The following is a 62,236-nucleotide window of genomic DNA, read 5'->3' on the forward strand; positions in this document are numbered from 1 at the left end:
AACGAAGTGTTCAGTGTGCAGGTGATTTCTTCGTGGAATGGACAAGGTCAGGATTCTATTGGCACATTTCTTGGAGTCAACAGAGAGCAATGATAAAAAGAAAGGTAAGAATAGGAATGTCAATGAGTTGAGCAACTTGCCCGAGAGTCGAAACTTAAAGCTCGAGCTTAGTTTGAGTAAAAATCGTTTAGACCTTATTTGGCCCAAGTCGAGCTGAGGTTTTTGCTCGGCCAAAATCTAGGCTCAACACAAGTTTTCGGCTTGGACCTTATCGAGCCGAGTGAGGTCACTTTTTTCATTTATAAAACACAGGCAGCTAATTAGTTGCCTCTAAAAGGTAGCATGTTGCTACCTATTGTAATTGCAGCATGTAGCAACTAACTAGGCTTCTGTCTATTGAAGGCAGCTATATAGTTGCACGTAGCTTCATTTTTTCATATTTTTTAAGGGTCGGCTCGTCACGAACTGAAAATGGCTCTTAACCCCAGCCGACCTGAGCCAACACGGGTGGGCTCAGGCTCGAGTTGATGCCACAAAATAGGGCTCAACCCGAGCCTCGAGTCAGGCCAACTTGGGCTTTGTCAAGGCCGATCCATGGGCAGCCCAAGCCCACGGGTCAAATTGATACCTCTAGGTAAGGATGCAAAATCGAGCCAACTCAAACATCTCTGGGCTGAGCTACTGGCGGCCATAGCCAACGAACCAAATTGATAACCCCAGGTAAGAATGCAATATATCGAGATAGAGCAGAAAAAGATCATTATTTTTATATTTAATTATAGGGTTTACTTCATTTTTTATCACGAATTTTCACTAAAATTTGAATCGAATCATTAAACTTCAACTCACTATAGATGTTAGTCACTTTGCTAGCTTTCATTATTAAAGTTAATTTTACAATCCTATGTTTGCGTTAAAAATAGATGTATGTCATGGTTATAAAATTTAAAACTAAATTCTGTTTAAAAGTTGACTACAATTCATTCGATAGAACACACTTGGAGTTATATTCTCTTATTTTAAAATTTTACAATCACATGAACATATGGTATATTTACCTAAAGCATCATGGTGATGCTCTTTATTTTTAAATAAAATTTTGGGTATAAGTTAATAATAGAGATCATCTTTATATTTAAACACTATTATAAGTTAAAGAGAAAAATAAATAGAGAATATCAATATAGTCAAAACTCAAGTGTGTTTAATTTAGAACTAAAGTTTTAGAGACTCTCCAAGAGACTCGTTATTTTTAAAGCGCATATTCTACAATTCAGAGAACATCTATAAATTTAAAGAAAAAGTTTTTTAAGTACTTCAATGACTCATTACATTTAACATTTAATTTCAATACTCCCAAAAAATATTTATTATTTTTCCCTATCTTTAATTTTAACTAGATTTTTTTTTTCCAAATTATTATATCATTTTCCTCAAATTGAAATTAAAATATTTTGAATGCATTTAACTATAGAGATTGGGTAATTTGGAGAGGCAAACTAACTCTCTAATTTAAAATGTTAATTTAAAGAATCTCTTGTAGTATAACTTTAGTGGTTGACTATTTAAAATAAATAGGATCTAGTATTTAAAGATTCTTTTGGAGATGCTATTATACTTCAATGAAAAATTTAGGATTGTCGAGGAACAATTGTAAAAATAATTAGGATTGTATGAATACAATGGTGATTCACGAATTAGTATTTAATTTACAATATTTCCTTTTAAATAACTAATTAAACAATATCTACCTTGTTAAAAATCTTATTTGGTCAAACTTCAATGGGACAAAAATATCAGCCAAAGAAAAAATACAATTATTTTTGGAAATATAAAAAATAAGTTTGTCTCGTTAAAATCATATCAAAAAATTCAATGTAATATAACTTGAGAGAAAGAAAAATAGTACAACTACTGACGTTGAAAAAAATCACTTGTATTCTATAATGATTATATTTTCAAGGATTCTATAGTCCCAAACTTGTATATCTAAGAAATTCAACTTCTCCTGTATGATCTTTTTTTTTTTTTCTCATTTCTCATTTTGGGATATCGTTTTTATGTTGAAATCTTTGACAAACTACGATTCAAGATCTTAATTTCGCATGGTTTAGTTTCTAGTGCCATGCTAAAGGCAAAAATATTGTATATAACAATATTATTTCAATTCCACAATTTATGAGAAATAAAAATATTATTAAAATCTCATTATCTTTAAACATTTGTTGTTCTACATGAATCACATTATTAGTATTTGATTGATCAATCCTTTCTTTTATTATTTTTTCTAAAGTTTTTGGTTAGTTTTCCTCTTGTACTTTTATGTTTTGAGGTATAGAGTCTTTTGTACCAACTAATTGATCACACTTCAAACGTATTTGATATTCATTTGCTATAGTATATTGTCGAAATATTTTTTATTGATACATATAACTTTGTAACATTCCTTATGTCAATAAACATCGGGTAACTGATTTGCAATTGAATAATTTTTAAACGTCTCTCTCACATTGATTGCTGTGGAGATAAAAGCAAGATCGAGATATTTCATACAAAGAAATTTGACCTTGTTATTATGATATAGCACTACTATCCCAAAGTTGAAAAACAAATTTTGTCAAAATGGTATTCTACAAAATTTTCAATAAAGATATCACATATTAAACATTCATAATATCTAATAATGGGTGGTGAAGCAAAATTAATATAATTTTCAAGTCTATAATTGGGATTCATTTAGGTACGTTGTGCTGGTGAAAATTATGATTTCGACATCACAATCAAATTTCATAAGCGACAAATATTAAGTTTGTAACAAAATGCAAGGTCTAAAGATGAGAATTAACAACAAGCAGTTGGTTTTATACGAACTAATAATGCAACATGTAATATGGTACGATCCCAAATAAAAGTTAGAAGTTTTGTTTTCACAAGTAATGATTGATAAATGACTCAACTTAGTCATTTTGTGTATTGATGAGCAATTGAATATTCAAGGACAAATCCAATTGATATACATAATACACATCAAATCCTTGTGATCTAAATTATCCAGTATTATTGAAATGAATTGTCTTGACCGAGTGATCAAAGAATTGACCTTGTACTTTTATGATTTGAGTAAACAGAATAGCAAAATCTACAATCCTAGGAAAAAGTAAGAAGACATACGACCATCAAGTAGAAGAATCAATTAAAATTATAAAATAATGTAGTGGTTTACACGGTGGGTGTATTAGCCCAAATACATTAATTCTTCCTTTAAAAAAATGATAATTGAACATTCACCTCTATAGTGGAAGGTTTGATCCCTAATTCGCAATGCAAAGATATAGAACATGAATAATGATTAGGTAAATCATTTTTCTAGTTTTTTTTAGATGTCTATGTGAGTTATTAACTATTCATTGCATCATTATTGCTGAATGTCCACTGTTGATCACATCAAAGTATAAACTTTTTAAGTCAACAGACATTGAGCTATTTATAATATGTGATTCAACCATTTTCACAAATGTATAGTATTTGTCAGTGGTGGAGTGCCATGAATTTTTCTTTCATTTTCTTTAGCCAAATATAAAATAATTTATGCAAAGATAATAGAATTTTATTGTTACACGGTCTCAATGTGATCTGAATTTAATGAAATAAAGTACATCGTCAATATATTTTATATTATTTGATAAGATAATAATATCTCTTCCAAAGCATTCAACGATATTTGATGCACATGATATTGTATAAACACTATTTTTTGACCAAAAAAATAATTATTTAGTTTAAATTATAATAATATATTTAGTTGCACTATTAGCTAAACAAATATCTTAACAATTTATCTTTAATCTGTATACATTAATTTGAATAATTATATATCATAAATATTCTCAAATAATTATTATGTGCACATATTTATTTGATTCGTGTATATATGTGCAAATCAAATAAAAAGCTTAATATAATACATTACTACAACACATAAATAACATATATAGGCAAGTTTAAAATAACTGCATGACTTCAATGTTATACGAATCAAATATTAAATCATTAGATTTGGGCTTGGCTTGGAAAAAGACTCAATAGTTAACATCTACGAGTAGCCAACATCACAACTTATAATGAGTATTATAATACTTTAATTAATTTTCAAGATTTAATACATGTTTTTTAGATCTTATAATACACGTAAGGCATGACAAAATAAAAACATTGACGTGCACATTTAATTACATAGAATGAAATTACTAGCATGGATTTGGCTTGTTTCACGTTTAAGGACAAAACTAGATACCATCATTCAATGTTGAGCATACCATCTAGATACCATATTGAGGTACTGAATCTAATTATTAATTGGTTAAATGCTTTTTTATACTAAACGTTTTGAATATTTCTTTACGAGGTCTAACTAAAGAAAATTGATGGAATAAATTCTTTTTTACATTACACAAGCACTTTAAGAGTCGAGAGTTCATAACAAAAATTCTAGTATGATAAATTTAAAAATCTAGACAAAATAACAATAACAATAACTATAAAAGAAAATATAATCAATTTGTAAAAATTACTAAATATTGTATAATCATATTAGACCCAGATGTGGGAGTCAAATTAATTAATGTCAAAAGGATAAGAGTTGTATGCTTTCCTTCATGGATAAGCAGTAATCAATAAATTACGTATATGGACCATGAATCCTTTTTTCCCATTTAATTTGATGATATTCTTTGAGACTAAAGTACACCATAAAATATTATTATGTATTTTCAGATATTGATATATTTAGACTAGGTCCATATTATTCTGAAATATTGAAATTCTAATCTCGTGCACTTTAGAAACAAGACCCAGGCCCTTCTTGTTTGAAGAAACTCTTCACTTCAATTGGCATTTTTGAATGGAAGAATTATAAATCTCCAAAATAATAGATAAAAAATATCACAAATAGAGCCTTCATATATGTGTATATAAATTCCCTATATTGTACGAAATTGACATGGCACCCAATTCTATCTTGAAAGTTATGTGGCATTTTGATAAGATATCCATGATTTCTCTCGACACTAGTCTATTAAAATATTAAAATTTTTATTGTCATGTCCTTGTTGAACAAATAGGGTCCGCTTAGATGCTTTTCGCCGATTTTAACCATTTTTTGTTGGCATCATTTATAAGAGCTTGTGAAAAACAGTGCCGTTAGTTTTTTGGAGCACTCTAATCAATTTAGTATAATTTTTTCGTATTTTTCAGCATACAAAATCGATGAGTTTTAACCATTTCTCAAATTCTCTCCCAATCTACCTCCTATATAACAATTATTTTCAATCCACATATTTTGTTCAGAATTAATTGGCAAATGATAGTACAATAACTTAAAAAATTATTTATAAGAAAAATAATTACTTATAACTAAAATTCTACTTACGACAAAAAATTAATTATAAGTTAAAAATTTACTATGTGTAAAATTTAATTAACAATATTAAATTAACTTATAATTGTGGAATTTACTTAAATAAAATATTACTTATAGTTTAAAATTAATTATAAGTAAAAATTTTACTTTTTAAATTAAAAATAACTTATGAGTTAAGAAATTTCATGCAAGAAATTTTCCATTAAGGGCATATATTTAATTTGTTTTTAAGAATCGCTAGATAATAAACTTCAAGCATGAATTGATCTATTTTAAAAATCGTCAGTAAAAACAATCAAAAATCAAAACCTGCATAAATGCAGAAAATAGATATCTTGAAAATCCCGATAACCAGTGCCCAAAAACTCTCCAGCAGTACCATAATTATTACTGGAATATTAGCATATTGTAAAGTTTTTTTTTCTTTTTTTTTAATAAAAATAGATTTTGTTGAAGAATGAATTATTTGTTACTAAATATTAAAATAAAAACACATGTGCCCCGGTAAAATCTGAGCAACAAGCTTATCTCAAAAGCAACTGAAATATTAACAAACCTTTTAGATATTTCCAAACATTTCCAAATCACGAATTTAATAGCAATTTTTTCTTGATATGAATACTAAAGTCAGGCATTCTTTCGTAATTTGTTTCTTGAATTCTGTCAAGCGCCATTGCCTTTCGTCTGACTCCAAAAATGAACATTACGAGCAAATCAAGTAATTTGATTTGCTCTTGATATAGGAAAGAAAATTTGAACATCATGCTGATAACATATTATAAACTCAAGAGAAAATAGAGAGAGCATCAACAGAATCAAAACTCAAGTATATATTTTTTACTGAGAATCAACGTTGTATATTTATAGAAAATAATATGATTGCAAGGGTACAATAATCATTCATAAATTAATATTTAGTTTACGACAAAGAGTAATTTTTTTATACACTCAAACAAGCTCTAGCATTGAAATTTGTAGTTTTATTCAATATAAAATACAAGCATAGAATGAGTTTGACTCTCCAAATATGAATAGCCAAACTAACTTTATATTTTTAAGTTAAAATGAAAAGTGCATTAGAGAATAAATTTGAAATCAACTCTTTTAAATGAAGATAATATCATTTTCAAACTTTTTTTTTGATACTCTTAGAAATGAAGATATGGAGCGTAACATTGAATCAATAATGGTGACAACCAAGATAGACAAAAGAAAAAGGTTATTATATCAGTATTCGAATATAATAAATGCCCGTCCTTGTGAATTCAAATTTTAACTTGTCTTGCTCCCAATCGAGCCAAGTGCATAGGGACAACTTGTTCTTTATGCACAATGTTCAATTGATTGATCTTCTTACATTAAACTAACGTGAACTTCTACACTCTACAAATGGATCGCATTAAATTTTATTGCATTTCAAATGGATCGATAAACTTTGATATAGTTTCTATTGGGTGACAAAACTTCAATTTGATTACAAATTTTCATCACCCTATTTTCTTGAATCAATAAAAATGACACAGTTCAAAATCATATGACGACAGACAATCATTATAATTGTTGCGTGACATGTTAACTTACCACTACGTCATATTATAAAAATGTTCAAAAACATAGCATTTAACCATTTTGATTGAAAGACATTGTTTTAAGCCTCATTTTTATCATTTTCGTTTCAATTATGTAGAAGAACTCTTAAATTGGTGTCCTTGAGTTTGGGAAAAATAGACGGTGACACAGGGTGATGATTTTTGAGACGAAGTTGAATTAAGTTACTCAAATGAGATAAATTATAGTATAGTGACCTAGCTGAGATTTCACATAAAGTTTAGTGACAGCTTATGAACTTTACTCATATTACTTATTGGAACATTAAAATAAACGAAATAAATAACATATGTCCCAATTAGATTTTTCAGCCTTCGGGTCACCGTACTTTAAGTTTCACTGTACATTGATCCTCACTTCGTAGATACTGTCGAATATTCGTCAAATAGTTCAATACTTTGTACGTGATGATTTATTTAAGAGGCATTTTTCTTGTAGCCGGTCTATTTTCTTAAAAGACAACTAATAAAGTTAAAAGTTAACATTCCATTTCTCTTTCTAACTGTATTTGAAGAAAATCGAGAGAGTTGATTAGCCCCTGTTTGATTCCCATTTTTTTTTGGATAAAATGCATTATAGAATAGCAGTTTTTTGGAGAATGTATGGTTAAAAAGTAATGAAATTTTTTTGAAATACGTATATAATTATTTTAAAGAAGAATGTGTGGTTGAAAATGAATTTTAAAAACATGCATTCTTCAAAAAAATGGGGTTCAAACAAGAGGTAAATAATCCTCAAATAACAGTTTAACCTTTCATCAAGCGAGTACCAATGTACAAAGAAGATGAAATTTGGGTAGCAACTAGTGAAGGCTCGAAAAATTGATTTAGATCTACATGCTTTATTTGAGGAAGTTTGATATGTGTATCTCCGAATTTTCCTCCGCTATCCAATAACAAATTGACGAAATTTACATTATATTATTGGACAATCATTAAAAATTAAAGTCACCTATTATTATTAGATAATCATTTCCAATTAGGTGATAATGAATTACTTTATTTATGTTTAATAAAGTTGTAAAGAGCTTTAATATGTTGCATGATAAAGCATGTGACCATTACCAACTAACAGGAATAAAAGAATTCTCACACTAAATCACTTTAATGAATTGCACAATAATAGCTTTAAGAAAATAGATGGGGGACGTTTGACACAACTTTTGAAAAGTCAAAAAAAAAAATTTAATATTCAAAAGTTGCTTTTGAAGTATGAAACTGCTTTTTCTAATGAGAAGAATTTTTAGCCTAAATTAGTTCAATATGACTTTCTCTAAGGGCCTGTTTGATATAAGCTATTTCTATGGCCCCAAAAAGCTTGTTTGATAGGCAAAATTTTTCATTCAATTGGTTTTCCACCTTACCCCCTCCCCTCCCCTCCCCTCCCCTCCCCTATGACCCTTTTTCTTGGTTTTTAAAGAGTTTGTTTTCCTTTAGTTTTGGTGCAAAAAAGATTTTTAAATTTTTTTTCACCAATATAAACAAATTCTATCCACAATTGTTTCACTTTAATTGACAACTTTCATAAAAAACAAAGCTAAACGAACATTAAAAGATCCAAAATTTCAACATTTTCAGGTGAAAATTATATCAATCAAACACATTTAATTAATAATTCCCAATAAAACAAGTTTTAGGCAATACAATTCTCTGGAATTCGTTTTCTTTCCACCCAAATTCCATTCTTGCAATCAAACGGACACTAAAGGTATTTCCGAAAGAGAGAGTTCTTTCAAAAATTAGTTTCCAAAAAAAAAAAAATGGGAGCCGCTATTTACATCCACTATTATTATACTGAACCTTTACTCATTAGTTTGACACATTTATTTGGCAAAAAATCATGACATAAAATTTAAGTCAATCCAACGCTCAATATCTTATGAATTTCAAGTGGTTATAATCAACTCTCCCATGATCTTAGTGAAATACATATTGAGCATTGAATTGACTTAAATTAATGGTCACAATAATTTATCAAATAAGTGTGTCAAATTTATGAGTAGGAGAATCAGTCCCGATTATTATATATCCATCACACTTTATAACTCTCCTTATTAAAACCTTAAAATTTTAAAAAAAATTACTATTTTCATCCACATCACATTCCAATATTATCCCTATTTAGGGATGACAATCAGTCTCGCCATCTTGAGCAGCCCGTGGCTCGGGCCAAGCCCCATTTTATGCAGTCGGCTCGAGCCTTGGTTAGCCTTTTTTTTTTTTTTAAAAAAAAGGACAACCAAAAATTCAATCTGCTGCCAAACAAGCAACTATGATGCTACCGATTAAGGCAGCATTGTGTCACGGATCGCAAGGTCATGACTTGAAACTTGGCATGACACGTGAATGTCATGGCACAAGGTGGGAAAATGAGATAGACTTATGGGAAATAAGGTCTATGCTTCGGCGATATATGGCGATGAGGGTGTCGCCAAATTCAGTGGGGGAGTAACTTACGCTACGCGGTCGCGTTCGATCCGTCCCGGTAGCGATCGCAAGACAATGTGGGTAATGCGTTTTAGAAGGACGGAACAACTTGCGATAGGGGATGCAGGAAGATTCGACAAAGGTCGCAGGTAGACTCGGGCTGGGGATGCATAGATGATTTTGGGGCAGAATGCAGGCTGCCTAGATCGTGCAGTTTTCCAGGGCGTTAATGAGGTTTTTCTAAGTCCCGACCCAGCCATTTTGGGAGGAAAAATATTTGAACCTACAGCCGAATATTTTGAGGATGCAAGTAGGCAACTTGCACAACTTGTCCACTTGTGCCACTTGCAAGATATTTTCAAAGATACAAGCTAAGCGCTAGTTGGTGAAGATCTTATCAAAGGTGCAAGCTAAGCACGAGTTGGCAAGAATAATATCTTCTATGCAAGCTAAGATTGAGTTGGCGACAACTTGCAAGGAAAGTTGTAAACTTATCCACTTGACGACAACTAAGCATGAGTTGTAAACAACTAGCATGAGTTGTGAACAACTAAGCGTAGGTTGTAAAGTAAGGCCGCTTGATTTTAAGGAGGTTTAAGTTTTGCCTATAATAGAGATGGAAGTCTCATTTGTAAATCATGTAGAGTTGAGTGAATTTATTCCTTAGAGAGATTGTAAAGTTTTCCCTTTCATTTATACAAAAAAAGTTTCTCGACCTTACTTGTTTTTCATATATCCTTTACTTCTAAATTCTCCTCTCAACGTAGGTATAATTTAGCCTCCTTGGTTAAATTATTTGTGAGCGTGGAAAGGCTGACTTAACGTTTTCTCGTGAGGTGCGGGAATTGTCAAGCGTTAAGTCCGCACGGTTCTAGTTGTTCAGGTGTAACGAAACTAGGTCCGTGACAAGTGGTATCAGAGCCTCGTTTGTAGGCCGTTATAATGGAGGAATCTCAAGAAACTGTTGATATTGAGATTGAGGAGAGGGGTCGAGGTGCTGCCCAAACTGAAGTAAGGAAAACTCGAGGTAAAAGTAAGGTGAGGGAGGCCACCAACATGGAAGGAAAACTTGACCAAATCATCTCAAATATGGGTGATCGGGTCGAATCTCTTGAAAGCTCCTTCGAGGCGTTGGAGGGACACGCCATTGGACAGCTAGAAACTCTACAAATCAATGTCCAAGAGGTGATGGACACACAAGCATCATTGGAAAATGATGTCCAAACGATGAAAGATGATGTTCGAGCTATGGTAGCCGAACAAGCAGCGGTAATGGATGATTTTGGTCGTCTCCAAACCAAAGTCATGGATGCCGTTTCCGCCATGCAAGGCCAAGTTAACCAATTGGCCATGATGATGGAGAGAATGAACAAAGAGCTTGAACAATACAAGCACTCCACTGCCGGTACAAGCGGAGGTACCGCTTCAACTATTGTTGCCCCGAGGATTGAATACCCGAAGCCTAAACATTATGATGGGCGACGGGATGCCAAAGATGTGGAAAACTTCCTATGGCAAATGGAAGTTTATTTTGAAGGCGTAAATCTTGTTGATGAAACCATGAAAGTCCGGACTGCTTCTATGTATCTCTCGGATATTGCGGCGTTGTGGTGGCGTCGTAAGCATGGCGAAATTGCAAAGGGGGCTTGTAGGGTTGATACTTGGGATGAGTTCAAAAGGGAAATAAAGAGGCAATTCTACCCGGAGAATGTCGTCTATGAGGCGTGCAAGAAATTGAGGGAATTGAACAATTCTCCGGGTAGAATTGCCTATTTATTTCCCTTTTGAACTCATCCCAAGTATCAACCCTACAAGCCCCCTTTGCAATTTCGTCATGCTTACGACGCCACCACAACGCCGCAATATCCGAGAGATACATAGAAGCGGTCCGGACTTTCATGGTTTCATCAACAAGATTTACGCCTTCAAAATAAACTTCCATTTGCCATAGGAAGTTTTCCACATTTTTGGCATCCCGTTGTCCAAGTGGGCTGGACATCCCGGGATTGATCGGACAATTGCTTTGATTGAACGAGCATATTATTGGCCGCAAATGAGGGATCAAGTTGAGACATATGTTCGGACATGTCTTGTGTGCCAACAAGACAAAGTGGAGAATAAATTACCAGCGGGACTTCTTGATCCTCTTCCTGTTCCGGATCAACCATGGGACGTGGTCACCATGGATTTCATTAGTGCTTTGCCAAAGTCTGAAGGGTTCGGATGAATAATTGTTGTTGTTGATCGGTTTTCCAAGTATGCTACTTTCATTCCAGCCCCTAAGGATTGCACTGTGGAGGAGACGGTAAGGTTATTTTTCAAAAATGTTGTGAAGTATTGGGGGTTACCGAAGCATATTGTAAGTGATCGGGATCCTCGCTTCACGGGGAAATTGTGGACGGAGTTGTTTAAACTCCTTGGATCGGATTTGCACTTTTCAAGTAGTTTTCACCCGCAGACGGATGGACAGATGAAACGGGTGAATGCATTGTTGGAATGTTATCTTCGGCACTTTGTTAGTGCTAATCAACGGGATTGGGCGAAATTGATGGACATAGCCCAATTTTCCTACAACTTGCAGAAAAGTGAATCCACGGGACATAGTCCATTTGAGCTTGTAACAGGGCGACACCCTACAACGCCCCACACATTATCTATGGTTGGTGATTCTAACCGAAGTCCGGGAGCAATCAAAATGGCTAAGTCATGGGGAGATCATGTGGACTTAGCAAGATCTTGCTTGGAGAAAGCTCGGAAGCGAATGAAGAAATGGGCCGATGTGAGACGAAGACCATTGGAATTCAATATTGGAGATCAAGTACTTGTGAAAGTGTTGCCTCAACAATTCAAAGCCTACCGCAAAGTTCACAAGGGCTTGGCCAGAAAATATGAAGGTCCGTTCCCCATCCTAGCAAAGATTGGAAGAGTTTCCTATCGGCTTGATCTTCCCAGCACTTTAAAGATCCACCCAGTCTTTCATGTAAGCATGTTGAAACCACATAGGCCGGACTTGGAGGATCTAGGGAGAAACAAATCAAAGAGAGCGCCTCCCATCGTCACAAAATCTTTTGAGAAAGATGTTGAATCCATTTTGGCGGATCGAGTGGCGAGACGGAGAGGTGTTCCCCCTTGTACTCAATACTTAATCAAATGGAAGGGATTGCCCGAGTCCGAAGCTACTTGAGAAAATGAGGGAGATCTATGGCAATTTGAGTCCGAGCTTCAGAACTACATGGCGACGAGGGCGTCACTTGTCACGGGACTAATTTCGTTACACCCGAACAAACTAGAACCGTGCGGCCTTAACGTTCTACGATTCCCGCACCTCAGAAGAAAATGTTAAGTCAGCCTTTCCACACCCACAAATAATTTAACCAATGAGGCTAAATTATACACACGTTGAGAGAGAATTTTGAAATAAGTAATATATGGAAAACAAGTAAAGATGGGGAAACTTTCTTTGTATAAATGAAAGGAAAAACTTTACAATCTCTCTTGAAAGAATAAACTCACTCACTCTTATATTCTCTACACTCTCTAACCTCTACTCCATCTACTACATTTACTACCTCCCTTTTACAAATGACACTACACCTCTATTTATAGGAAAACTTAAACCTCCTTAACCTTCCACTTTACAACTTGCGCTTAGTTGTCGCCACCTCGTGCTTAGTTGTCGCCAACTCATTCTTAGTTGTCTTCAAGTGGATGGTATTACAACTTGCCTTGCAAGTTGTCGCCAACTCGTGCCTAGCTTGCATACAACTCGCGCCTAGCTTGTACCGTTGATATTTATCCTTGCCAACTCATGCTTAGCTTGCATACAACTCGCGCTTAGCTTGCAAGTGGCACACGAGTGGACAAGTTGTGCAAGTTGTCCACTTGCATCCTCAAAATATCCGGCTGCAGGTTCAAGTATTTTTCCTCCCAAAATGGCTGGGTCGGGACTTAGAAAATCCTCATTAACGCCCTGGAAAACTGCACGATCTAGGCAGCCTGCATTCTGCCCCAAAATCATCTATGCATCCCCAGCCCGAATCTACCTGCGACCTTTGCCGAATCTGCCTGCGTCCCCTATCGCAAGCTGTTCCGTCCTTCTGAAACGCGTTACCCACGTTATCTTGCGATCGCTATAGGGACGAATCGATCACGACCGTGTGAGGAGTAAGTCACTCCCCCACTGAATTTGGTGACGCACTCATCGCCATATATCGCCGAAGCATAGACCTTATTTGCCATAAGTCTATCTCATTTTCCCACTTGGTGCCATGACATTCCCGTGTCATGCCAAGCCTTAAGTCATGACCTTGCGATCCGTGACATTCTCCCCCACTCAATCCGCTAACGTCCTCGTAGCGAAACTTCGGTGCATCCTCATGCAACCTTGCATTGTCTTTCACATCCATGGGCATCAAAATTATCCCAACTTGCGGCACCATCTCCTCGATGACCGGGTTTCCACAGTGCCCCTTGTACCTCTTCCCATTGCAGCCTCTTGCATGCCAGCGTCGACACCAACCTTCACCCTCAGCACCTCTGCCTTGGTTCCTTGGATGGACAACTCCTCCGGTTGTAGTGTCCCCACACTTGTCGAAGCTTTGAACCTTTGTGCACCCAATTTCGAACTTCTTTGACAACGCTTCCTCACTTTCCTTCTTTTTTGGTAGTTCCCTTGGCAACTCCGCGAGAATAATGTCTTTATCATCTTCAAGGACTTCCGTTAATTGCATCCCTGACAGTTGTTGTGTTTCCATCCCCACAGAAACAGTTTCAGCACTCATAGCATCAAACAACTGGAATGAATTCATTCGAACTTCATCCTCATCTTGGCTATCTATGGCCTCCGGTTTGCTCTTCGAAATGGAAATAGATGCCAATGATCCCAACTTAGGACAATCCCTCATGAGATGTGGTCCTTTGCAAATAAAGCAACCTCGAGGTGTAAAATTACTCCTCTTCTTCTCCTCATACTGCTTACTCCAAGTAGTTGGTTTGCCACTGGGTTTGTAATCAACTTTGGGATTTGGCCTCCAATCCGGCTTACTCCATTGCATAGCTCTCCCTGTATCTTCCCTGTTACCCCCAAAATTTCCTTTGGCGGGTTTGATAGTTTTAGCTTCAGTCTCAAGACTTTCTTCAAACTCCGTCAAGGATTCGACTACTACAATTGCCTCGTCTACGGTTTTGACATCACGACGTTGTAACTCTTGTCGTACCCATGTTGCACAACCATCTAGAAAATAGAATAGCATATCATCCTCCGGCATGGTTGGGATTTGAAGCATAAGGGTCGTGAACTCTTTGACATAGTCACGAATTGTTCCCATATGTTTCAATTCCCTCAATTTCTTGCGCGCCTCATAGACAACATTCTCCGGGTAGAATTGCCTCTTTATTTCCCTTTTGAACTCTTCCCAAGTATCAACCGTGCAAGTCCCCCTTGCAATTTCGCCATGCTTACGACGCCACCACAACGCCGCAATATCCGAGAGATACATAGAAGTAGTTCGGACTTTCATGGCTTCATCAACAAGATTTACACCTTCAAAGTAAACTTCCATTTGCCATAGGAAGTTTTCCACATCTTTGGCATCCCGTCGCCCATCATAATGTTTAGGCTTCGGGTATTCAATCCTCGGGGCAACAATACTTGAAGCGGCACCTCCGCTTGTACCGACAGTATATTGCTTATATTGATCAAGCTCTTTGCTCATCCTTTCCATCATTACAGCCAATTGATTAACTTGGCCATGCATAACGGTAACGGCATCCATGACTTTGGTTTGGAGACAACCAAAATAATCCATCACCGCGGCTTGTCCGGCTACCACAGCTCGAACATCACCTTTCATTGCTTGGACATCGTCCCCCAACGATGCCTGTGTGTCCACTACCTCTTGGACATTAATTTGTAGAGTTTCTATCTTTCCAATGGCGTGTCCCTCCAATGCCTCGAATGAGTTTTCAAGAGATTCGACCCGATCACCCATATTTGAGATGATTTGGTCAAATTTCCCTTCCATGTTGGTGGTTTCCCTCACCTTACTTTTTCCTCTAGTTTTCCTTACTTCAGTTTGGGCAGCACCTCGACCCCCTCCTCAATCTCAATACCAACAGTTTCTTGAGATTCCACCATTTGAGCGCCTCACCCAAATCTAGCTTCCAAGAATCTCCGACGAATCTGGCTACCACAGCCGCACTTGGTTACCACAACCAAACCTTCGCCTTAAACTGCCTCCGCAGTCCACACCACGTGAACCTATCACGGACGTCACCTCACCTCTGAGATGAAAAATTGGTTCAACCCCACATGAACCTTGCTCTGATACCACTTGTCACGGGCCTAATTTCGTTACACCCGAACAAACTAGAACCGTGCGGCCTTAACGTTCTACAATTCCCGCATCTCAGGAGAAAACGTTAAGCCAGCCTTTCCACGCCCACAAATAATTTAACCAATGAGGCTAAATTATACCCACGTTGAAAGAGAATTTTGAAGTAAGTAATATATGGAAAACAAGTAAAGATGGGGAAACTTTCTTTGTATAAATGAAAGGAAAAACTTTACAATCTCTCTTGAAAGAATAAACTCACTCACTCTTATATTCTCTACACTCTCTAACCTCTACTCCATCTACTACATTTACTACCTCCCTTTTACAAATGACACTACACCTCTATTTATAGGAAAACTTAAACCTCCTTAACCTTCCACTTTACAACTTGCGCTTAGTTGTCGCCACCTCGTGCTTAGTTGTCGCCAACTCATTCTTAGTTGTCTTCAAGTGGATGGTATTACAACTTGCCTTGCAAGTTGTCGCCAACTCGTGCCTAGCTTGCATACAACTCGCGCCTAGCTTGTACCGTTGATATTTATCCTTGCCAACTCATGCTTAGCTTGCATACAACTCGCGCTTAGCTTGCAAGTGGCACACGAGTGGACAAGTTGTGCAAGTTGTCCACTTGCATCCTCAAAATATCCGGCTGCAGGTTCAAGTATTTTTCCTCCCAAAATGGCTGGGTCGGGACTTAGAAAATCCTCATTAACGCCCTGGAAAACTGCACGATCTAGGCAGCCTGCATTCTGCCCCAAAATCATCTATGCATCCCCAGCCCGAATCTACCTGCGACCTTTGCCGAATCTGCCTGCGTCCCCTATCGCAAGCTGTTCCGTCCTTCTGAAACGCGTTACCCGCGTTATCTTGCGATCGCTATCGGGACGAATCGATCGCGACCGTGTGAGGAGTAAGTCACTCCCCCACTGAATTTGGCGACGCACTCATCGCCATATATCGCCGAAGCATAGACCTTATTTGCCATAAGTCTATCTCATTTTCCCACTTGGTACCATGACATTCCCGTGTCATGCCAAGCCTTAAGTCATGACCTTGCGATCCGTGATATTCTCCCCCACTCAATTCGCTAACGTCCTCGTAGCGAAACTTCGGTGCATCCTCATGCAACCTTGCATTGTCTTTCACATCCATGGGCATCAAAATTATCCCAACTTGCGGCACCATCTCCTCGATGACCGGGTTTCCACAGTGCCCCTTGTACCTCTTCCCGTTGCAACCTCTTGCATGCCACCTTCGACACCAACCTTCACCCTCAGCACCTCTACCTTGGTTCCTTGGATGGACAACTCCTCCAGTTGTAGTGTCCCCACACTTGTCGAAACTTTGAACCTTTGTGCACCCAATTTTGAACTTCTTTGACATAGTCACGAATTGTTCCCATATGTTTCAATTCCCTCAATTTCTTGCGCGCCTCATAGACACTATTCTCCGGGTAGAATTGCCTCTTTATTTCCCTTTTGAACTCTTCCCAAGTATCAACCGTGCAAGTCCCCCTTGCAATTTCGCCATGCTTACGACACCACCACAACGCCGCAATATCCGAGAGATACATAGAAGCAGTTCGGACTTTCATGGCTTCATCAACAAGATTTACACCTTCAAAAAGTAGCATACTTGGAAAACCGATCAACAACAACAATTATTGATCCGAACCCTTCAGACTTTGGCAAGGCACTAATGAAATCCATGGTGATCACGTCCCATGGTTGATTCGGAACAGGAAGAGGATCAAGAAGTCCCGCTGGTAATTTATTCTCCACTTTGTCTTGTTGGCACACAAGACATGTCCGAACATATGTCAAAGAGTTCACGACCCTTATGATTCAAATCCCAACCATGCCGGAAGAAGATATGCTATTCTATTTTCTAGACGGTTGTGCAACATGGGTGCGACAAGAGTTGCAACGTCATGATGTTAAAACCATAGACGAGGCAATTGCAGTAGCCGAATCCTTGACGGAGTTTGAAGAAAGTTTTGAGACCGAAGCTCAAACTATCAAACCCGCCAAAGGAAATTTTGGGGGTAACAGGGAAGATACAGGGAGAGCTATGCAATGGAGTAAGCCGGATTGGAGGCCAAATCCCAAAGTTGATTACAAACCCGTTGGCAACAAACCAACTACTTGGAGTAAGCAGTACGATGAGAAGAAGAGGAGTAATTTTACACCTCGAGGTTGCTTTATTTGCAAAGGACCACATCTCATGAGGGATTGTCCTGAGTTGGGATCATTGGCATCTATTTCCATTTCGAAGAGCAAATCGAAGGCCATAGGTAGCCAAGATGAGGATGAAGTTCGAATGAATTCATTCCAGTTGTTTAATGCTATAAGTGCCGAAACAGTTTCTGTGGGGATGGAAACACAACAACTGTCAGGGATGCAGTTTGCGGAAGTCCTTGAAGATGATAAGGACATTATGCTCACGGAGTTGTCGAGGAACTACCGAAAAAGAAGGAAAGTGTGGAAGCATTGTTGAAGAAGTCCGAAATTGGGTGCACGAAGGTTCAAAACTTTGAAAAGCGTGGGGACACTACAACCAGAGGAGTTGTCCATCCGAGGAACCAAGGCAGAGGTGCTGAGGGTGAAGGTTGGTGTCGAAGGTGGGGTGCAAGAGGTTGCAACGGGAAGAGGTGCAAGGGGCACTGTGGAAACCCGGTCATCGAAGAGATGGTGCCGCAAGTTGGGAGAACTTTAATGCCCAGGGACGTGAAAGACAATGCAAGGTTGCATAAGGATGCACCGAACACGTTTTGCTACGAGGACGTTAACGGATTGAGTGGAGGAGAATGTCACGGATCGCAAGGTCATGACTTGAAACTTGGCATGACACGTGAATGTCATGGCACAAGGTGGGAAAATGAGATAGACTTATGGGAAATAAGGTCTATGCTTCGGCGATATATGGCGATGAGGGTGTCGCCAAATTCAGTGGGGGAGTAACTTACGCTACGCGGTCATGTTCGATCCGTCCCGGTAGCGATCGCAAGACAATGTGGGTAATGCGTTTCAGAAGGACGGAACCGCTTGCGATAGGGGACGTAGGCAGATTCGACAAAGGTCACAGGTAGACTCGGGCTGGGGATGCATAGATGATTTTGGGGCAGAATGCAGGCTGCCTAGATCGTGCAGTTTTCCAGGGCGTTAATTAGGTTTTTCTATGTCCCGACCCAGCCATTTTGGGAGGAAAAATATTTGAACCTGCAGCCGAATATTTTGAGGATGCAAGTAGGCAACTTGCACAACTTGTCCACTTGTGCCACTTGCAAGATATTTTCAAAGATACAAGCTAAGCGCGAGTTGGCGAAGATCTTATCAAAGGTGCAAGCTAAGCACGAGTTGGCAAGAATAATATCTTCTATGCAAGCTAAGATTGAGTTGGCGACAACTTGCAAGGAAAGTTGTAAACTTATCCACTTGACGACAACTAAGCATGAGTTGTAAACAACTAGCACGAGTTGTGAACAACTAAGCGTAGGTTGTAAAGTAAGGCCACTTGATCTTAAGGAGGTTTAAGTTTTGCCTATAAATAGAGATGGAAGTCTCATTTGTAAATCATGTAGAGTTGAGTGAATTTATTCCTTAGAGAGATTGTAAAGTTTTCCCTTTCACTTATACAAAGAAAGTTTCTCGACCTTACTTGTTTTTCATATATCCTTTACTTCTAAATTCTCCTCTCAACGTAGGTATAATTTAGCCTCCTTGGTTAAATTATTTGTGAGCGTGGAAAGGCTGACTTAACGTTTTCTCGTGAGGTGCGGGAATTGTCAAGCGTTAAGGCCGCACGGTTCTAGTTGTTCGGGTGTAACGAAACTAGGTCCGTGACAATTGGCAGCTACACTAGCAACTATTTTAGCTACCAACAAGCAACAGATTGCTGTTGGTTAAGACAAATAATCAAGCAGCAATAATGTTGCCTCAACAGGCAGCTAAATAACTGTCTTAAACTGATAGTTAAGAGGGGGAAAAATCAAGTTGCCTCGACTCGGGCAAAGAAAAGCCCAGTTTAAAAAAGTCTAAGCCAGGAGTTCGGCTAGCGAGCTGACTTAACTTGTTGACACCTCTATCCCTATTAAATTCATTCTTTTTTACATTATACATCCACATCATTTTTATATACTTATCTCATCATTATTACTTCAATTCTTTCATTTATTATCCACACTAGTTTTATATATTTATCTCAAATTTTAAAATAAATCTACTATATCATAATTCCTTCATAATCCTTTCATATTTTCAATCATTACAATCAATAAGCACTGTCAAATTGTTTTTTACTTGTTTTGATAATTTTAATAGATCAGCCATCATTTGTTTTGAATTTGATAAAATTAAGAGAAAAAAGTTAAATATTTTAGCAGAAAACTCAAATTCTTATTTTGATAATCCAAGGAGAAAGATAATTTCCAATGTTTTCAATTCAAGAAAATCAAGAAAAGAAAAGATATTCCCACAATAAAACTCAAATATTTCAAAATGAAATTTCTTAACTTGAAATCAAAAGGCACATCAACAAATAATCCAACCACAAATTAAAATTAAGAATCCTTCACATACTAAATCCATCAAACCCACGATAAAAGATAATCCTTTGCCCCCCAGGGCACATCCGAGTTGGTGGAACAATCACTTCGCTGGGACGCTGGAAGCAAGGGTGGGGAGTTCGATTCCTGGAGTTAACACTGGGAGCCATATGGAGAGAAAGCCATTGGTGTGAACAAACGCCCAGTGAGGAGAGCTCTCTTTGCGGAAGGATCCAAATAAGTTGTGGGAACCTGGGAGCCAACAAGGGCACATCCTGCGATTTACCTCCCTGAGCTGCTGAGGGGTCGGAGGTTCAGGGACAAGGATCTAGTCGGACGCAAGCCCGGACACCTTGAAAAAAAAAAAAAAAAAAAAAGATAATCCTTACTTTTTAAAACATTTCATATCTTTCTATATCTGTATGTATTTACTCTAATGATGTCTCTTACAATAAAAATAACTTCCTTCAAAAGCTATTCTAAAAATAAAAGTAAAAAATGTAATGACAGTCTCATAAAACGTCATACTTTTCTTTGTTATAATTTTCCATGAGCCCATATCCTAAGATCATTTACTTATTTATACCTAAATGATGGTTGCTGTTTGTTGGATACAGCAAACATGGAAACTCAAGCTAGCAACACCATGAAGAAAGCCCTTCTGGGCCTCAACTGTATAATACTAGCCATAGGCAACTGCGGCGGTCCTCTAGTAATTCGTCTCTACTTCATCCGAGGAGGCAAAAGAATCTGGTTTTCAAGCTGGCTAGAAACCAGTGCCTGGCCAATCATATTCATCCCTCTCACAATAGCATACATGCAGCGCCGCAAAACTGGTGGTGCCACTAACAAAACCCAGTTCTTCTTAATGAAACCTCGCGTACTTATCACATCAGCTGCCATCGGAGTTTTGACCGGACTCGATACCCATCTCGACGCCTATGGTGTTGCGAAACTACCAGTTTCGACCTCTGCTCTTATTATTTCTACCCAGCTTGCATTCACTGCAGGATTTGCATTTCTTCTTGTTAAGCAGAAGTTTACTGCTTATTCGATAAGCGCTATAGTTTTGTTGACTACTGGGGCTGTAATTTTGGGTCTTCATACAAGCAGTGATAGACCAGATGGTGAATCGAAAAAGGAATATCTTTTAGGGTTTTTCTTGACACTTGCTGCAGCAGCTTTGTATGGACTCATTTTGCCGCTGGTGGAGTTGATGTATTTGAAGGCTAAACAGACTATTATTTATACATTAGTATTGGAGATACAGATGGTTATTTGTTTCTTTGCTACTGCCGTTTGTACCGTTGGAATGCTTATCAACAATGATTTCCAGGTTCGTTCTCTCTCTCTCTCTCTCTACGAGCCTGGATATGTTATTACAAACTTGTTATCCAATTGATACATTTTAGACATTTACGAACTTCACATTTATAGGGTAGTTTAGTGGGGCCAACAGCCGCAAACGAGCCGAATTGGCTCGAATCATGTGCAAGCTGACTTGTAATAGATGAGTTAAAATGTAATTTTTTGTCAAAAATTGGACAGTCTAGCTTGGCTCAACCCATCCGCTCCACCCATCCCACAAAGGGACAAGGTGGTCGGGAGAGCCAAGCAGGGATTTCTAAAAATTAGCCAGCTCACACTCGACTCGCCCTATATGTCAACACAAGTTGGCTCGCTCTGTGGATTGGATTGAGAGTCACTTGACCCATTTAACATCCCTACATCTTTTTAATAAATGGGAAAAAATTTACCTATTTTATAACACATTGGTGCATTAGTGTCTTTTTACTAGCTAAGGGTGGATAACGTTGCAACGTGTTCAAAATATAGTACCAATTCTAAAAAACATATATCAATTCTCCTACAGCATTTGAGATGTGTCGTCCTCCTTAAACTTCCCTTCTAATTGTCCTTCAATAAAATTTTTGACGTCTTGTCACATTAAGTCTTGTTAATAAATATGATGTTGACACATTCAAGCATATGTGCATAGCATATATTGTATTCATGTGTTTGCTTTCGTCTGTGTAACAAAGTAGGGCCATGTCCAAATTCTAGACAGGATTTATTCACTAAATGTCACCTTGTTGATTGCCTACCGTTTAAGTTTCTTTGCATAGAGGAACCTTTATTTTCTCGTGCCGCTGTGGAGAATTTTTTTCTCGAGTCTAGGCAGAACATTGGGTGTATTGCGTATTGCATACGCTATTGCTTATTCCAAGCTGATGAAGTGCACTGTCAAAATTTTAGTGAATAATGTTATGTTTCATCGTTAGAGATGTTATTCCACTTTTTCATTGATTTAAAAGTCCATAAATGTGAGAAGCAAACAAAAATGATATAATAAATGTGAAAAGCATACAGAAACAACTCTGAGTGTGATGTAAGAGATAAAATTAGTAAAATATAAGATATAACATAAAAATTTATTAAAAATTATATAAACATAGTATTGCCCGTTCGAGCCCCTTGCCGAAAATAATCACACTACATGCACATCTTAGCTTAACCCCTAGTTTGACATCCATGTGAGTGATAAAATTTTTATACATTAATTCTAACGATTTTTTTTTCCCCCAAAAAGTAGTCAAATTTTTTATACATAGATAGTGTTGACCCCAAAAAGTGCGTCAATAGATGCCGGTCTCACCCACACTTGTGTGGGCGAATGTCCGATACGGTAAGACACGTGCACGGTTTAAAACGAGCGGTTCAAAGAGGCGTGGGAGTAGCCCAACGACGCGGGACGATGACGTTCGGAATCCGACGGGTTGTTCGTAATCCGATTGTACAATAATAACCAACCGGTGCTCGTAAATGTATATGTAAAAGTGTATAAACTCGATTTGTGTATTGCAAGTAACTGAGAGAGAGTTGAGTAAATGTAGTTTTTAGTATTGATTCTTGCATTAGCCTTTGACATTACACAATGGGAGTATTTATAGTGATACATATGAAATGGGAGCCCTTGGATGAAGTGGCACGTGGCCTCATCTCTTTAGTTCAAACGTCTGTTCTTAGGTATGGGACTTGACTTGCTAGCTTACGACGCATTTATTACTTGCGCAGGTCCTTTATACTAGTGACAAGACTTGTCCTTTATACTTGTGACAAACATTCCATCAGTCATTCGAATAAGATCTCTGAGCAGGCGATCTCTTGGGAGAAGTGACAGTGGGAGGAAGCTCCTTGTGGTTAAGAGGCTCGTGCATGAGCTTCGGGGCTTCGACCATTTGACAAATACTTCCACCTGAGGATCTCAGCTAAATTCAACAGGTTTCATGCTTTGGGTCATGGGGCTCGGTAGCTGGACTTTGGCAGAGTACGTCGGATCGTGAGCCTCGGTGGATGGACCTCGGCTCGAAGAAGTTCGGATGTAGCCCACCTCGGCAGGAATGCCACGTGGATCAGGATGTGTGGGCCATTGGCCCGGGTGGGTAGGACAGGTGCGACAATACGCAACAATAGTCCCCCAAATCCAAGTATAATCATTAATGTAATGCGTGGACTTTAATGGAGTAAAAGTTGAAAGAATTTTTGAACCCCAAATAATAGTCCCCCAAGTCCAAGTATAGATATTTATATCATGGTTGGGGTTCGAGAAGTGTTGCCGTGGATGAATGATGAAGAAGCCGAGGTGGTTGAATAAACCGAACCTGCGAGGCTTGATTGCTGAATGGCGAGGAGGAAGCCGAGGTGGTTCAGGAAACCGAACCTGCGAGGCTTGACTGCTGAATGGTGAGGACGAAGCTGAGGTGGTTCAGGAACCGAACCTGCGAGGCTCTGATGCTGAATGGCAAGGAGGAAGCCGAGGTGGTTCAGGAAACCGAACCTGCGAGGCTTGATTGCTGAATGGCGAGGAGGAAGCCGACGTGGTTGAGGAACCAAACATGCAAGGCTTGCCGAGGTCCAATGGTAATGATTGTGCGTTGGCTGCTGTGCCAATGATTTGATGTTTTGTGCTTGTTTTCGAGGAAAGGTGGCTGAACCGTTACGACTTCCAAGGCGCTGCTGCCGTAGAATTAAAAATGCAATTATGAGGGCAGCTGGCGCTTCTAGAAGCAGACGTGTTGGAGAGGTGCGTGGGAGGCACGCATAAATCTGACGCGTGGATTTAAAAACTGTTTGAATTCAACGCCTCGGATTGGATCTGAAATGGAAGGCTCGGATTGACTGAGATTTGAGCTGACGGCTGGGGTTCGGCTTGGACCTTTATAAAAGGCAAGAAAATCCCAATTTTCAGGATTTTTGAACACTTTGCACTCTGAAACTCTCTCAAATCTCCAATTTTCTGGCGTCGAGGTTGTCTGTGATATTAAATTCCGGCTAGTCTCTGTTTGTGTCGAACTCCTTTAAGTACTGTTTGAATAAAAAACCCTTGTTACTGTCTTTGTACTGGCAAAATGGAGTCCACTTCAGGTAGGGAGCTTGTTACAGTGGCGTCTTTAGACTATAGGGTCGGTCATGGAGGGATGTCCGAGGTGGATAGGTATGCCATGGCCGAGGAGGCTGTAGATTATACCCAAGAGTGGGGGGCTTCTAGAGTGCCCTCTAATATGACCGGGAAGAGGTTGGGAGAGCTTAGGAAGAGGTACATTGTACCCCACTACATAGAGATATTAGTCCCTGAGCCGAACGAGCGGGTCTGTTATCTGAGGCGCAGCTACGTGGCCGTGTGTGAATACCTGTTCAAGGCAGGTATTCGTCTTCCTCTGCACCCCTTCTTTAGGGCGGTGCTTAGGAAATTCATGCTGTCGCCAACCCAGGTTCTGCCCAACGGGTGGAGCCAGCTGGTCGGCTCGTACTTCCTATGGAAGGAAGTGTCACTTGGGGAGGACATGCCTCTTCACGTGTTCATGACCCTGTTCCAGCCCCGGGTAATTGGAAAGGAGTCAAGGGGGTGGTATTACCTCACGCCTTGGGGGGCTCACGTACCCTTTGTGGTGGGACTTCCTTCCTCTATCAAGGGGTGGAAGGAGTCCTGGTTCTGGGTGCGAGGTAAATGGCAGGCAGTGGAGGGTGACAAAGCCCTGTCATGCACAGTGCCGACCCAGTACTACGAAGCTCATGAGTCTCCCGACCTCTGCTTGTCTTTTGAAGTCAGAATATGAATTCGTCTAACTGTTGGGGGTTCCTTTGCAGATAGTAGTAGGAGGTTCGAGCTCAGCAGGGAGGAATTCGAAGTGATAGAGGACATTTACAAGAGGCCTCTGAAGCTTCGCCACTCCGATCACCTAATTGGCAGGAGCAGATACTTTTTGGACTTCGAGTTGATGGCATCCAGAGGTATGAGGCCCCAACACTTGATCCCTTGTTTTTATCCTTATTGTTTCTTATGCTGATGCTGATCTGACGTATTGTGCAGACAAATTCAAGAAGAGGGAGTACCCAGCTCCGGACATGGCCTCTATCTTGAAGGCCACTTCTACTGCGAAGGCGAGGCCCCTGAAGCCTGGGTCCAGCGGGGCAAAGGAAATCTGAGGCAGGGTTGAGCACCTGTCCAAGGACTGCACTCCCAGGGCTTCGAAGGAGGCAACTACTCAGAGGCCAGAGAAGCCTAAGGAGCCTTGGGGCAAGGAGAAAGTCTCTGAGGAGACTAAGAAGAGGAAGCTGGTGCACATCTCCAGCTCAGCTAGCAAGTTTGGGACCTCAGTGTCCCATAGGGCCTAACAGACTGGAGAGCCGAAGCTTCTTGTTGCAGCCTCCAAAGCCATCAAAATGGAGATGGTAAGAGAGATAGAGGCTGAAGAGGCTAGGGTAGAGGCCGCAAGGCGAGCAGCAGAAGCCGCCGAAAAGGAGGCAGCAAAGGAGAAGCCGGTTCAGGAAAAGGGGAAGTCTCCAAACTTCCTAGCTCGGAGGGGGGAGGAGCTGGCCCCAGCCTTGGTGGAGGCTCTCCCTGAGGAAATCAGAAGTGCCACCGAGAGCTTTTACAAGTTCTGGACAGAGAGGTGGCAGCTGCATGCCTCGTCTTGTGATGCCACCGACTTGACAAGGGCACTGGTGAGCCAAAGCGCCCGGACCTTTGGCCTCGCGCTCTAATGCAGGGAGGCCTTGAGCAAATTCCAGACAAGGACCCACACCTCGGAAGGGAAGGCTGCCTCCCTTGCAGAGGAGGTTAAAGTTGCTAAGGCCGAAGCCGAAGAAGCCAAAGCCCAGAGAGTTGAAGAGGCGGCGAAGCTTGAGTCTGCTTTGACCCAAATTGAGGCCCTAAAGAAGGAAATATATGAGTCACAGTGCGAGGTGGCCTCCTTGACAAAGAAGGTGGAGGTCTCCAATGAGCACCAAAAGGTGACTGCTGAGGCTCTTGAGAGGGCGAATCTTTCCTTGGCCAGTGCTTGAGATGCCTATCAGTTTCTCGAAGGCCAGGCGAAGTGGTACATGAACGACGCCTCGGTTGCCAGAGAAGAGGCCTGAACTGCAAGGAAAGAGGCGGTGAAGGAATACATCACCAATTTCCACACTATAGAGGAGTATAAAAGCTTCAGCTCATACTGGAGGAACTTCGCCTATGCCGAAGTGCTAGAAAGGGCAGAGGAGCTGTATCCCAATTTGGACCTAGCTCAACTTAGGTCCGAATTTGTGGATGAGGTACCTCAGACCTCAGCTGAGGAGGTCCAGGGTGATGAAGAAGTTGATGCCGAAGCCTCAAGTGCTGAGGCAGAGAAAACAACTACTGATGCCCAAGTTGCCGAAGCCCCTAGTGCCGAGGCGCCTCCGTCATCTAGCCAGGCATAGACTAGGTTTTATTTTTCAGTAATTTGGATGTAATGGCCAGAGGCCCTCCTTTGTAACCTTTGAAATATCAATATAATATCTTTCTTCTTTCATTGTTGCTTTTTGTCGAAGTTTTTATACCTCGTTAAACAAATTTACTGGAACTTGATGGAAACTTTGTGAGCTTTGGACTGAAATAAATGAACATAACTTGAGTGACTGAACTGTACGAACCTTGGACTTAAGCAAAATAACATGACTTAAGGAGATGAACCGTGTGAGCCTCGGACTTAAGCACATTATCATAACTTAAGGAGATGAACAGTGCGAACCTCGAACATTTCAAATAATATGACTTAAGGAAATGAACTGTGTGAACCTCGGACTTAAGCACATTAATATGACTTAAGGAAATGAACAGTGTGAGCCTCGGACGTAAGCACATCAACATGACCAAGGGAGACAAACTGCACGAACCTCGAACTGAAGCACATTAACATAACTTAAGGAGATGAACAGTGTGAGCCCCGGACTGTAGTAGTTGTAGCTTCTCCCCTTGGCGTTCAGCAAGGCCAAAGGGAGGTATGTGCTAGCGCCACGGAGTTCAAGCGAGGTGGCCCAGAGGTAGGTCCCGAGCCTCCCCTCCGAGGTGACGACGCATCCCAGACATGGTGGATGGTGCAGCCATGTTGAGGCTTCTCCCCTTGGCGTTCAGTAAGGCCAAAGGGAGGCATGTGCTAGCGCCTCGGAGTTCAAGCGAGGTGGCCCAGAGGTGGGTCCCGAGCCTCCCCTCCGAGGTGACGACGCATCCCAGACATGGTGGATGGTGCAGCCATGTTGAGGCTTCTCCCTTTGGCCTTCAGCAAGGCCAAAGGGAGGCATGTGCTAGCGCCTCAGAGTTCAAGCGAGGTAGCCCAGAGGTGGGTCCTGAGCCTCTCCTCTGAGGTGACGACGCATCCCAGACATGGTGGATGGTGCAGCCATGTTGAGGCTTCTCCCCTTGGCGTTCAGCAAGGCCAAAAGGAGGCATGTACTAGCGCCTCGGAGTTCAAGCGAGGTGGCCCAGAGGTGGGTCCCAAGCCTCTCCTCCGAGGTGACGACGCATCCCAGACATGGTGGATGGTGCAGCCATGTTGAGGTTTCTCCCCTTAGCATTCAGCAAGGCCAAAGGGAGGCATGTGCTAGCGCCTCGGAGTTGAAGCGAGGTGGCCCAGAGATGGGTCCCGAGCCTCTCCTCCGAGGTGACGACGCAGTATGACGATTTAATCAATGCATTTTATTGGGCTATAGAAATATTACAAAGGCTGGGAAAGTCATCCAACATGATACAATTCATTAATAAAAGATTCTGAGGTGTTCAATGTTCCATGGACGGGGTTGTGCCTTGCCGTCCATGTCTTCAATCCAGCAGGTTCTGGGTCGGATTTCTTCTCTGATCTTGTATGGACCTTCCCAGTTCGGCCCCAGGGAGCCGGAACCAGGTTCTTTTGAAGATGGGAAGACCCTCCTGAGTACAAGATCGTTGATTCGGAATGACTTCTTCTTGACTTTGGAGTTGAAGTACCTTGTCATCTTTCTTTGATAGGTGCCTAGCCTCAGCTGGGAGTCATTCCCTTCTCTCCTCAATGAAATCGAGGTCGAGCCTCCAAAGCTCGTCGTTGGTCACTTCGCTGAAGTGCAGACGCGGTGGAGATGGGAGTCCGACCTCCACGGGGCTCATCGCCTCAGTCCCAAAAGCCATGAGGAAAGGGGTCTCTCCAGTTGGGGTCCTGGTGGTGGTTCGGATTGCCCAAAGTACTTGGGACAGCTCATCAACCCAAGCTCCCTTGGATACATCAAGCTTTCTTTTTAGGACGTGCTTGATTGTCTTGTTTACGGCTTCAACTTGGCCATTGGCTTGTGGGTGGTGAGGTGTAGAGAAGTGCTTCTTTATGCCAAGATCTTCACACAGTTTTTTGACCTTCTTGTTATCGAATTGCCTGCCATTGTCTGAGACGATCAAGTAGGGAATTCCGAACCGGCAAATAATATTCTTCCATAGGAACTTGGAGGTTTTTGCTTCTGTGATTTTTGCCAGTGGTTCAGCTTCGACCCACTTTGTGAAGTAATCAATGGCCACTATTGCAAAACTTGCACCTCCTCTACCCTTAGATAGGGGGCCTATGAGGTCAACACCCCATTTCGAGAAAGGCCAGGGGCTGGAGACTGCAGTCAAATCCTGTGATGGTCGTCTTTGTACGGGAGAGAATCATTGGCACTTATCACATTTTCGCACGAATTCGTGGGCATACCGTTTTAGGGTAGGCCAGTAGTACCCTTGCCTCAGTATTTTTTGTGCCAGAGATAGGCCTCCAGAGTGGTTGCCGCACACTCCCTCGTGGACTTCTCTCAGTATGTAGGTAGCCTCTTCTCCTCCGACGCATCGTAAGAGTGGAGAGGAGAAGCTTCTCTTGTAGAGGATATCATCAATGAAAAGGAAGTGGGCTGACCTCCTTCTCAGCTTATAAGCGTCATTCTTGTTGGTGGGCAGCGCCTGGTCTTTCAGATATGCTATGATTGGTTGCATCCAGGTGTAGCGACCCACATGAGTAGCTCCGAGTCTTTGCTACTAGCTAGCTTCGAGAGTGCATCCACATGAGCGTTTTCGATGTGGGAAATCTGGGTTAACTCGAACTTCTCAAAGGATGGGATGAGGTTCATCACCATATTCAGATAAGAGGCCATCGTTTTGTCTTTGGCTGAGAAGTTACCATTGACTTGGCTAACAACCAGCTGGGAGTCACTACTGACGAGTAGCTTCTTTACTTGCATTTCCTTGGCGTGTCTGAGGCCTGCAAGGAGTGCTTCATACTCTGCAACATTGTTGGTGGCTTTGAATCCGAACCTCATGGTCGAGGTGAGTTTGTGACCCTCGGGGCTGATGAGGACAACCCGGGCACCTGAGCCGACCTCCCCAGCTGAGCCATCGACGAAGAGGCTCCACGTGGGGGGTTTGACGGATTCCATGATTTCATCCACCTCGGGTAGGTTAGCGAATTCAATAACAAAGTCAGCTAAAGCTTGCCCTTTGATGGCTGCCCTAGCTTTGAACATAAGGTCAAATTCACTTAGTTCCACTGCCCATTTCAACAATCTTCCCGAGGCATCGGGCCTTTGGAGAACTTGCCTTAGGGAAAAATTTGTGAGTAAATGGATGGTATGAGCTTGAAAGTAGGGTCTCGACTTCCTAGAGGCCGTGATTAAAGCCAAAGTGAGCTTCTCCATATCGGGGTATCGGGTCTCCGGCGATAGGAGCGCTTTACTCGTATAGTAGACGGTAAGTTGGGTGGACCCTTCTTCTCGAATCAGCACCGAACTGATGGCGTCATTGGAGATGGCAAGATATAGTTGCAAGATATCACCGGGCTTCGGCTTGGAGAGGAGGGGGGCCTGCCCCAAATGCCTTTTCAGTCCTTGGAAGGCCTCTTCACATTCCTCAATCCATTGGAATTTCTTCCCAGCCTTGAGCACTTTGAAAAATGGGAGGCACTTGTCAGTCGCTTTGGAGACTAAGCGACTAAGTGCTGCCACTCGTCCAGTTAAGCTTTTCACCTCCTTTGGTTTTTGAGAGGACCTCATCTGGCACAGAGCCTCAATCTTCTTGGGATTTGCTTCAATTCCTCGCTGGTTGACCATGTATCCCAAGAACTTGCTGGAAGCCACCCCAAAGGCACATTTCAAGGGGTTGAGCCTCATCCTGTACCTTCTCAAGATTTGGAAGGTGTTGTTGAGGTGCGCTATTTGATTCTCTGCTTCTAAGCTCTTCACCAGCATGTCATCCACGTAGACCTCCATTCTCTTGCCAATGAGGTCGGTAAACATTTTGTTCACGAGTCTTTGGTAGGTTGCTCCGGCATTTTTCAACCCGAAAGGCATCATTCTGTAGCAATAGAGACCTCGGTCCGTGATGAAAGAGGTGTTCTCTTCATTGGCCGGGTGCATGGGGATCTGGTTGTAGCCGGAGTATGCATCCATGAAACTCAACAACTCGTGCCCAGCCGTGGATTCCACCAATTGGTCAATCCTTGGAAACGGAAAGCTATCTTTCGGGCAAGCTCTGTTAAGGTTGGTAAAGTCGATGCATACCCTCCATTTGCCATTGTGTTTCTTAACCAAAACCGGGTTGGAGACCCACCTCGGATAGGTGGCCTCCCTGATGGAGCCATTTTGGATGAGCTTCTGAACCTCTTCCTTTAGGGCCTCATACCTCTCAGGGTTGAGGGCTCTTCGTTTTTGTCTATGCGGGGCAACATTAGGATCAATTTTCAAGTGGTGGCAGCTGATCTTGGGGTCTATGCCCACCATGTCCTCATGCCTCCAAGCAAAGAAGTTAAGGTTCTTGCCTAGGAAGTCCTTAATCTTTTCTCTCAAAATGCTGGATAGGCCTCTTCCTATTTTCAACACCTTGGACGGATCTCGGGGGTCGGCTAAGAAGCTCTCAAGTTCCTCTACAGGGGATGCTTGAGGCTCATGTTCCATTATGCGGGGGTCGATCTCATCAACGATCAGCACCTCCTGAATAAGCGGTGCGTCAATCATATCGACATCTTCCTGGTCAGTGGGAGTGTCGCCTGGGACCTCCGCCATGATCACGTGGACGTCCCGGGGCTCTACCTTCTTAATGGAGCTTAGATAGCACTCTCTCGAACCTCTCTGGTCGCCTCTTACCGTTGCTACCCCATTTTCTATTGGGAATTTCATGCATAGGTGGTGGATGGAGGTGACTGCTCCCAATTCCTTTAGGGCCGGTCTGTCCAAGACTCCGTGGTAAGCCGGCCGGCTGTCAACTACGAGGAATTCCATGAAGTTCATCGTAGTTTGGAGAGATTCTCCCATCTCCAATGCCAGTGTTATCTTTCCTCTCGGAGTGATGCTATCTCCGGTAAATCCGTACAATGGAGTGGTGGTGGACATCAACTGATGGTCCAATATCATCTTGTCAAAGGCGGACCCAAATAGGATGTTGACGGAGTTGCCGTTGTCGACTAGCATTCATTTGAGCCCATTTCGGGCTATGATAGCCCTTACCACCAGCGCATCGCAGTCGGGGTAATGAACTCCCTCGGCGTCTTCCTGGGTGAAGACAATTGGTGGTACTTGGTTTCTTCGAGAGCTACTGTCCACAATGTAACTCGTCATAGGGGGGTGCTTAGCCTTCCTAGCATAATTTCTTTTGGCGTTCCGTATTTCACCGCCAACATAAGGGCCTCCAAATATGGTATCTATCTCGTGGATAGGGGCCTCATCTTGAGCTTGCCTATTTCTTCGATGTTTATGCCCTCCCCTAGGCCTCTCTGTGTCTTGCTCTCTTTGCCTTGGGGATACATCCCGTTGACAAGGAGCGCCCACCTCATGTCCATGTTAGTTGTCTTGCCTGGGCGGGGGCCTGTTCGCCTGGGGTGAGTTATGTCTTTCTCTGGCGGGTTCTTGCCGGTAGCGGTGTGCATAGTCTCTGCAATTCGCGGTGTCGTGCCCATAGGACCTGTGGTGCAAGCAGTATCCAGGGAGGTTCGAATTGGACCTATTTCTAGGTGCAAAGCCTCGGCCTCGGCCTCTTCCTCTACGGGGTCCCTGCTGGGCCTCCATCTGATGTGGGTCAACAGTTGGGTTGACATCCTCATATACCAAGGTTGGAACCGCGTTCAGAGTTGTGGTGGCCAGGGCTTGGCCGGAGTTCTCATTTTCGGCTCGGTTCATCTGGTAGTCCATGAGGTGGGAGGTCGGTCCCCTACCTCGCTGTCTTTGAGGAGGTGGGAGGCCTCTGCTTGCTCTGTTCCTATGCTCAATCAATTCTTCATTGATTATCTCCCTTCTCATCATCTCTAGTAGGGCGTCATAGGTGGTGGGGTCTTGATTCTGCACATCCCTCCAGAATAGGGTGTTCATGTTCAAGCCTCCTCTCAATGTAGATAGTGCTTCTCTGTCGGTGACTTGTACGCAGTAGGTCATCTCATCGGTGAAGCGGGATATGAAGCTTTTCAGGGACTCGCCATGTGCCTGTTTCATGTCTTGGAGACGCTGGATGGGGGCCTCTCCTTCCTTGCTCACTGCGAACCTCTTCAAGAAGGTAGTTTTGAACTCAGGCCAGCTTCGAATGCTCTCGGATGGTAGCCTACTATACCAAATTTCGGCCGCTCCACTGAGGGTTAAATGGAATGCTCTGCACTTTACGGCTGGGGTGGCACCCCTCAGGTTCATGTGAGTTTTGTAAGCGTTGAGGTGCTTTTCTGGGTCACCTCTCCCATCATACTTTGGTATTTTTGGCATGACATAGTGGCTCGGGACCTGGGCATTTCTTAGTTCTCTTGAAAATGGTAGGTTCTCATCATCATCGTCCAAGTCACAGGATCTCTACTGCTCGTCAGAATCGTAGTCTTCGGCCTCGTACCTCGGTTGTTGGTTAGACGGTCCGGGCCGGTTCCTAGCCTCTTCCTCTCTCCTTTGCGGCCTACTTCTAGGCAGGACAGCGCAGGGGGCATTTTCATGCCTTCTCTCCGACTGCTGGGGCATCGGAGGTGGAGGCTGTGGCCTCGTCTGGGGCTGTTGAGTCTGTTGTTGACTGGGCCTTAGTTCGGCAGGGCTGATTCTGTCAAAAACACTTCCTGATCTCCTATGTCTTGGGTCTTGCTCATACGGAGGTGGAAAGTTATCATGGCTCATTTGGACCTCGGTGGGTCGGCCAGATGCGTAGTTGGAGGAAATGTCGACTCCCACTTCCCTCTCGAATGGGCTTTCACCCCGGCCATAGTCTGGCGAGGCAGCCCTATGACTCTGGGGAAGCTTTCCTGACCTTGCATTTGGGCCATGTGCTCCCTCATGGCCAAGTTTTGGTTGGCTATAGCCCTCATGTTGGCTACCATATAGCCATTTCTCTTGATAGTCGTGCTGTCGCACGCATCCCACCTCTCCTTTGGTGGTGGTGGAGCCTTGTCCGAGCTGCTGGGGCAGCAGGCTGGGGAGGCACATTCGTGCTTTCTCTTACCCTCCTTGGGGGAGTATCTTCGTTAGAACTCATTTTTCTTTTATCAAACTTAGATTTCTCTAAGTGATAAGGGTTCCTCATATTCTTTTTCAAGAACAAATCCTTTTTCAAGGGGGGTTACCCAAATATTTTTTCAGTAAGCTTCTACCACAAGGTTGTTCGTGGTTATGGTATGGTTTCCCATAGACGGCGCTAATCTGTTGACCCCAAAAAGTGTTCCAACAGATGCCGGTCCCACCCGCGCTTGCGTGGGCAAATGTCCAACAAGCTAAGACACGTGGACGGTCTAAAACGAGCGGTTCAAAGAGGCGTGGGAGTAGCCCAAGGACGCGGGACGGTGACGTTCGGAATCCGGCGGGTTGTTCGTAATCCGATTGTACAATAATTACCAACCGGTGCTCGTAAATATATATGTAAAAGTGTATAAACTCGATTTGTGTATTGCAAGTAACTGAGAGAGAGTTAAGTAAATGTAGTCTTTAGTATTGATTCTTGCATTAGCCTTTGACATTACACAATGGGAGTATTTATAGTGATACATACGAAATGGGAGCCCTTGGATGAAGTGGCACGTGGCCTCATCTCTTTAGTTCAAACGTCTGTTCTTAGGTATAATACTTGACTTGCTAGCTTACGGCACATTTACTACTTGCGCAGGTCCTTTATACTAGTGACAAGACTTGTCTTTTATGCTTGTGACAAACGTTCCATCAGTTATTCGAATAAGATCTCTGAGCAGGCGATCTCTTGGGAGAAGTGACAGTGGAGGAAGCTCCTCGTGGTTAAGAGGCTCGTGCATCAGTTTCGGGGCTTCGACCATTTGACAAATACTTCCACCTGAGACCTCAGTTAAATTCAACAGGTTCCATGCTTTGGGTCATGGGGCTCGGTAGCTGGACTTCGGCAGAGTACGTCGGATCGTGAGCCTCGGTGGATGGACCTCGGCTCGAAGAAGTTCGGATGTAGCCCACCTCGACAATGTGTGCCACCTCGGCAGGAACGCCACGTGGATCAGGATGTGTGGGCCATTGACCCGGGTGGGTAGGACAGGTGAGACAATACGCAACAGATAAGTTTCAAACTAAGTGTACACAATGAGTGCACACCTAGCTTAATTCTATCGAAGATATTGAATTGGTATTGTCATATTCTCGCAGACTTGGGTTTAGACCAAAGTCATCTTTATGTTCATGATTTCAAATCCATCAATCCTATTTAAAAAAGATAAAACCAAAAAAAAAAAAATTAAAAATTAAAAAAATTAAAAAAATTTAGTTAATTACTTAATTAATTAAGACGGCTTAGCTTACCAACAAACGAATGTAAGACATGGCCGTACCTTTGTCCATAAACTAATATAATTCTATTATTATTTGAACGAGTCTCCATTTATATAGTTTCAATCTTTCTTTCTTTATTTTTTTTTTTATTTTTATTTTTATTTTTTAAAGATTAATCTCTTATCTGCTCTCTAATTGACCCCTTCTATTGATGAGTTTCATATTAAAAAAATGCATTCAATTACTGTCCATTCTTACTCAACACTCGCCATGACTGCTAATTTTACATATTAACTCACGAATAATACAATTGGTATTGATAATTTTAATGGGCTCAAATGCTATGTCTGAATTGTTAATTAACAGTCACAAGTGTCAATTTGTAGGCAATCTCAAGGGAGGCGAAAGAGTATGAACTTGGAGAAGGCAAATACTATTTGGTAGTGGTTTTCAATGCAATTACTTGGCAGTGTTTCTGTTGATAAATAATGGCAAATAATAGTGTTACCGTAATTTATATTTGGGCAGAGTAACGACGTTTGGATGGTTTTGAACGGTCGAGGCAAGGGTTCGACTCTTTCTCCTTAAAACGATAATGCCCCGCACTGATACTAACTGTATTGCAGCACTCGTTTCTCAAGATACAACGACCTCGTCTTGTAATAGTAGTACTCCAAATTACAAGACCCGATAAACTCGTAAAGTTTAGATCTCTCCACACACACTAGATGACTGGAATGCACGAAAAGTAATTTTCGAGGACTAAATTATAAAACAGAAATTATGCAAGGACAAAGGGATAATTTCGGGAGAGTAGGAATGAATAAAAATCGGGGCATGGGGGCCTATTTATAGATGTTGAAAGGTTGTGTCCCAACAGACACAACTGCCGAAATGTTGTGTCCAAAAGACAAACTGTTTGGACAGTCAACCGCCACTTTGGACAGTCCACCGTCACTTGGACAGTCAACCGCCACTTTGACAGTCAACCGGCTAAATTCTAGAAGCACCGTACCACGTGTCACACATAGAAAATTCGGGGAAGGAAAAAAAATTAATAATATAAAATATATTATTATTATTATAAAATAATATAATTAAATATTATTTTACCAAAAAATATATAACATCTTGGCCCAAGCCCACGACCCGTGATCGTGATCGTGACCGTGCCGAGCCGAGCCGACCGGTCGGACGGACGGCAGCGGCGGCGCGCGCGTGTGGGTTTTGGCTTAACCTACTAGCATGTAGGTTCTCTCCCCCTCAAAGACTATTGGTACCCCTTGGGGCCCAAACCCAAGTCCCAAACTTGAGTTATATAAGGTGGTTTATATTTTTCTAGTTTTCCTATGTGGGATTAGTATTTTTCAATTTCCCACCTATTTTATTTCAACATCAAATGGGTATCTTTTGACCTTAATTTCTCATTCACCCTAAATTGGTTTTGAGAAAATAAATATACCATATTAATCTAATCATGGAGTAGAACACATTCGGCCAAAGATATCTTATTTCCGATTAACGGGACCCACTAAATTAATTGGTCAAAAGTTGGTCAAACAAACTAATTAAAACCAATTTTTCCAACAATCCCCCACATGAATGGAAATTAATGCAGTAGACTATGCAAACCCTAAAGAGAGATCAGGCGGAATGTTATCGCATCTGGATAGGTACCTTATGGGTTTGAACCTTCCGTAATAGAATACTATCGAATTTACTTGGCTAATCAGTGAACGCGGTGTCTTGAACTGTCAGCCGTTTTTGTAAATCAAGACAATAGTATCAACACAATAACCTTCCTAACATTTTCGAGTTCTCACTGTTGTGTTCATTTTGGCCTTTAACAACTCTTGGATTTCATAAGTGCTTTAGAGAACTTTGAAACATTCTCATAGAAGCGGCCACACTTCACACTTGTATAGGTGATCTCCTATTAAGAGTACCTGCCGTACTCTACTTAGGTAGTCCAAGATATAGGAATCATTAAAAGTATAACTTAACCTGAAACTTTCTGCAGATAGCACTTCCTTATCATAGGAATGGGTAGGAGTTAACTCCGAAGTGCTTATTGAATCTTCATAACTTAGTTGTCCCATTGAACCAAGATTTTGGGATCTCCAGTCAGCAAGGTTGGGTTACCATTACAAAGATTCTTATGTAGTAGGCTTTAAGCCCATTCCCCTTGATAGGCAGTATACTTGATCTCTTGGTAAGCCTTTGGTAAGTGGATCTGTCAGATTTTCTCTAGACTTTACATAATCTATGGAAATAATACCATTTGAGATCAACTGCTTAACTGTATTATGTCTTCGAGGTATATGTCGAGACTTACCATTATACATACTACTTTGTGCTCTACCGATAGCCGACTGACTATCACAATGTATACTAATTGCAGGCACAGGCTTAGGCCAACATGGAATATCCTCTAAAAAATTTCGAAGCCATTCTGCTTCCTCTCTAGCTTTATCTAAAGGTATGAATTCAGATTCCATTGTGGATCGAGCTATACATGTTTGTTTAGAGGATTTTCAAGATACAGCCGCACCACCAATGGTAAAAATATACCCACTAGTGGATTTTGAGTCTTTTGTATCTGATATCCAATTAGTATCATTGTATCCTTCTAATACAACTGGATATCTCGTATAATGTAATCCAACATTTGAGGTGTATCGTAGATATCTTAGAACCCTTACCAGTGCTTTCCAATGGTCATTATTTGGGTTACTTGTATATCTACTAAGTTTGTTTACTGCATATGCAATATCCGGACGAGTGCAGTTTGTAATATAAATTAGACTGCCTATTATCCGAGAGTATTCTAATTGAGATACGGGTTTGCCTTTATGTTTAGCCAACTGTAGACTTAAATCTACTGGTGTTTTAACTGGACTTTCATCATACATATTAAACTTTTTAAGTACAATCTCAATATAGTGAGATTGAGACATTACAAGTCCCTCAGATGTTTTAAGAATTTTAATTCCTAATATTACATCTGCAATACCCATATCTTTCATGTCAAAATATTTTGTCAACATTTTCTTGGTATTTGTTATCATATCATAACTACTACCCACAATTAGCATGTCATCAACATATAGACATACAATTATATATGCATTAGGAGTAGTTTTAATATAAATACATTTATCACATTCGTTAATCTTAAAACCATTTGACAATATAGTTTTGTCAAATTTTGCATGCCATTGTTTTGGCGCTTGTTTTAGTCCATATACTGACTTGACGAGTCTACGCACCTTTTTCTCCTGTCCAGGAGCGATAAACCCTTCGGGTTGTTCCATGTAAATTTCTTCTTCTAGCTCACCATTTAAGAAAACTGTTTTGACGTCCATCTAATGGATTTCCAAATTATGTAATGCTGCAATTGTAATTAATACTCTAATTGATGTTATCCTTGTCACAGGTGAGTATGTATCGAAAAAATCAAGGCCTTCCCTTTGTTTGAATCCTTTAACTACCAATCTAGCCTTGTATTTATCAACTAATCCATCAGTCTTTAATTTTCTTTTGAAAATCCATTTACAACCTAATGGTTTATTACCAGGTGGGAGATCTACCAATTCTCAGGTATGATTCTGCATAATAGAATCATTTCACTATTGATAACCTCTTTCCAGAATGGAGTTTCTGGACTAGACATTGCTTCATTGAATGTCCTAGGCTCATTTTCTAACATATAAGTTAAAAAATCTGAACCAAAAGATGTAGATGTATTGGTTTTTTTGCTGCGTCTTGGTTCTTCATCACTTTGAGGATTACTAATCGCAGAATCATAAGTTTGTTTTTGCAGGCTTATTTCTTTCCTATCTTTACAAGGAAACTTGTCCTCAAAAAATACAGCATTCCTAGATTTAATGATAGTATTTTCATGTATATCCGGAATGTCAGACTTATAGGAACCGATAAGCACTACTGTTATTAGCATATCCAATGAATATGCAATCAATAGTTTTAGGCCCTATTTTAATTTGTTTAGGCTTTGGTACTTGTGCCTTAGCCAAACACCCCCACACTTTTAAGTAGTTGTACGAAGGTTTATGACCTTTTCATACCTCATAAGGAGTTTCGTTCCTACCTTTGTGTGGTACTTTATTTAGAATGTGGTTAGCTGAGAGAATTACTTCCTCCCACAAATTCTGTGGTAAACCAAAATTAACCAACATAGCGTTCATCATTTCTTTTAGAGTGCGATTTTTGCGTTCTGCAATACCATTTGATTGAGGTGAATACGGAGCTGTAGTTTGATGAATAATCCCAGAATCTGAACAAAATTCATCAAACGGTGCTCCATATTCCCCACCTCTATCACTACGAACAAATTTTATTTGTTTGCTTAGTTATTCTCAACCTCATTCTTGTACTGTTTAAATGCTTCTAAAGCCTCGTCTTTACTCCTTAACAAAAAGACATAATAATACCTTGTGCAATCATCTATAAAAGTAATAAAATACTTTTTACCTCCTCTAGTTTGCACAAACTTTAAATCACAAATATCACTGTGAATTAATTCTAGAGGATTCGAGTTCCTTTCAACTGAATGAAACGGTGTTTTTGCTAATTTAGCCTCTACACATGTTTCGCATCGATGATTTTGATCAAAGGACATTGAAGGTAATACATCTAAACTTACTAATCTTCGTAATGTATTAACATTTACATGTCCTAACCTATCGTGCCATAAGTTAGAAGACTCAATCAAGTAAGTAGAAGATTTATTTTTATTAATATCAAAATCACGGAGTACAGGCATTACATTCAATTTGAATAGCCCATTGGGTAAGTACCCTTTGCCTACAAACATTCCATTTTTGGTGAGTACAAACTTGTCAGATTCAAATACCAGCCTAAACCCATTCTTGCTTAAAAGAGCTCCAGATACCAAGTTTTTGCGAATATCGGGAACATGTAGCACATCGATGAGTGCTACTTCTTTCTCTGATGTCATTTTCAGCACTACTTTACCTAGACCAAGAACTTTTGATGTTGCTGAGTTGCCCATGAAGAGTTGTCGCCCATTGATAGGAGTGTAAGATGAAAACATCTCCTTATCCGCACAAACGTGACGAGTAGCGCCAGTATCAACCGAACCATTCTCTCAGATTATCCATCATGTTTGCTTCAAATACAACAGCCGAGAGCATTAGTTCAGACACTCCATTAGACAGCCTGTCTTCTTCAGTCAAGTGCACTTGGTCCTTTTTGTTTTACTTTTTCTGCCGGCAGTCCTTTGCAATATGACCAGGCTTACCGCAGTTATAGCAATCTCCTTTGAATTTCTTGGCCTTGCTCTTTTGCTTGCTATTATTCGGGTGCTTCCTTTTCTTGCTAGTATTTGGCTCCACCAAGTTGACTATAGCCTCCATTTGCTGCTTTCCAGACTTCTTTTCAGCATTTCGATTGTCTTCCTCAATTCTTAATCTAACAATCAAATCTTCAAGTCCCATTTCCTTGCGTTTATGTTTTCAAGTAGTTCTTGAATCTTTCCACATTGGTGGTAATTTTTCGATAATTGCAGCTACCTAAAATGGTTCACAGAGCTTCATGCCTTCTGCATGTATATCGTGTAAGATAAGTTGTATCTCTTGGACTTGAGTCATTACTATTTTAAAATCTACCATTTTGAAGTCCAGGAATTTGCCTACAACAAATTTCTTCAATCCAGCATCTTCTGTTTTGTACTTCTTTTCCAATGACTCCCATAGTAATTTAGCCGTTTTGACGGAATAGTATACGTTGTATAGTGTGTTGTCAAGGCAATTGAGGATGTAATTTCTGCACAAAAAGTCACTATGACTCCAAGCATTAAATGCTGCTCGTTTTTGAGAATCTGTTTCCTTTTCCTCAACAGTTGGAGCATCCTCTTTCAAGATTCTGACCAGATTCAGAGTCGTGAGATAGAACAACATTTTCTGTTGCCATCTCTTAAAATCCACTCCCGTGAATTTTTTCGGTTTTTCCCCGTGAGCATTGTTAGGGGGTACGACAGACGTACTACTACTTACCATTATTGTTTTAAGATTGTTGATAAATAATAACAAATAATAATGTTACCGTAATTTATATTTGGGCAGGGTAACGACGTTTGGACGGTTTTGAACGGTCGAGGCAAGAGTTCGACTCTTTCTCCTTAAAACGATAATGCCCCGCACTGGTACTAACGGTATTGCAGCACTCGTTTCCCAAGATACAATGACCTCGTCTTGTAATAGTAGTACTCCAAATTACAAGACCCGACGAACCTGTAAAGTTTAGATCTCTCCACACACACTAGATGACTGGAATGCACGAAAAGTAATTTTCGAGTACTGAATTATAAAACAGAAATTATGCAAGGACAAAGGGATAATTTTGAGAGAGTAAAAATCAATTCTGATTTTTGGAATGAATAAAAACCGGGGTATGGGGGCCTATTTATAGATGTTGAAAGATTGTGTCCCAACAGACACAACTGTCAAAAAGTTGTATCCAAAAGATACAAACTATTTGGACAGTCAACCGCCACTTTGGACAGTCGACCGGCTAAATTCTAGAAGCACCGTACCACGTGTCACACACAGAAAATTCGGGGAAGGAAAAAAATTACAGTTGTGTCCAAAAGATACAAACTGTTTGGACAGTCAACCGCCACTTTGGACAGTCGGCCGGCTAAATTCTAGAAGCACCGTACCACGTGTCACACACAGAAAATTCGGGGAAGGAAAAAAAATTAATAACATAAAATATATTATTATTATTATAACAGCTTGGCCCAAGCCCACGACCCGTGACCGTGCCGTGCCGAGCCGGCTGGTCGGATGGACGGTGGCGGTGGCGTGTGCGTGTGGGCTTTGGCTTATAGGTTCTCTCCCCCTCAAAGACTATTGGTACCCCTTGGGGCCCAAACCCAAGTCCCAAACTTGAGCTATATAAGGTGGTTTATATTCTTCTAGTTTTCCTATGTGGGATTGGTATTTTTCAATTTCCCACCTATTTTATTTCAATATCAAGTGGGCATCTTTTGGCCTTAATTTCTCATTCATCCTAAATTGGTTTTGAGAAAATAAATATACCATATTAATCTACTCATGGAGTAGAACACATTCGGCCAAAGAAATCTTATTTTCAATTAACGGGACCCACTAAATTAATTGGTCAAAAGTTGGTCAAACCAACTAATTACAACCAATTTTTCCAACAATCCCCCTTTGGGGTCAATTGGAGTCATTTTCTGCTCTTCATCTCTTCTATCGGGCATCGTCATAGCTGCTCCATTACCCGTCACAAAAGTATTAGCAGTTATTTTTTACCATGAAAGGTTTCAAGCAGAAAAGGGCATTTCTCTTTTCCTCTCACTTTGGGGTTTTATTTCCTATTTCTACGGTGAGATCAAACACAACGGCAACAGGAAGAATGTTACGCATGATGCAAGCCAAACTGAGTTGACTCCAGTTGTTCCCTGATCAATTTTATATGTAAAAATTTTGCACCTCCATCCCAATTATATAAGCTTATTTCGTTTTTTACATGGATTAAGAAACCTTCTTTAATGTCATTAAAAAATTAGTTTTACCAAGACTTTTCCAAGTTTACCTCTATTTAATTTTCAATATGTGTGGTAAATTGTTGTTAGAATTAGTAAAGAATTTGAAGAAGAAGAAATGAGGGTTGTTCCATGTTTCCAAGAAGTGGAAAATGTTTGTATTTAAATGATTTCAAGAAAAAGTCATATTAAGTGGGAAAAAATTGAATAACGGTATACTGGTAAATGAACAAAACAAAATATTCTAAATTAGAAAACAAGCCTATATATTTTGGACCAGAAGAAAGAAAAAAAAAAATGAAACTCAACCTATATAATTGGGGGCTAATGGAGTACTTAATCATGTACAGAAGAAAATAAAAGAATTACAATTCCTACCACAAATTTGCTTTGTGTTTAGACAAAAAATGTAATAAGACTATTTATATAATCTTGGAACACGAACGACTATCTATTATCTACATTTATCCAATTGTCTAGCATTCAATAAAAATCTACACAGAGAATAAGAATGAGAGGATTATGATTTCTCTTTTCTTGTGATAGGAAGAAATAATTTTCTTTTCCTTCTCTCTTTTTACTCTCATTTGTGTTTGACTTATTAGGTTTCCGATTTCAATACTTAATGATGTGAACTATTATTTTATCTCATCAAAATACGATAAACTAAAATACCATTTCAGTTTATCATTATTTTGCCTAAATTAATTAATTCACATTCTCGTCCTGGGATTGATATCAAGTAATGTGTCAAGGTAACACATGTGACGAAAAATATCATATGGTATGACAATCAAACTTATTCATTTACCGTGAAACTATAATTCATTCGTAGATATGATCTGATCAATTACAAGATATAAATTGTGTCAATCTCAATTATCGATCATATCTTTCATTTCACTATTAAGTCAATGTAAGTTGAAAACTCTTTTTGACTTGTGAATATACCTTGACTAAAGATTTCATTATCAACTTAATTGAATAAAATAGAGATCAAATATCTTACTTTCTAAGATGACGAATCCTATATTGATCATTCACAACCCTCAAATGATTCTTGACGTATTCGAATAATTTCGTATGAGCGACTCTCGGCAAAGCAACGCTAACATTACTGAACTATGATAGTCCCCAAATAAAGCACTATGATTACCTCAATCGATGGACCAATTTCACTATTGAACGTTAGATATTAACCACTAATACTCAAATAGTTATTCATGTAAAATCTCTTTTGCGAGTTTCCACTATTTTGTTCTATTCACGCGTTCATTTAAGTGTACTACACTTTAGCTTATGAGAAGAGCTACTTACTTCACAAAAGAAATGTCACATATGAAGGTCTATCCATAATAATGATATTCGTATCTCGTTATTTCTTATGTGGATTATTTATAATCAAATCATATTTAATTTGTGTCTAATATTCACATCTCATCGTGATTAACAAATTACTAAATTTTGAATCTATGGACTCTATGGTTTAATTTATTAGAATAATAATTCAAATAAATTATGGACCTTATCATAAACAAAATGCTCAATAATATTAAAAGTGCTTACGTTCAAAATTGATTGGATTTAGGACATGAAACTTAGACTATTTATGCATAGGACATTGCCAATAGCTATAGATTTCTATTTTTCTGTATGTTTTATTCTCTAATGACAGAATTTCACACAATAATTCATATTATTGAATCACCATGTCTTAAAACTTAAGGTATTAGAGATAATGCATTTATTATCATATTTTCTCTCGAACATGTCCCATCATGTGAAAACATTGACAAGATAATTTACATTGCCACGTCATCAAGTAAGATGCATGAATAATATTAGCACATCAAGCTACCAATATAACAAGTGATTTCATATTTCTCATTGATAAAGAAATCTGATATAGATATGCAATAAACACATCGTATAAAAATTCCTATCCAGACATTACAAGATTTTAAACGAGCTACATGAAGGAAGATTTTTTACCACATCAATTTATCAGATAGCCCATCATAGTTTGCAAGAACACAAATTTCCTTCCCACCATCTCCCCATTTGGTAACACTAAGCGAAAAAGACAGAAGACAATTCTAGCTTTGATAAAGCATATTAGTTAATACGTAATGCCTGAGGAAAATGAGAGAAGGAGCATCACAGATACTCCATCTGAGATAAATGCGTCAACGATATTTTAAATGGAATGGAGACCCAGAAGGAGTGATCAAATCAAGTGTTTACATAAACTTTTATCCTTCGTTCACTCAATATCACGTTAGATCTTTCTATTGAATTATTTGCTAGAGATAACTAACTTTAAAATTGTAGATCAATTTAGATTTAGATATACTATATCACTACCAAAGAATATGTACTAATAGCCCGTGTACTCACAATTTCGGGCTTACTTGGTTTTGGACTTTCCTGCATTCCCTTTTGTGCTAAAAATCTCGTCACAGGGGGTACTCTGTACAAACAAAGAATTGAAATAAGCTAAAGTCTCATTTTTCCGGCATTTTCACTTTGGTCCCTCAATAATTGAAATTTAGCTCTCAAGTTCTCAAGCTTTACATATAAGCCACTCATAAAAAATGCTACATGTACTTCAGGCGGTGTCCACCTGGGTGTGTGGATTCCCCTCCATGTAAGGGAGGTGGACACCTAAATGGACACTGCGACATACATGTACCATCGCCTATATAAAAATTTGGGGTACTACATGGTCAATCAACTCTAAAAGGGGCAACAAGTTCATCATGTGCAAAACTATCTTTAGGACCTACTATAACTAGAGACGTTTAAGTAGAGATTGATAATTGGGATAGTCCTCCAAATTTAAATCAAATTTGATTAATGGATATAAACTGAACTTTATGGATTTCTATACTTAGCTATAATATAAGATATGGCTAAACAACGAAATCGTCAAACCGGAAAATCGAACCAAAACCGTTTTCTCGAAACCGTTGGTTTGGTTCCACGTGAATCCATCAACATTTTGTTTTTGAATTGAATATTCATGAGTCATCACAACTGTGAATGTAAAACCGTCAAATTGGGTAAAGTGTTGAACAATTAATATTAAACCACATTCATCGATTCTCCATTATAATTAATCAGACAGTAAAATCTAGATTTTAATTAAAATGTGCACATTTCATTTCCTTCTAATAATTTTCTCAAATTTTGTTCAAATTCAAGTCAGATTACCAAAATTCTTTTATTTTTTGGTAATTGTTTTTATATTTTTATTGGTAGTTATGTTGTTCTGTTCTAATAATTGTTGGTTTTTCGATCACCCTTAAAGTAATTCGCTAATATTTAGATGAAGTAGAAGTTTTGAATGATTCACAAAAAGTCATAGTAGCTAGGTACTATTGTATTTGAATTTTTTTATTCATTTTCTTTTATTAATTATTTTATATCATTTAACTATAATCAATGAATTCATGTACTATATTCTTATATTTATGCAAAAAAATGAATCATGTATTACACTTGAATAAGGACGTCGTAGCGTCGACTAAGAGTTTAAAATATTTATATCATGTTGTTGCATTATAATGGTTATAATTATATAACATTGATTTGTAATTTTTTTAATAATACAATTTATGTTTTAACATGAAATTTTAGACTTATATTTATGATTTAACTTATTTGATATATTATTATTTTTTTTTTGGTTAAACTGTGGTTTTGAATCCAACCAAAAAAAAAAGGGTTTGGAATGATTTGTTTGGTTTTGAAAAATTTCAAACCATTTTAAATGGTTTGATTTGAAAATTTGTTTCAAACCGTGCAAATTGAATCGTGTTCATCCCTATTATAAGACAGCTATATTCTATAATTAATAAACATATGATAGGTTTAGATTCGATTATATATGAGACTATGAGTTAAACAAGAATATACAATTGTAACTTCTTTATTTGAAGTTTTAACCATATTGGGCTTTTAACGTCGTAAAAAGTTGTATTGCATTACGCCTAACTCTCCAAATCGTTTCTTAGGTAGATTCACTCGGCAAAAAAATTGATAAATCTAAAACTCTACCAAAATATGCCCCCATCAATAATGGTTCTTTTCTTCTAAAGACAACATCGTGTCCGCTATCAATATTGAAGAGGCAATATATTCACCGAAAAGACAATCCAATGAATTCTAATTCTACAGCTAATTGATAATGACAAAAAATATAAGCATTATGCCTAGATCCAATCAATTTTGAACATATACATTTTACATATGTTCAACGCTTTTTATTTATGACAAATCTATTATTTAATTGATTAAATTATTATTCTAATAAATTGAATTAATAGAGTTCGTAAATTCAAGTTTTGGTAACTTGTTAGTCACAAGAAGTTGTGGTAGTGAGAAATAAATTATATATGACTGAATCTTAAATTATTTATAGTCGTAAGTAATAGTAAGATACGGATACTGCTATTACTGATAAATCAGAACGTGTAGCAATTCTCATTTATGAAGTGAATAGTTGATCTTATAAGTTAAAAAGGTAGTGACATTTATCTCCCATTTGGCCACCATTATTTGAAATTTCAATGGTTGTAGTGGTTTTCAAAGAATAAGTGATCAAAAATGAAGAAAAAGTCTTACAATTACATATAATATTATTTTATTGGAGAAAGTATGCTTGATAAGAAGAGAGACAAAAATGAATTATAAAAGAATGATGTTTCTAATTCTACAGCTAATTGATAATGACAAGAAATAAAGTATTGTGCCTATGTCCAACCGATTTTGAACATATGCACTTCTAAATTTGTTCAACGCCTTTTATTTATGATAGATATATTATTTAATTGATTAAATTATTATTCTAATAAATTGAATTAATAGAATCCGTAAATTCAAGTTTTGGTAACTGGTTAGTTACAAGAAGTTGTGGTAATGAGAAACAAATTACATATAACTGAATCTTAAATTATTCATGGTCGTAAGTAATAACAAAATACAGATACCTTTATTATGGATAGATCAAAATGTGTAGCAATTCTCATTTGTAAAGTGAGTAGTTGATCTTACAAGTTAAAAGGTGGTGACATTTAGCTCCTGTTTGACCACCATTATTTAAAATTTTAATGGTTGTAGTGGTTTTTAAAGAATGCATGATCAAAAAGGAAGAAAAAGTTTTAGAATTACATGTAATATTACATTATTAAAGAATGCATGATTGATAAAAAGAGTGATAAAAATGAACTATAATTTTAATGGAGCCAAAAAGGGGCTCAAAAGGATAACTAAAAGAATGATGTTGCTAATTAATTAATTGACAGGTATTGGACATTTGTACAATTAATTAATGTGTTTGCTTATTAATGAACCAAATTATTTAATTCATGGATCAAGTTTAATTTATTAGATTAATTAAAATTGGATCGGGTTAAGTTTAAGTGATGAGCCAAACTCACCTAAGTTTCTATTATTAAGATATTAGGATTTGAGAAATCATAATAAACATTTATAAACTTGCTAGCATAAGGAAAGAAAAAATCCTAATTCTTTCATTTTAATTCACTGTGTGGATTTTTATCAAAGCCTGGACAATTGAATAACTGATTGTTCTTTACCGAATTAATTAAAAGTATAATTTTTATCATAGTTTCTATCTATATACAAAACATATTTGCGGTAGAAATTGAAATTATTTTAGTGCTGATTAAATAAATTTTTAATAGTGATATCAAAGCCTATTTTTATGCTTATTAGAAATTATTTTGCATGTTAGAACAATCAAAAGTTGATTGTTATTATTTTTCTTGAATCTAGTAATTTAGAAAAAGTATTTTCATGTTTAAAAAAATCTATTTTTTTAAACGAAAATTAATTTACTTGGTTGAAAATTGGGTTGGAGATGGATGGACTGATGGTTTAGACGCCATCGTCGAAAAGATGACACATAGGCGAAGCAACAATGGGCGCTACTTCACAGGTTGCGAGTACAACATAATAGCACCCAGGTTGCTGACTCCCTAGTTTGTTGTTGTCGGAACGTTGAGCTTTTGCCGTCTTCACCCTAACAATAATTTTAGGATTTAACGAGTCAAAAACCCTTTTCTCTCCACCCCATGGGTGAGCCGTCGCCTACTACAACTAACAACCACCACCACCATCCACCTAAGCCATCGGACTCACCCACCACCGGTAGCCTCTCACCGCCCTCTACAACCTCTGTCCATCATCTTCTCACAAATCCACCGGAAACAGCCCTATTCTCCAAAAACCCTTTAGTCCTTATCACCACACAACCTTCCCACCCACATCCCAAGCCGTCGGGCGCCGCCACAAGCGTCGGCAAGACCCCTTCCTCACAATCCCCCAACCTACCTTGCCTTAGGCCACCCAAATTAGCCACGGCCTCCACCGATCCTCTCCAACCCGTGATCAACCTTCCAAGCAACTCCCTTCTTTCCGGCCACACCCACACTTCAAATCACCCACCATATATCTCTCCTCCCCTAGCCAGCAGTTCCCATGGAGATTTGTCAACAAAATCATGCCAAATTTAAATGTTCAGCAGGCACCTTACAGACGGGATTGTGTGCAAAATCTAATTCAATTGGTGATCTTAATGTTTTACAATTAAATAATTCAACCCCCAATCATGCAATTGAGGGTGAATTGGGACAATTGAAGCCAAGAACGTATGCTAAGGTGTTAAATGGGTCTCTAGTAAATGATTTGGATTTAGATTAATGTTCTTTGGAATTAAATTTTAGTAAGCCTCAGTGTGATAATGGTCGAGTTAAGGTGGTTCCTCCTATAGAGGTGGCTGTCTCAGGATGTGAAATGTGGATGTCGACCTTGGTTGGTTCATTTGTTGGAAAGAAATTAGCTTTTCCTGTAGTGAATTCCATTGCTCATAAATTGTGGGACAGATTTGGCCTTAAAGAAGTTCTATCCTCAGATGCTGGGTTCTATTTCTTCAAATTTGATTCTCTCCACCAAGCTCTTTTAGTTCTTGAAGGAGAGCCTTGGAATATGGCTAATAGGCCACTTATTTTGAATCGTTAGAAACAAAATATGACTCTGGCCAAGGAGAATTTACAATGCATTCCTATTTGGGTGAAGCTTTATAATATTCCTTTTCAGTATTGGATAGCAAAGGGATTAACTCATATAGCTAGTGCTGTGGGACGTCCTCTACGGACAGATGTGGTCACTCTTACAAGTAAACGTCTTAGCTATGCACGTGTTTGTGTTAAGATAAATGCTTTGGAAGAGTTAGTGGAGGATTTTGATTTTAGTTGTGCGAATGGGGATTGGTTAACTATTTGTGCTGAGTTTGAATGGGTCCCCATTAAATGTTCGAAATGTGGGGTATTTGGCCACAATTGCTCTTCTCAAATTAAGCCTAGTGAGAGTAAGGGTAAGCTCGTTTGGGTCGCTAAGGATAAGCCTAGCTCGAGTGATGTAGCTAATGAGAAACCACTTATTGAAGATGAATGGACCCATGTCTCACATAAGAGGAAATCTTCAGGTAGTGTTGATTCTGGTGTTGCTATGCCTATTCAAGAAGATGACATTCATACTTTGACGGATAATTCTATGGAGGTACAGGAAGAGGTTGATCTGCAACCTTCGCATAGGGATCTTGGAAAGCATTTGGTGGTTGGTAAGGTGAGTCATGGAGAAATTGACAAGTCATCTTCACCTAGTAATCCTGATTTGCAACTGGTGGTCTCGAATGTGCCTAATGAGAATACTAAAATTGGGGAAGAAGGAGAAGTTTCTCCAATTCCACTTGCCATTCTAGGTGAAGATGATAGTGATACATCTATCCCTCAGTCTAACATGTTGGCAACAAAAGCTAGAGGTTCACTTCAGAAAAAGAAGAATGGATTGATGGACAAGTATAAAAAGGGCAAGAAGCATCACTACCCTAGGGAAGGTAGATGGCGTTAGCCATTTTGAGGTTGTGATTCTCTCCTTGACTTTAATCATGTTTTTTAGATGCTGGAATATGAGAGGGTTAAATGACCCCCCTCAAACAATCTGAAGTAAAGAACCTCATTGCTTCCAATAGGCTTTCTTTGTATGGGTTAGTGGAAACTAAAGTTAAGGAAAAGAATCAAAATAAGGTGATGAATGTCATCTTCAAGTCTTGGAGTGTCCTTACGAATTATAATTGTTCTCCGCTCAGCAGAATTAGGGTATGTTGGAATCCAAATGATATAGATGTATTGCTGGTGGGTTGTTCTGCTCAAGCTATCCATGTTCGTGTTAATGCATGTAATGATAAATGGAGTTGTGTGGTGTCAGTGGTATATGGGGATAATACCTCAGTTAAGCATGTTGATCTATGGGCTGATTTGGTAGCTAGGCATGGAGGTTTTATTTACTTAGCATGGGTGATTATGGGGGACTTCAATTATGTTCTCTCTCGTTTAGAAGTGGAAGGTGGTTCTTCTTCTTGGCTTGCATGGCAAGATGATCTTGGAAATTTCATGCAACAGTGGGTTTGGATGATTTGAAGTTTGATGGCTATTTATATACGTGGTCTAATAAGCATTTATCTGATCCTATTCTAAAGAAACTAGATCGTGTATTGGTGAATTCGAAATGGGAGGATGAGTTTCAGGGCTCAGCAACTACCTTTCTTACTGTTGGTGTGTCGGATCATTCTCCTATGGTTGTGAAACTTGTAGAGTTACCACGTAGGAAGATTCCATTTTGCTTCTTTGATTATTGGATGGATCACCCGGATTTTTTTTCTTTGGTGGCTCGGGTTTGGGGTGAAATGGTCGTGGGAACTCTTATGTTTTCTCTATGTTCGAAGTTGAAGAAAAAGCTTGCCTTGAAAGATTTTAATAAAGAGCATTTTTCACATCTACCTACGAAAGTAACTCAAGCTCGATCTAATCTAGAACATATTCAGTATTTGATTCAACATTCGCCTTTGGATCCATCTTTACACGGGGAGGAGGCTCGATTACTTAAGAAATTTTGCAAGTTGAGTAGGGTCGAGGAAGGTTTTTTAAGAGAAAAAGCTCACGTTAAGTGGCTGAATTTAGGAGACCAGAATACTTTCTTCTTCAAGGCTAAGAAAAGTCACTATGCCAAGAATAAGGTGGTCTCCATTTGTAGAGATAGTGGTACTAAAGTAGAGGAGCCGCATGATGTTAATAAAGTTATTGTGGATTTCAATCAAAATCTCCTTGGACAGCAACCTAATGGTGAGACTCTAGATATGGACTTGCTTCAAAGGGTTCTTCCTAAGAGTATCTCAGCGTTGCAACATGAAACCCTTGATAGAGATGTGTCATTTGAGGAGATTAAGGAGGTTTTGTTCTCTTTGAAAGATAATAGGGCTCCGGGCCCAGATGGTTTTAATGTAGGTTTCTTCGAGAGGGCTTGGAGTATTGTGGAAAATGATGTTCTATGTGCCATCAAGTCCTTCTTTGACTCGAGGCTGTGCTTCCGGTACATGATCTATGTGCCACCAAGATAACGTACCGGAAACACAGCCTTCTTCTGGTACGTTATCTTGGTGTTCCACTTATCTCTACCAAATTGCAAGCTTCAGATTGTAAGGTGTTGGTGGATCGTATTATAGCAAGGGCAAAGAGTTGGACTTGCCGCACACTCTCCTATGCGGGTAGGTTACAACTTATTAAGTCGATGTTATTTTCTATTCATGTTTATTGGTCTTCTATATTTATTTTACCTAAGGCCATGATCAAGCAAGTGGAAGCTAGTCTACGAGCCTTCTTGTGGAAGGGATGTGACCTTGGTAACAGTGGGATTAAAGTGGCTTGGGCAAAATTTTGTATGCCTGAGGAGGGAGGCCTAGGTCTGTGGAACATGGAGATATAGAATAAGGCTGCTACGTTAAGACACCTTTGGTCGCTTTGTACGGATTCTGGGTCCTCTCTTTGAGTTTCGTGGGCATAGTGCTACTTACTTAAAGGTAGAACCATTTGGGAATTGAAATGTCCTAGGGATTGCTCTTGGATTTGGAGGAAGATTCTTAGAATTAGAGACATAGGGAGGGACAAAATGAAATTTAAAATTGGTAATGATAGACGTGCTTCACTTTGGTTTGATAATTAGCATCCTCTTGGCCCTTTAGAGAGGATTCTTGGTGAGAGGATCGTTCATGAATCTAGATTGAGCAGATTAGCTAAAGTGGCTGATATTGTTGACGATGACACTTGGAGATGGCCATCAGCTCGTTCCTCAGCATTGTCTGATTTCATGTAAGGCACACTTGATACTTTTCGACTGGATTGTACTAGAGAGGATGTCTTACAGTGGGTGAATGATGTGCATGGAGTCTTCTCTGTTCAGAGCAATTGGGAGTCTCTTCGACCTCGTTGCCCTAGGGTGACCTGGTATCACATTGTATGGTTCCCTAAATGTATTTCTCGTCATGCATTTATTGTTTGGCTAGCAATTCAAGGTGGCCTCCATACACAGACAAAGCTTCTTCGCTTTGGCTTGATACAAACTATGCTGTGTGGTTGTTCAGAAGAGGATCTAGACCATCTTTTCTTTGCTTGCCCATTTTCTGAGCATGTTTGGCAAGCTCTGCATGCGAAATGTAACCTGCCTTGGGTTCAGCGAAGATGGTCAAATGCTCTTTCTTGGATCGAGCAGTTTCATGGGAGGTCATTGCATTCTACTATTATTCATTTGATGTTTACAGCTTCGATTTATGCTATTTGGCGTGAGCGTAATGTTAGGACCCATGATGAGGCTCCTAAACTTGAGTTCGCTGTTATTCGGGACATTGTTTTTACTATTTGTGCACGAGTGCATTTATGTAAGGGCTTGGCTCCATCTAATGAAAATAGATGGTTCCAACGCTCATGAGGTTTTTCTGTGAATATTTTCTCTTGTCATGGCTAGGCTAAAAATCTAGGATCTTGTTATTGGTGCTAGGAATGCATATATTCCTAGCCTTGTTTCCTGGGGGTATGCCCCTATGATCTTGTACTTTATTTTCACACTATGGATATAATACACTTATCTTATCCAAAAAAATAATAATAATTTTAGGGTTTCAGTTTGATTTTGAGGCTGGGGCCTCTATGCTAATTTACAAAATTATAGGCCCCTCGTTGTAATATGATTTTAGGGTCATGGTATAATTTTAAAAAGAGAGGCTGAAAGGGGCAGTTTTTTTATTTTGAATTGGGTTGGAATATACTTTTTCAAAAGGGGTTTTGAATGCAATTTTGAAAATGAGCTTAAATTTGATTTAAAAAAGGCTTACCTATATTTTCATTTTTTGACCAAAAATATAATTTTGATCCGAATTGAAATTTTATTTTAAATTCATGAGGTTTTAAATTATTATTAAAATTAGATTTGAACTTAAAACATTAAACTTTGAACCAAAATTATATTTTATTTTATTTAGGAGTTTTATTCAGAATTAAAATATTGATTCAATTGAAATCAAAGTTGGACTCTAACTTGATATTTAATTAGAATTCGATTTTAATTTGATTGTTCCACCATAAAATTTTCTTGGAATTAGAGTTGGATTTAATGTGGTATTTAATTAAAATTAGATTTTAACTATATTACTCCATCCTATAAATTTGTAATTGGAGTTGGACTCTAATTTGATATTTAATTAAACAAAATTTTCCTAAAATATATGTGGAATTAGAGAGTGGACTCTAATTTGATATTTAAATAAAATCTGATTTTAATCTAACAAATTTGCTAATTTAATTAATTAATTAATTATTTTGATCCATTATATATATAGGGGGGTCTACAATATATTAAAATTGTGAATTGAGGAGCAACTTTTGAATACCAATTTTACTCTTACTTATTTAGTTATATGCCAATTCTACCCTTATATATTTAATTTAATACAATTTAATAAAATTTAACTTTATATAATATACATTTAAGTGTAATGCTATTGATTAAATTATTTTTTTATTAATTTCTATAAATGGTTCTTTAAGGCCATCATTTGAGCTCCTTAAACATCCATTTTTCAATTTCATTTTGAATTAATTCTATTAATCAAATTAAAATAATTTTTTTAAATCTCAAAATGAGAATTTAGGGTCATCATTTGAGTTCCTGAAACAACAACCATTTTCAATATCATGTTGAATAAATTGAATTGTTGCTTTTAATAAAAATCCCTTATATTTTTAGCTATACGTCAATTCTATCCTTATATAACGTAGTATCATTTAATATAATTTAACTTCATTTAATATCCATTTAAATGTAATACTTATTATTTTTTATTGGAGTACTTAAAATTTTACATTTAATCAAATTAATTTTAATTACTTAAATTACATTATTTAAATTAAGTTTACCACTTAAAATCTAAGCTCACGTATAGATGTAATTTTATTATAATTACATAATAAATTATATTAAAGGTTGCATTAATATAATGATAGATTAATTATCATATAAAATAATATTTATTATATTTTTAATATGATTATATATGTAGACGAGCTTTGATTTTAAGTGATTAAACTTAATTTAATTAATCTAAAATTACGAGTACTCCAATATGAAAAATGAACGCTATTCTTAAAAGAAGACTACATGAAATTAAATTTTCATTAATCTATCATTAGTGTCACCTTTAATATATTATAATGTTATTTATACTATATATATATATATATTATTTATATAGGTGAGCTTCACTTAAAATCAACATTCATCTACTTATATAATTATATTATAATTATAATATATATAAAAATAAAATGTGGAGATAGATGAGAAATGTTCAATTTATAATTTTATTTTTATATAACATTGTCAATATTCTCATTCAAAATTTATAAATTTCACGTTTAATTAATTAATAGTTGATAATTTAACTATTTAAATACAATGAACAATAAATTGAAAAGAAAAAAAAAACTGCTTAAATGTGATCAGCAATTAGAAGGGAAAGAATCAATGATGGAAGAAATTATCCATCAACAAAAAAGTTTATCGTACAGACAAAATGAGTAATTTTTTAATTTGAAAATTATTTACGTACCTTTAGTTTACTTATACGTAAACATTTTGAACTTAATCAAATGTACATCTTTTAATTTGATTTTTCTTCATGTCTATCTATACCATAAAATTGGTCGATGTCGTTGTAATAGTTGAAGATAGGGTCCAGCCAGAGTCTAGTTTAAACTAATCATTTCACGTAATTTTCATAAAACTTTTATTTATATGTATATTCTTTAATAATTTAACTTTTTCTTTTTACAATATCAATTGCCTTACTTTAAAAATATTACGTATATCATTCATTCCGCACATAAGACATGCAACGCACGTGCTTAATACTAGTATATAATAAAAGTTGCAATTGAAGGTACAAGATGAGGAGGAGACCATGGAAATAGTGCATTGCATATGTCAATGCCATACTCCAAAGGAACTAAGCAACTGTCTACCCTTTGGCGTAGGAAAGCTAGTTTGAATTAATCCATAATTGTCCACACTATATAAGTATGTTTATTTTCATGCTAGAGGTATGGTATAATGCGTATAATTATATTGATGAGACATTTGAATGAAATCCCAAGCTAAAATATTAAGTCAGTTTGTTATACGTCTTTCATCATTACAGCAAAAAAATGAGTCACCACTTAATCTCAACTTGTCAAGTATCATTGAAGGCTGGTCTATTATGGATATATTTGATACTACGAAAAAATAGATATTTCTAAATGATGGGTTCGAGTTAAGTAAAATTTATCTTTGTTGAGTACACTCAAGGAGATAAAATTCTAGAGACATGTAACACATATGATGTGTAAATAAAAAGAGTTATTAGCTTAATGATCTCAGAGTTGCACAAAGATACAATTGAAAATAGTATCTACTTAAATATTTTATTAAGGTTTGTTGAGTATACTCACGATCTTAAAATAACAAATGAGATCTAAGCTCATTGGGAATCAAGTATGAATTTTATAATTTATATGTGAGTGTCATAAATTTGAGTTAAACATTGGGAGCATAATTAATCTAATAAAAAATCATGTTAAATTAATTGATGCATTTCTATATCTTAATATTTTAATTTTTTTGTCATTTACATTTATTGATTTATGAGTAACTATATAAATTTGAGAGGCCTATTGAATAACAACAATCAGGCCTAATTTTCTTGATTAGCATCTCAATCTAAGAATCATTTTGAGGTATGAGAAAATTAGTTATGTTCTTGAGTAAATCCTTCCAGGGACGCTGGTGTCTCGACTAAGAATAAGGTGACTGTTATAATAAACACAGTGATAATGATAATGCCGCAACATGTATGATTGATGAGTATATTTTACTCACGAGTTTCATACTATTTTAACTTGATTAGTGGTTGTAGCTTATGAGTATTGAACTTTTTGTTGTTTTTTTTTTTTTTTTTTTTTTTTTTTTTTTTTTTTTGTTTATTAGCATTATTTTATAGCTTTGATGATGTAGTGTTAATTAATGAAAAATGAGAAGAAAAAGGGCAAGGTTCAAAGTTTGGGGACTAAAGTATAAATAAGAAATAGTTGTATTGAATCTCACAATGAAGATTTCATATTCGAGAATGCTAGCGATCAATTAGATGTAATTAGAAATAAAAAAGGATTGAAGTATGATCAAAATACTTTCACAATTCAATTTTTAACTGCACAAATATGTTCCATATTTTTAGCTAGAGATTGAGACTTATTTTTGACCTTATAAACGTTCAAATTGGAAAATAGCTTTTGTTAGTAAAGTTGTATCCCTTTGAGTTATAGTTACGACCCAATTTGAATCATCTCAATCGGATATCAAGAGAGAATATTATGTTAAAAATACTAAAAGGTATGTAGTGTTTAATTTTTTCTTGAGAGACGACTGCATCAAATCCAAAAATTTTAACAGAAAGGCAGCGCCGCTTGCTATTTTTTAGGGCGCGAATTTTTGGTCTTTTTAAATTCCATAAAAATTTCAAATTCAAAGAAAACATGAGACGAAGTACAAATATAAGAGAAAAAAAACTTAAGAAGGTTTCCAAACATTGAGATTAAAAAACAACTCAACTTAAGATTAAGGAGAGTGAATCAAAAGAGAAACACATCAAGAAATCAAGGGTTTAAGTTATTGATTGGAAGATGGAGAAGAAGATCTTGGTGCAAGCATTATCCCTTTTTCTACATCTCTCTTTAAAATTCGGTGATGTACTCAATACAAATATTTTCTTTAATACTTTGAATTACTTAATCAATAATTCAATGATGTTGTGAACCTTTTACAAATAGTGAGACAAGTTTTAGATTTAGAACATGTGTTAAAATTTGATAATTTAGTATAACATGTAGATAAACATATGCTAATTATTGCGGTCTTATATAAATTCTTAGAACAAATATTTGATTTAACTAAGATATTATCATATAGAGATATGTGATTAAATTAGTTAAATGGGCTCAATGAGAACTAGTGAGGCGAAAACTAAATACGATAGCAAAATTCGATCGAACATTACATTAGATTTATGAATCTCGAATTAAGGAATCCATAAATGAAATTGTTATACCTTATTTTTATGTAGTTAGATCAAAGATAAGTCACCAAATCACAAATTCTTTGTTTTCATTAAATAGAAGTTAGAAATAATAAATTAACCATTAATGTATAGTTCTCATGGGTATGACAATCCGGACTCAAAGCTCCACTGTATTACTTGTTATGATATTGGACTCTTCAATATATAAAAAAACAAGTTTTTGGGCCGTTCCTGAGGAACTATGTAACTTTAGTCTTAGTATATTTTATTTTTGAATGTTATTTGATTAGTTTATTGTTTTTATTGTTTGCTAGATAAAAGGTGTTCGTTGTATACTTCCTTCTTGAGGTCGTCTAAAACCATTTGATTCGAAAATAGAACGTACATTTAGATGCAGACTCTAAGAAAACCAACCAAAACAGAAACTTTAAATGACTGACGATAAAAATATTTCAATACAGCCAATTAGACAAGTAGCTACAAGAATAGCAGTACTACAAAATTAGTGAGTTGAGATAAATGAAGGAGACTTGTTAGCCTCAATGTTCTTGATGTCTATAGTAGAACCCGTTCGCTCTAGTATTGTATTTCCTAATTTTGAGGTAAATAATTTTTAGATAAGGGCAGATTAGATCAACTTGATTGGCAACACTCTAATTTTACGAGTAGCTCATGAAAACCCCAACATACATATATCTAGATTCCTCGGGATTTATCAGAATTTTCATACTCCAGGAGTTAATGAAGATGCTATCAAGCTATGTTTGTTTCTTTATTCATTTATGGATGCGAGTTTAGAGGGGCTAGATGTTGAACCTCATGGAAGCATTACTACATGGGAGGAACTGACTAGAAAATTGAAAAATTTTAGTAGCAAAAATCCGATTGGAAATTGAAATATTCCAACAAAGAGAGCGGAGAAATTATCACGAGGTATTGAATAGGTTCAAGGTGCTAACAAGAAAGTGTCCTAATCATGGAATTGCCATAAATAATCAAGTACAATACTTCTACATCGAACTTTTAACACTGTCTTAATCTCAAGTGGATTCATCTGTTGGTAGATCAATCATTGGTAAATCAGTTCAACAATACCTAGACTTGTTTGAGCTAATTGTCACTGCATATATAATGTTCTCATCAGAAAGAGTGGTACCAAATAAGGCAGCTGAAATTTATGAACTAGACAGCACAATTTGGAACAATAAAACTACTTCTGGAAAATGGCAGAATTTTACTTTTAAAGGGTACCAAATTTGTTCCTGAATTAGAAAGAAACTTAGTGTCTCTAGGAATGTTGGATGACATGGAGTTTGACATAAAATTGGGTCAAGGATAGATAAAAATCTTTAGGGATAGTGATTTAATCATTTCTATCCCAAAGAGACATGGTTTATACTTTCTAAATGCAAAACCCTTACTTGGATTTTCAGCAACAGTTTTAGATGATAAAAATAATCTTGCAAAATTGTGGCATTGTAGACTTGGTCAAATTGGGTTGAAAGGGTTAAAGGCTTTACATAATAAAGGTGTATTTGGAAAACTAAACATTGGTGACTTGTCTAATTGTGAACAATGTTTGGTAGGAAAACAAGTTAAGTTACCTTTTCCCGCGAGTACTCATAAATCAAAGCAAATTCTAGAATATTTACATGCTGATTTGTGGGGTCCTTTATCTAACCCTACATTGTCTGGTTATAAATATTACTTGTTGATTGTTGATGATTTTTCAAGGAAAATTTGGGTTTTTCTATTAAAAACCAAAGATGAAACTTTTACTATTTTCAAAGATTGGAAGACTTAAATTGAAAATCAAACTGACTTGAAGATCAAGACTTTAAGAACAGGCAATGGTCTAGAATTTTGCAACTATGAGTTTGATCATTTCTGTGAAAAACATGGCATTTTAAGACACAAAACTGTAACCTACATACCCCAACAAAATGGCATTGCAGAAAGGATGAATAGGACTATATTAAATAAGGTTAGATGCATGCTTTTAAGTTCAGACCTGCCTAAATTATTTTGGGGTGAGGCTGTAAAAACTGCTGCATATTTGATTAATCGAAGTCCTACAAGTGCTTTAAACTATGATGTGCCTGAATCCGTGTGGACACAAAAGCCTGTTACTTATTCTTACTTGAAAACATTTGGATGTGCTGCATTTGCTCATCAAAACATAGGGAAACTTGAACCTACATCTGTAAAGTGTGTGTTTTTGGGCTATGCTGAAAATGTTAAAGGATATAGGCTGTGGATTTATGGGGAAAAGGGTTATAGAGTAATAATAAGAAGGGATGTGGTCTTTAATGAATCATGTATGCCATGTTTGGAAGGGAAGAAAAAAGGAACTTAACTGAAAATGATGTCCAAATTGAGGTAGAGCCTACTAAAATTGATTATATCAGTTTTGCCCCTCTAGAAACTGAATGTACAGAGGCTGACCAGAATGAGAATGAGCCTGATTTGATTGAATCTGATCAAGGTGATGACTTAATTCAACCCCTAGATGAGTACCAACTCACTAGAGATAGGGATAGAAGGCAAATTAGACCACCTGCTAAGTTTAATAGTGATGACTTTGTGTCTTTGTTCACTTACCAAGAAGAAATTGAATCTGAACCTAGTTCCTATCATGAAGTCTTGAAATCTAAAGATTCTAAGCGGTGGTTGAGTGCTATGGAAGAAGAAATGTCTTCCTTATACAAGAATGAAACTTGGGAATTGGTTGACAAACCAAAGGATAAGAAACTAGTTGATTGCAAGTGGATTTATAAAATAAAGGAAGGGGAAGGTGGCACTAATAATATTAGATACAAAGCTAAACTAGTTGCCAAGGATTTCACACAAAAGGAGGGTGTGGACTATGATGAGATTTTTTCCCCCGTGGTCAAATATACAACTATAAGATGTATTCTTACTTTAGCTATGCAATTTAAATGGAAACTTGATCAACTGGATGTAAAAATTGCTTTTCTTTATGGTGAATTGGATGAAATTATCTACATGAATCAGCCTTTAGGATTTATAAAAGGAAATCCTCAAAAAACTGTGTGTTTGCTGAAAAAATCTTTATATGGCCTAAAACAAGCTCCAAGACAATGGTATAAAAGATTTGATTCATTTGTCTTGAAACTTGGGTTTAGTAGAAGCAATTATGATACATGTCTTTATTGTAAAGGAAGTGGTGGTAAAGATTCTTTGTATCTTGTGCTTTATGTTGATGATATGCTTCTTGCTAGTGCTAATAAAGCTGAAATTGATGATATCAAACACAAACTAAAATCAAAATTTGACATGAAGGATCTTGGTTCTGCTAGGAAGATACTTGTCATGCATATTAAAAGAGATGAAAAATCTGATTGTTTGATTTTATGTCAAGAAGAATATGTGAATAAGATCCTTAAAAAGTTTAATATGTTTGATTGTAAGCATGTAACTTTACCCCTTGCTAATCACTTTATTCTAACATCTGATTCATGCCCTAAAACTGAAGATGAACTTGAAAGAATGTCTAAAATACCTTATGCCAATGCTCTTGGTTCAGTCATGTACTTAATGATTTGCACCAGACCTGATTTGGCATTTAGTATTAGTGTTTTGAGTAGATTCATGGGGAATCTTGGTGAAACACATTGGGAAGCCTTAAAATGGTTAATGAGATACTTAAAAGGTTCATCCAACCTAGGTTTGATGTTTAAAATGAATAAAGAGGGGGTAATTCTAAAAGGTTATACAGATTCTGATTTTGCTGGAAATAGAAACAATAGGAAATCCACTTCATCTTATTTTTACACTTTGTGTGGCAT

General features: G+C 38.1%; 1 protein-coding gene across 1 annotated transcript; it reads left to right on the forward strand.

Moving 5' to 3' along the window:
• Positions 1-20,944: 20,944 nt before the first annotated feature.
• LOC111366796 (purine permease 3-like) lies at positions 20,945-50,901 on the forward strand. Its single transcript, XM_022987491.1, has 5 exons — positions 20,945-21,667; positions 35,739-35,829; positions 42,568-42,776; positions 50,555-50,825; positions 50,888-50,901. The coding sequence occupies exons 1-5, from the start codon at positions 20,954-20,956 to the stop codon at positions 50,899-50,901; spliced, it is 1,299 nt and encodes a 432-aa protein (XP_022843259.1). The 5' UTR covers positions 20,945-20,953.
• Positions 50,902-62,236: the final 11,335 nt, after the last annotated feature.

Source organism: Olea europaea, chromosome 18 (genome assembly GCF_002742605.1).
Source record: "Olea europaea var. sylvestris chromosome 18, O_europaea_v1, whole genome shotgun sequence".
Taxonomy (NCBI): Eukaryota; Viridiplantae; Streptophyta; class Magnoliopsida; order Lamiales; family Oleaceae; genus Olea; species Olea europaea.

Coding starts and splice junctions, on each gene's coding strand:
- LOC111366796 (XM_022987491.1), top strand. CDS start 20,954: ATGGAAACTCAAGCTAGCAACACCATGAAGAAAGCCCTTCTGGGCCTC. Junction 21,668..35,738: donor TTATCAACAATGATTTCCAG/GTTCGTTCTCTC, acceptor GTCAATTTGTAG/GCAATCTCAAGGGAGGCGAA. Junction 35,830..42,567: donor AATTACTTGGCAGTGTTTCT/GTTGATAAATAA, acceptor CCAACAATCCCC/CTTTGGGGTCAATTGGAGTC.